Raw genomic sequence first — 72,089 nt, 5'->3', positions numbered from 1 at the left:
AAACTCTATGGGGCTTGCCATAGATTTTCGTCCACTCCCCATCAATATAGTCCAATAGCCTAAAACTATAACTATCACTGATTTACGTAATCAGTCCCCGTTCTTTTAATCAGTTCCTTTAATCACTAAATTAATTCCAAATTAATTTTTTATTAATACTAATTAAATAATATGATTTCTCAATTACTATATTATTCTTATAATATATTAATAAATTATTTATCAACCTCTTTCTCCAAAAGTCATTCTATCAAGTTGTTATAGTGAAGGCAACCCAAAAGGTGCTACTATCGGATCAAGTACATACCAATTATATTTATGGCCTTAGACACCTAATCCAACAGTGTCCCACTTGGATAAGTCTAATAACTATAACTGCCAATGCAACTTCAGAATCTGATTAGCAATCGTAGCTCTCAAAAGTCGTTGTCGAACTCTGACCAAGTCAATGACGCGTCCTTTAGATAAGGGATCATATAATCCTCTGTTCTTCAAGATATCCTGTGGACAAAGACATGGAATAGAGTCATACTCAATTTCCACCAATTTGATTCCCTATTTCTGATTTGTTTGACAACGAACTTAATTGAACACATCAATTTAGTCCCGACCAGGCCCGGCACATAAGTGAACACAAAATCATCGAGGGGCCCAAGATATCGCTTTTAATCGTCTTAGGATAAAAGGAACAGATAAACTTTGACGTATATGCTTGTACTATTTGCTGGGTTTTGAGCATTACAACAATCCTATGGTGCACATGCAAACCCTGATGCTTGGATCTAGTTTTTCCAATTGTACATGCAATAATTGTCCAATACTTGCAAACCTAATCTAGCATACAACAAAAATCGAAATTACATCTAATAAACAAGTTAGAATGTTACCATTGATTGTAGCTTGAAGATCTTGAGCTTTTGAGAACCTTAGCACCTCAAATCGTGTGCTTCTGATAGATCACAAACACCAAATCAATTTGGAGAATATTATAGAGAGGGGGGAAGGTATTTTTGGCTCTTAGAACTCTTCTAGGGTTGGTGTAGCTGAAAATATGAAGCACAAGGGTTCCTTATATAGGTGAGGAATTAGGGTTTCAGTCAAATACTTATATGGTTGCTTAGGCTCTAAGCAGCCCATAAGATCCTTCCAGAATCCCATGCTTGGACGAATTATTATGGGCTTACCATAAGATTTCGTCCACCCTATCTTTAGGGTTCCTCAGCCCACTTTGTAATTATCTTATAATTACAATATCAGTCCCCTTAATTTAATTAATCTCTTTTGACCACAAAATTAATTCTCGACCAATATTAATTAAACAATATGATTTCTCCTTTAATATATTATTCTCGTAATATATTAATAAATCATAATAAATCTCTTTCTCTATTATTCATCCAGTCAAGTTGCTTCGGTGAAGGAAACCCAAAAGGACCATACTACTATCGGGTCAAGTACATACCAAATATAGTTATGGGCTTAGACACCTAATCTAACAGTCTCCCACTTGGATAAGTCTAATAACTATAATTGCAAGTACGACTTAAAAATCCGATTAGAAATCGTAGCTCTCAAAATTTGTTGTCGAACTCTGACACGTCCATTAGATAAGGGGTCGTATAGTCCTCCGTTCTCAAGATATCGTGTGGAGAAATACATGGAACATAGTCATACTTATTGTCCAGCAGTCTGTTTCTCGGTCTCTGATTCGTCTGACATAGAACTTAGTTGAACACATCAACTTAGTCCTGATCCGGCCCGACACATAAGTCAAACCAAATCATCGAGGGGCCCAGATATCGCTTTTACCCTCGTAGGATAAAAGGAACAGATAAACTTCGACTTATATGCTTGTACTATTTACTCATTGAATTATACACAACAATGCGTTTTATAACATCAAGTTATTGATGCGTTTAGGCATTATCAATGCACAACCAACTCGTAAACAACAACTCATATATCTAGGTTTAAAGACTATATGATATTATCGTCTTACAATCACTCATGATTAATTCCACGAAGTGAATCATGTAAGTGTGGGTTTAATCCAATACTCAAATCTTATTTCATAAGCACTCATGAACGTTGCAGCAAACTTTGCTATGTCTAAACGCTTTAGACAGTCTACAAGACAATTCATGACAGTCTTCTTTCATACTTACTTCCAACGTATGATCGACTGTGGATAGTTTAAATAATCTTATTATTTAGGAAGTAAAAACATGCAAAGTGAAACAGTAGTAAATAATTGACACAAGACAATAACTTACTTATAAATAAAACACCTTTATTTAATCATCAAGATGTCAATTACAATTTAACTATTACATGTTTATAAAGGCTATCTAATCACTAAAACTAATATCGTCCTTCAGCCCAATGCTCCTAGTGTGCTGCAAGTGCTTAACCCTACTCAGTCCCTTCGTAAGGGAATCTATTGGGTTCTCTTCTGACGATACCTTCTTCACTACGAGGAGTCCTTCTTTTACCCGATGTTTAATAAAGTGATATTTCCTGTCGATATGTCTGGATCTGCCATGATCCCTCGGTTCCTTGGTCAAGGCAACCGCACCTTCGTTATCGCAGAAAATCTCCATAGGATCCTTTATGGCCGGTACAACTCCAAGGTCTCCAATGAAGTTCTTTATCCATATCGCCTCCTTCGATGCTTCGCTTGCTGCTATGTACTCTGATTCGCACGTTGAATCAACCACGGTCTCCTGCTTGGAACTCTTCCAAGTCACTACTCCACCATTTAGGGTAAACACCCAGCCCGACTGAGATCGGAAATTATCTCGGTCTGTCTGAAAGCTGGTGTCGCTATACCCTCGCACTCTCAAGTCATCACTCCCACCGAGGATAAGCAACCATTCCTTAGTCCTTCGTAGGTACTTAAGAATATTCTTAATTGCGGTCCATTGAGCTCTACCATGGTTCCCTTGATATCTGTTGACCATGCTCAAAGCGAAGGCCACATCAGGGCGAGTACAAGTCATAGCATACATGATTGAGCCAACTGCAGAAGCATATGGTACTCAGCTCATCTCTGCTATATCAGCTTCGGTACTCGGGCTCTAAGTCTTACTCAGCTTGGTATTGCTTTGGATTAGTAACTCCCCTTTCTTGGAATTCTCCATGCTAAAACGTTTCAACACTTTATCCAAGTAAGTACTTTGACTAAGTCTTATTAGTCTCTTACTCCTATCTCTCACTATCCTTATCCCTAGAATATAGGCAGCCTCTCCGAGGTCCTTCATAGCGAAGCACTTCCCAAGCCAGGACTTAACCTCCTGCAAGGTTGGGATGTCGTTCCCTATGAGTAGTATATCATACACATACAGTACGAGAAAGCTAACTATACTCCCACTAGCTTTGACATATACGCAGGACTCATCCTCGCTCCTCGTAAAGCCAAACTCTTTGACTTTCTCGTCGAAACAAAGATTCCATCTGCGAGACACTTGTTTCAATCTATAGATGAATTTCTCAAGCTTATACACTCTATTAGGGTGCTTCACATCGACAAAACCCTCTGGCTGACTCATGTAAACATCCTCAGCCAACTTCCCATTAAGGAAAGCGGTTTTGACATCCATCTGCCATATTTCATAGTCATGAAATGTAGCAATGGCTAGCATCACCCTTATAGATTTAATCTTCGCAACAGGTGAGAATGTCTCATCATAGTCAACTTCAGGAGTTTGAGTAAAGCCCTTCGCAACCAATCGTGCCTTATACGTGTGTACTTTCCCATCCATGTCGGTCTTCTTCTTGAAGATTCATTTGCACCCGACCGTCTTACGACCTGGTACATTGTCAACCAAGTTCCAAACTTGATTGTCATACATGGACTGAATCTCGCTGTCCATCACCTCTTTCCATTTCGCAGACTTCGGGCCTGCCATGGCTTCCTTGTAGTTGTTAGGTTCATCCAAATTTACTAGTGTTATATCACTAATAAACGTATCACCCTCAGTTGTTATATGGAAACCATACAACACCGGTGGAACACTAACTCTACTGGAACGTCTAAGAGGTAGGGACTCATCAACACGTTCAACAAGAGTTTCCTCCTCGGGTTTATCGCTACTGTTAGACGTTCCTTCATCGCTTGACTCTTGAAGCTCTTCAAGATCAACTTGCCTCCCACTGTCCTCTTGGCATATGAGTTCTCTCTCTCGGAAAACTCCTCTCCTCACAACGAAGACAACATTGTCACTCGGTCTATAGAAGAGATATCCAAAGGACTTTTGTGGATAGCCGATGAAAATACACCGCTCACTACGATATTTGAGCTTGTCGTGACTCTCTTGTCTTACGAAAGCGTCGCAACCCCAAACCTTGATATGTGCAAACGAGGGAGCTTTCCTTGTCCACATCTCGTCAGGTGTTTTGGCAACCTTCTTAGTTGGGACTAGATTAAGGATATGGGCCGCAGTCTCTAAGGCATACCCCCAGAATGAGATAAGTAGTGAAGCACGACTCATCATGGAACGAACCATGTCCAACAAGGTTCGATTGCGCCTCTCAGGCACACCATTAAGTTGTGGTGTCCTAGGTGGCGTCAATTGTGAAACAATTCCACATTCCTTAAGATATTCGTGGAACTCGATACTAAGATACTCACCACCCCGATTGGATCGTAGTATCTTTATCTTCCTGCCCAGCTGATTCTCCACTTCTTGTTTAAACTCTTTGAACTTTTCAAATGTTTCTGACTTATGCTTGATTAAGTAGATATACCCATATCTGCTACAATCATCAGTAAAAGTCAAATAGAAGCGATTTGCATCCCCTGTGGTGGATCTGAAGGGCCCACATACATCAGTATATATGTGATCCAACAAACCCTCGCCCCTTTCTCAAGTGCCAGTGAAGGGTGACTTGGTCATCTTTCCAAGTAAACAATACTCGCACGTGTCATTGTCCCTAAGTTTGAATGACTCCAACACTCCATCCTTTTGGATTTGGGCTATGCGCTTCTTATTGACATGTCCAAGACGACAATGCCACAAGCATGCTTTATCCACACCATTGGAAGAATCGATTTGCAACACATTATTTCCTAAGTTATCTACAACCATCACATTTTCATATATACCATTACAAGGCAATGCTTCAAAATAGAAAACACCATTCAAATAAGCATTAATAGAACCAAATTCATTATTAAATGAATATCTAAATCCTTGTTTATACAACCCATGAAAAGAAATAATGTTTCTCGCCATATCAGACGAGTAGCAACGATTATTCAACTCTAATCCTAACCCACTACTAAGCACTAAAGAGTAAACTCCAATCTTGGTGATAGGAAACAATTTCCTATTCCCCGTGATCAGGTTCATCTTCCCATGCTCCACATCCCTACTTCTTCTTAGACCCTGCAAATCAGAACAAATGTGAAAACTACATCCTGTATTAAGGAATCAAGAATTAGCATGTGATGATTTATTAGATTGAATAGTATAAATACCTACGAAGGTGGGCTTTATCTTCCCATCTTTAATGTCCTGCAGATACTTCGGGCAACTTCGTTTCCAATGTCTTTTCTCATGGCAGTAGAAGCACTCTGCTTCCTTGGGGTTGGTAAAGGGGGTAGTAGAACCAACTTTGGCCCCACTAGAAGAGGATCCATCATGGGACTTTCCCTTGTGGCTCTTAGAAGAGCCTTCCTCTTCTTCCATTTCCTTTGCCCAACAGCCAAGACAGGGACAGCAGCAGTAGGAGTCGATGCAACAGACTTGCCTTTTAAACTGCTCTCAGCAGTTCGCAAGAGGCCTTGAAGCTTGCTAAGTGTGACCTCTTCCTTGTTCATATGGTAGGTCATACGAAACTGGTCGTACCAAGGAGGTAAGGAGTGTAGAAGCGCCAGCTCCTCATCGAAGTTAACATTTAACTTCAGCAAGCGGTCCACGAATCTCTGCATCTTTTGCAGGTGGGCCGCGATGGACTCTCCATCCTTCATTTTGGTAGTGATCATCGAGGCGATGATCTCATACCTCTCTTGCCTAGCACTTTGATGGTACCTTTCCATCAAGTCCTGGTGCATCTCGTAGGGGTAGTAGTCCTAGTAGGACTTTTGGAGTTCAGCATTCATTGTCGCAAGCATGATGCAATGGACTTTAGTAGTGTCCCTTTCATGGGCATCATACGCAGTGATCTCTTCAGGAGTAGCAGTGTTAGGGTTAACCTCCTTAAGCTCCTTGTCGAGAACATATTCTTTATCCTCGTATCGAGTCACCATTCATATGTTACGAATCCAATCATTGAAGTTTGTGCCATCAAAAATCACTCTCCCACAAAGGTTCATGAGAGAGAAGGAGGCAGAGGGGGTCGAGCCAGAAGCGTTGTTGTTTGGAGTAGACATCTGAAAAGAAAAGAGACAAAGCTTGGATTAGATACGAATCCCAAATTAAACACCCAAATGAGAAATTATGGCTAGGACCCAACATAATTATTCACAATTCAGAAAAGGGATGTCATAATCCAATTGCAAATAATTTGAAGGTAGGTAAATGACGATTTACCAATTTCCACCATGAAAAACGAAAATGAAAATTAAGTTTTAAATTAGTTGAAATTCCTAGATCTTTTGAGATTCATTGAACTTTTCAATGGCATGTTTAAATCTGATTATGCCCTTCAAGTTCGTGATTGGGATGCCGATGATCACAAAAAAGGTGTGAATAACCATGCAAAATGTGCTTGGTACTCTCGATGTCATTTATCACCTAACCAATGTGTCGGTTAACCGCACACGCTCCATTAGTCTATGATAAACATCGAGCCACCCTTTGTCACACAAACTAGTCCAAATTAGTGTGCCGGTTAGCCACACACGCTCCACTAATGACTTGGGAAGGTGCAAAGTGCAATTTCATGGAATAGCATACAATTTCACATTTTTCCTAAAGTAACTAAGATTGGGAATTTGTAAAAAACATTTTAGTTACATTATCTATTCATTATACTTATTAATGAGGAATTAGTTTGTCCTATCCTACCCGTTCGGCTAACGACCCTCCACTAGTCAAGGAAGCGGTGGGTGAGAGTGGACACCCATCAAACCACCATTTTATAGGCAGTAACCTTATACCCCCCCCCCCCTTATAGACCGGCTTCGTAAATGAGGCCTACTAACGGTAAGACTGACTCGTCTTATATATATATATATATATATATATATATATATATATATATATATATATATATATATATATATATATATATATATATATTATTCTTATAATACTATAATAGTATAAGGGTTGAATTTTAACTTTTAAAACTCTAGGGTTTAGAATTTAAATATTTTCAAAATTAAAACTTTTAATCAAAATTTAAATTCCAAAACTTGAGGGCAAATTTTGAAACTTTTCAAAATATTTTTTAGATCAAATTTGAAAAATAATTAAATAATCATATAAATAATATTTATTACATAATTTGACCAAATCAATTTTACATACAAGATAATTCAAATCAAAAATACAAATAATTAATTTTATTATATAAAGCAAGTAATTATCTTAATTTTGACAATTATCCTTTAATTGGATGAGGATAATCAATACCATATCATAAAATTCAAATTTTATCAGTTAAAAACGTTTATGGTAATTATCCTTAACCAATTTCAGTCAAAATCCCGAAAAATCAGCCTACAGACCAGCGAACTCATCGAGCCAGCTTTGACTCGTTGAGTTGCCAGTGGACTCGGCGAGTTCATCTTTGGACTCGTCGAGTTCAGGATGCTGTTTCAGAATTTCGAACTTTTCAAGCATGAACAATTAGCAAGGCATCAAATACAATAGAAGAACAACCAGGCTTTGATACCACTGTTGGGTTTTGAGCATTACAACAATCCTATGGTGCACATGCAAACCCTAATGCTTGGATCTAGTTTTTCTAATTGTACATGCAATAATTGTCCAAGACTTGCAAACCCTAATCTAGCATACAACAAAAATCGAAATTACATCTAATAAACAAGTTAGAATGTTACCTTTGATTGTAGCTTGAAGATCTTGAGCTTTTGAGAACCTTAGCACCTCAAATGTTGTGCCTCTGATAAATCACAAACACCAAAGCAATTTGGAGAATATTAGAGAGAGAGAGGGAAGGTATTTTCGGCTCTTAGAACTCTTCTAGGGTTGGTGTAGCCGAAAATATGAAGCACAAGGGTTCCTTATATAGGTGAGGAATTAGGGTTTCAGTCAAATACTTATATGGTTGCTTAGGCTCTAAGCATCCCATAAGATCCTTCCAGAATCCCATGCTTGGACGAATTCTTATGGGCTTACCATAAGATTTCGTCCACCCTATCTTAAGGGCTCCTCAGCCCACTTTGTAACTATCTTATAATTACAATATCAATCCGCTTAATTTAATTAATCTCTTTTGACCACAAAATTAATTCTAAATTAATTATCGACCAATATTAATTAAACAATATGATTTCTCCTTTAATATATTATTCTCATAATATATTAATAAATCATAATGAATCTCTTTCTCTATTATTCATCCAGTCAAGTTGTTTCGGTGAAGGCAACCCAAAAGGACCATGTTACTATCGGGTCAAGTACATACCAAATATAGTTATGGGTTTAGACACCTAATCCAACACTATTTACTCATCAAATCGTACACAACAATGCGTTTTATAACACCAAGTTACTGGTGCGTTTACGCATTATCAATGCACAACCAATTTGTAAACAATAACTCGTAAATCTCGGTTTGAAGATTATACGATATTATCGTCTCACAATCACTCGTGATAAATTCCATGAAGTGATTCATATGAGCATGGGTTTAATCCAATACTCAAATCCTATTTCAGGAGTACTCATGAACGTTGCAGCAAACTTTTGCTATGTCTAAGCACTTAGACAATCTACAAGCCAGTTCATGACAGTCTAACCTCATTACTTTCATCCAAAGTATGATCAACTGTGGATAATTTGAACAATCTTATTATTCAGGAACTAAAACATGCAAAAGTGAAACACAAAATAAACAATTGACAAAAGATAGTAAACTTTACTCATAAATAAAACTTTTATTACTTAATCATCAAATGTCAATTACATTTAAATTGTTACAAGTCTCTAATTGTCTATCTAATCACTAAAACTAATATCGTCCCTCAGACCAATGCCCCTAGCATGTTGAACATGCTTAACCCTACTCAGACCCTTTCTGAGGGGATCTGTAGGATTCTCTTCTGACAATGCCCTCTTGACCACGAGGAGCCTTCTTCTACCTGATGTCTGATGAAGTGGTATTTTCTATCAATGTGTCTGGATCTACCATGATCCATTGGTTCCTTGATCAAGGCAACCGCTCCTTCGTTATCATAGAAAACCTCCATAGGCTCTTTTATGGATGGTACAACTCCAAGGTCTCTAATGAAGTTCTTCAACCATATTGCCTCCTTCGACGCTTCGTTCGCTGCTATGTACTCTGGTTCGCATGTTGAATCAGCCACGGTCTCCTGTTTGGAACTTTTCCAAGTCATTGTTCCTCCATTCAGGGTAAATACCCAGCCCGACTGAGAGCGGAAGTTATCTCTGTCGATCTGAAAACTAGCATCACTAGACCCTGTCACTCTCAAGTCATCATTCCCACCAAGGGTAACGACCCAGTCCTTAATCCTTCGCAGGTACTTAAGAATGTTCTTAACTGTTGTCCAGTGAGCTCTACCAGGGTTCCCTTGATATCGGCTTACCATGCTCAAAGCAAAATCCACATGAGGACGAGTACATGTCATAGCATACATGATCGAGCCAACGGCGGAAGCATATGGCACTCGACTCATATCCTCTATCTCGGCATTGGTACTCGGACTCTGAGTTTGGTATTACTCTGGATAGGCAGTTCCCCTTTCTTGGAATTCTCCATGCTAAAACGTTTTAGCACCTTGTCCAAGTAAGTACTTTGACTAAGTTCTATTAGTCTTCTACTCCTATTTCTCAATATCCTTATCCTCAGAATATAAGCATTCTCTCCTAGATCCTTCATAGTAAAACACTTCCCAATCCACGACTTAACCTCCTGCAAAGTTGGAACGTCGTTTCCTATGAGAAGTATGCCATCGACATACAACACTAGAAATCTACCTATACTCCCACTAGCTTTGACATATACCCAGGACTTCTCCTCGCTTCTAGAGAAACCAAACTCTTTGACTTTCTCATCAAAACAAAGATTCCATCTGCGAGAAGCTTGCTTCAATCCATAAATTGATTTCTCAATCTTGCACACTCTATTAGGGTACTTAGCATCTACAAAACCCTCTCGCTGACTCATGTAAACATCTTCAGCCAATTTTCCATTAAGGAAAGCGGTTTTGACATCCATCTACCATATTTCATAATCATGAAATGCAGCTATGGCCAGCATAACGCTGATAGACTTGATCTTAGCCACCGGTGAGAAGGTCTCATCATAGTCAGCCCCTGGGGTTTGAGTAAAGCCCTTCGCAACCAGTCATGCCTTGAACGTGTGTACCTTCCCATCCATGTCGGTCTTCTTCTTGAAGATCCACCTGAACTCGACCATCTTATGACCTAGTACATTTTCAACCAAGTTCCAAACTCGATTGTCATACATGAACTGAATCTTACCGTCCATCGCCTATTTCCACTTTGCAGACTCCGAGCCCGACATGGTTGCCTTGTAATTGTTAGGTTCATCCAAATTTATCATTGTACTATCACTGATAAACGTATCACCCTTAGTTGTTATATGAAAACTATACAACACAGGTGGAACACTAACTCTGTGACATCCCCTAATTTCTCGGCCAGAAAAGACCGATTTAATTTATACTTTTTAAAATAAAATCAGAGAAATCTTTTAAAAGATGTTGCGGAATTGGTCCCCAAAACAAAACATGATAAAAGTTTATCAAAACCTTTCTTTAAGAAATGTATAGTTTCATTTCATATCAAAACCTCGGGATGTCATGTTCCGATACAGATCAAAAGCATAAACAAGACAATATAAGCCTTACAACAGTTATTTACAACTACTGGCCTATAATCCAAAAATCACTCATCATCATCATCCGACTATGCTCGGGGTCCACTACCTGTAATATAAAAAGCTGAGTGGGTCAGGCTTGGAAGCCTGGTGATCATATAGGGTTTTCAACCCACAATAAATAAATGTATTATACTTAAACATCAATCAATCAACCAAATTACCCCAACCCCATTATCTTATTTATTTCTTAAGGATTTACCCTAAGATTCAACTATCACTCACTCCTAAGGACTCATCCTAAGGAATAGGCACAAGGTCACATCATCGCCAGGGTTTATACAACAGGCACTAAATTCATAGCTGCCAGGGTTTTTACAACAGGCACTAAGTCCATAGCTGCCATGGTTTATACAACATGTGCTAAGTCCATAGCTCTTATTTATCGACAGTATTATTGACGGCAATCTCCCTGTCATACATGTCAATGGGTTTTTAGAGTACGACTGATGAACATATAGTTCACACACCTACAGGTTGCAAGCCTGCTAGTGTTCCACATACCGTCTAGAATAGTCCATGGTTGTCATCCATACTCTGCTGAATGACGGGGGCCAACGTTTGGGTAAGGGCTTTTCTCATATTTCACCACTCACCCTCAACTCATGATCTCATTTCACCATTCACCCTCAACTCATGATCTCATTTCACCACTCACCCTCAACTCATGATCTCATTTCACCACTCACCCTCAACTCATGATCTATATCACTGATCATCTCATTTATCCAACTCACCTTTCATCACACACCCACTATTTCATCTACCCATGTTTTACCCAACATTTTTTGTAGATAAAAATACATATACAGTTTAAATTATTTAAAAACCTGTATAAATCATTCCTTCAACATCCATCTCAAATAAACAAACAATATATATTCACACAGCACGTATTTTATATAAAATACTTCATATCTATGTGTAAGGTGAAAGTATCTACACACTCACTTGATTTAATGATAATCGGGCAACACTTCGTTTCCTAAAACGATCGTTTCTAATAAAACCGGGAGTTTTATTGAGAAACCGGGCTCTGCAAGGGTCAGGCTTCGAAACCGAAAAGATAAATTTCCCGAGTCTTCGGGCACTTCGGGACGTGTTCCGGGCGTTTGGTATGGTACCGGGGCTTTGGGGGAAGTGAAAATAGCTAAAATATTGAAAAATGGGTGAAAAGTGTCAATTTTCCAACTTTAGCCGGGAGGGTTTACACCGTCCTATTTATAGTATGCGAGGCTGCTGATCGGACGGCTGAGAGGAAGCCACGCGGCAGCAGATGCGAGGAGGCAGCACGTGGGTTGCGCATGCGAGGGTCTCGCTGGAGGCACCTGATTGGACCGAAGTTCGGGTCCGAGGAGGGGGGGGGGGCGGGGGGGTTCGTGGCACCTACGAAGCTCGGATGGGTCACAGCGACACGGGGCGCGCATGCAAGGTTCCAGCGCATCGGACACATCATCGACTTCGGACACCTGTGCGACACGCGTCGCTTCTCGGACGCGCCACGCAGCTGCTTCGGATACGTGGCCAGCTCAGAGTGAGGGTGACGTGGCTGGCACTATTCATGCGAAAATTCTAGAAAATTGTGCCCAATCTTGTAAAATCCATAACTTTCTCATACGGGCTCCGTTTTTGACGTTCTTTATATGCACGCGTAGGTAAAATTACGCTGTACAACTTTCGTTTAGACTTCGTCGGCTAATTTTGAATTTAATTTTTATATTATTATTTTTAACAGACTGGGACAGGAAATCCGTTAAAAATTCATAACTTCTTCATCCGACGTTCGTTTTCGTCTGTCTTTTTACCGTTGTACTCCTATTGACGAGACCTTCGATTCTCGTTTAGGTTGTTGGCTAAAAATCACTCGATCTAAAATTCGAGTTTTTAGCTGTCTACTGCTAAGCTGAAACTTCGAAAAATCATAACTTCCTCATACGAAGTCAGATTTGGGTGTTCTTTTTATACATACTCTCGGTTTAACGAACACTACGACTTTCGTTTAGATCACCAAGACTAAAAAGTAGTTTATCAAAAACTCACTTTTTACGACATTCGGCACCGTGCAGGTTTTGTCGCGAAACTTCGACAGGTCATAACTTCTTCGTTATAACTCGGATTTCGGCATTCTTTATATATCTGTAATCCTTGTCACGACCACTACAACTTTCTTAAAAAATATCGGCTTTATCTAATATTTATTTTCGACGCTCATTTTTACTTTTAATTAATTAAACCCTAATAATTAAGCATAAAACACATAATTTTCACATAATATTCACATAATTCCTTTTCATTTCTTCTAAATGAGTTACAAAGGTTAACCTAGACTATCATGTCAATATTAATGCCTATCCTTGAAACACGGGCATTACAAACTCTACTGGAACGTCTAAGAGGTAACGACTCGTCAACCGGTTCAACAGGAATCTCTTCCTCAGGTTGAGTGCTAGTGTTAGAGGTTCCTTCATCGCTTGAATCTTGAAGCTCTTCAAGATCAATTTTCCTCCCACTGTCCTCTTGGCATATGAGTTCTCTCTCGCGAAAGACTCCTCTCCGTGCTACAAAGACCACGTTATCATTAGGTCTGTAGAACAGTTATCCAAAGGATTTATGTGGATAGCCGATGAAAATACATCGCTCACTTCGAGGTTCAAGCTTGTCGTGAGTCTCTCTTCTTATGAAAGCTTCACAACCCCGAACCTTGATATGTGCCAACGAGGGAACTTTCCCTGTCCACATCTCGTGAGGTGTTTTGGCAACCTTCTTAGTTGGGACTAGATTAAGCATATGGGTGGTAGTCTCTAAGGCATACCCCCAGAATGAGATAGGTAACGAAGCTAGACTCATCATGGAACAAACCATGTCCAATAAGTTTCGATTACGCCTCTCAGCCACACCATTAAGTTGTGGTGTCCTAGGTGGTGTTAATTGTGAAACAATTCCACATTCCTTAAGATTGTCGTGCAACTCGATACTAAGATACTCACCACTCCTATCAGATCTGAGCATTTTTATCTTCCTGCCCAGTTGATTCTCCACTTCTTGCTTAAATTCTTTGAACTTTTCAAAGGTTTCTGACTTATGCTTGATTAAGTAGATATACCCATATCTGCTATAATCATCGGTAAAAGTCATATAGAAGCGGTTTGCATCCCTTGTGGTGGATCTGAAGGGCCCACACACATCTGTGTGTATGAGATCCAACAATCCCTCACCTCTTTCACAAGAATTTGTGAAAGGTGATTTAGTCATCTTTCCAAGTAAGCAAGACTCGCACGTGTCATCTGACCTAAGGTCAAATGACTCTAATACTCCGTCCTTTTGGAGTTGGGCTATGCGCTTCTTGTTGAGATGTCCAAGACGACAATGCCACAATCATGCCTTGTCTAAACCATTAGACGAATCAATATGTAACACATTATTTCCTAAGTTGTCTACAACCATCACAGTTTCATATACACCATTACAAGGGAATGCTTCAAAATAAAATAAAACATTATAATAAGCATTTATAGAACCAACTTAATTATTAAATGAAAATCTAAAACCCTGTCTGTACAAACCATGAAAAGAAATAATATTCCCGGTCTTAGCTTTGGATCCACTTGAAGAAGATCTATCATGAGACTTTCCCTTGAAGTTCTTAGAGGGAGCTTTCTTCTTCTTTCCCTTCCCATGTCCAATGGTCAGGACTAGGGCAGCAGCAGCAGGAGTGGGCTCGACAGCTTTGACTTTAAGTCCACTTTCAGCAGCTCTCAACAACCCTTGAAGTTTGCTCAAGGTGACTTCCTCCTTGCTCATATGATAAGTCATCTTGAACTGATCATAGCAAGGAGGTAAAGAGTGTAGGACTATATCGATAGCCAACTCTTCGTCAAAGTTGACATTCAACTTGAGCAGACGATCCACATACCTTTGCATTCTTTGCAAGTGGCTTGTGATGGACTCTCCATCTCTCATCTTGGTTGTTATAAACAAGGTAACAATCTCGTACCTTTCTTGACGTGCACTTTAATGGTACCTTTCCGTCAAGTCTTTGTGCATCTTGAAGGACCAGAAACCCTCATAGAACCGTTGCAGCTCAGGAGTCATAGTGGCTACCATGATACACGACACCTTTGTCACGTCCTTTTCATGAGCCCTATACTCAGCCAATTCTTCAGGAGTAGCGGTTTCTTCGTTTATCTCTTTGAGCTTTTTGTCGAGGACGTACTCTTTTTCCTCATAACGCAAGACCATTTGAATGTTCCTTATCTGATCATTGAAGTTGGATCCATCGAAGATGACCCTACCACAAATGTTCATAAGAGAAAAGGATCTTGAGGAGTTGTTGGAGCTAGAAGCGTTGTTTGACCCAGACATCTGAAAAAGAAATAGAACAAGTTTATGATTAGACAAGAATTTCTTAATATAACACCCAAATGAAATATTGAGGCTAGGACCCAACACAATAATTCACAATTCAGAAGAGGGATACCGTAATCCAATTGTAAATTATTTGAAGGTAGGTAAATGATGATTTACCAATTTCACAACGAAAATGAAATTTAACATGAATAAAGTTTTAAATGAAATTCCTAGATTCTTTTGAGATTCATTGAACTTTTCAATGGCATGTTTAATCTCGATTACGCCCTTCAAGTTTGTGACTGGGATACCGAGGATCACAAACAATGTGTGAATAACCATGCAATTTAGTTTGGCACTCTCGATGTCATTTACCACCTAATCAATGTGTCGGTTAACCATACACGCTCCATTGATCTATGCTAATTCTCTAGCTACTCTTTGCCACCCTTGTTAGTCCAAGTTAGTGTGTTGGTTAACCGCACACGCTCCAGTAACGACTTGGCAAGGTGCAAAGTGCACTTTCATGGACTAGCATCATTTTCACATTTTCCTAAAGTAACTAAGATTGGGACTTTTTTAAAACATTTTAGTTACTTTATATTTATCATTACACTTATTAATGAGAGAATTAATGTCTTATCCTACCCGTTCGGCTAACGACCCTCCACCAATCAAGGAAGCGGTGGGTGAGAGTGGACACTCATTCAACCGTCATTTTATAGGCAGTTTCCTTATAACCCCCCCCCCCCTTTCTTATACATCGGCTTCGTGAATGAGGCCTACTAAAGGTAAGACTAACTCATCTTATATATATATATATATATATATATATATATATATATATATATATATATATATATATATATATATATATATATAGGGGTGGAATTGGTACGGTACCAAGTTTTTTTCCACCAAACTGCATACCGTACCAATTATAGTTGGTATAAAGTTTTACCTACCAATACCATACCAACGTTACTTGGTACCAACTTAGTTGGCTACCAACAAATTTGTTTGGTACATATTGGTATTGGTATATGCCAAAAAATTTAAATAATATCTATATCTGAAGAGTTTGAGACTTGGTAATCTATATAAGACTTCACGTTATAATCAATGAATGGTTAGAAAGTTTTCCTAACATGAATATGAGTTGAATTTGTGGTAGTCGCTTGAGTTTAGTAAATCCTTTTAATGTTATGTATCTTCCTTAACTTTGTGTTAGTAATTTCTTTTACTATCCATTTCGTTCAAAAAGAATCAATACCAATAGAATTATATTAGTAACTCCGACTATTACTTGTTTGTTGTTACTCATAATTGAAACTTGAAAAATGTAAGAATTGATATATATATATATATATATATATATATATATATATATATATATATATATATATATATATATATATTAAGCTTTTAATATTCTAAGGATGTATTTTAAACTTTTAAAATACTAGGGTTTTAGAATTTAAATATTTCAAAACTAAACTTTTAATTAAATTTTAAATTCCAAAACTTAAGGGTCACTTTTGAAACTTTTCAAAAACTTCTAGATCAAATTTAAATAATTCAAATTAAGGAAATAATTATTTCATTATCTTAAATTTGACCAAATCTATCCAATTAGATTAGAAAATCAGATTACCATTCAAAAAATTCAATTTATGGTGATAAAAACGATTTATGGTAATTATCCTAATCGAAAATCTAGTTGTTAGACGAGTCAACTCGTCGAGTCAGGGCTAGGCCTCGTTGAGTCGGTCCAACTCGTCGAGTTCAACTTTGAACTCGTCGAGTTCATCAGACACAATGTAAAATCGAATTTCTTCTAGCTTTGAACAAATCACTATTGCATCAAATATAATAGAAAAACATCCAAGGCTCTGATACCACTGATGGGTTTTGAGCATTACAACATTCCTATGTGCACATGCAACCCTAATTGATTTGGATCTAGGTTTTTCTCAAGTTATACATGCAACAAAATTTCCAAAGCAATAACCTTAATTCTAATGATATAAAATCGAAAGTAATAGTGTTTGGATATTACCTTTCTTGTTATCTTGTAATAACAAGTAATCCTTCTTCAATTCCTTGACCTTCGAAAGCCTAGTGCACCAAGCGTTGCACCTCTAATGGAGTCACAAACACCACAAGCAAAGAATGAGGGACAAGGGGGTAAAAATCGGCTAGGGTTTCTCTTAGAAGGAAGGCAGACCGATTTCTTGAGGCTAGGGGTTCCTTCTATAGTTAAGGTTGCTAGGGTTTTCAACTGTAAACCCTAATTCCCTTGCTTAGGCCCTAAGAAATCCATGGACCCCCATATGATAAGCCTTGGACGAAAACTCTATTGGGCTTGCTAAAGATTTTCGTCCACTCCCCATCAATAGAGTCCAATAGCCCAAAACTATAACTATCACTGATTTATATAATCAGTCCCGTTCTTTTAATCAGTTCCTTTAACCACTAAATTAATTCATAATTAATTTCTGATTAATACTAATTAAATAATATGATTTCTCAATTAATATATTATTCTTATAATATATTAATAAATCATTTATCAACCTCTTTCTCCAAAAGTCATTATATCAAGTTGTTATGGTGAAGGCAACCCAAAAGGACCATGATACTATCGGATCAAGTACATACCAATTATAGTTATGGGCTTAGACACCTAATGCAACAGAAGCAAAGTTATACTCAATCCTCTTTGGACTTCAAAACAAAAGACAAATTCCCTAAAATCAGAACATCATTTCCAATAGAAGAAAACGCTTCTCTATTCTACACACGTGAAGTGTTTAGATAGGTTTGGAACGAAATGTACAGGTCAATGACAACATGTTTCTCGTTAAATCACAACATCGTTGACCATGTTCATGAGTTTATGATAAAAGAATTTAGGCCGCATGGATCTTCCACCTCGAATCGACCTGAGTCGGGAATTGACAGTGATGATGATGATGATAAATGGGATAAGCTGCTAAGAGACTCTATATATACGGTATTAATTTAAATTCTGATATCATTTTTTTCTGCACACTAAATTTTGCATATATATGTAATTATTTTTGTATGCAGGTTAAATGTGACAAGAAAGAAGACACTTCATTTGTAGTTGTATGAAGTTTGAACAATTTGGGATTCTTTGTCGCTATATTTTTACTGCAATGAAAGCCTACAACATCCACTTCATACCAGCAAAGTATCTTCTAAGGTGGTGGCAGAAGGATATTATTCCACCTGAATTGTTACAAAGATGCTTCCGGTATTCAAATTCTAATGAGAATATTCAAAAAGTTGCAATCGACATATTTTCAACGGTTGATAACTCTCTTCTTTGAGAACCAACAAAAAAAGACTTGAAGAATATTATGATGCACTTCAAGAATTGGAGACCAAGTTTATGGCTAGCGTTACTATCCATGAACGCCCAAACAAGTCAATGGACTTTGGATATAGACTTGGTGTGTCGATACCCACAGTTGTTCAAATTCAAAACCCCACTGGAATTAGGTGTTGGATAAGGTGTCTAAGTCCATAACTATTTTTGGTATGTACTTGACCCGACCCAGCATGGTCCATTTGGGTTGCATGGCATCATGCATTTGGATAGACTAAATGAGAGAAATAACACTTGTGGTTTATTAATATATTATAAGTTCTAATAAATTAATATTATTATTTAAATTAGTATTGATCAAGAATTAATCAAGGATTAAATAAGTGATCAAAAAGAGACTAATTAAATATATGGGTTGATTATGTAAATCATCCATAACTTGTATAGTGGGCTAAAAGGCTCCATGGATTATCAAGTTGGGTTAAATCCATTGGATGCTCCATGGAGGCTCCATGGGAGTTACAAACCCATGGGTCATGGAAATGAAGAGTCATGTCAGATTAGGGTTTACATGGTGTAACCCTAGATGTGACACACTATATAATGAACATGATACTCACCAAAATCGGCTACACCAAGAACAAGAGAGGGCAAACCGATTTTTACAAGTGTTATACATTCTCAAAGTTTATTCCAAGGCATTTAGTGTTGTGTGAAACATTTGAGGCATCAGACTTGGGGTGCTAGGCTCTCAAGGTTTTCAAGGAATCATAACAACTACAAGGTATGTAATTCTAGCCATCTTTTATGATTAAAGTTCCCCATGCATGCTAGATAGGTTTATGAACCTTGGAAAAAGTATTTTGCATGTATTTTAGACAAACATAGATCCAAGATTTTCTACGGTTGCATGTACACTTAGGGGTGTTAGAAGTTCTCAAACCCCATCAGTGGTATCAGAGCCTAGGCTTGTTTGTTGATACTTGATGCAAAATAGTGAAAAAAAATCGAATATCTTGCTGTCTGCACAGGGGACTCGCCGAGTCCATGGGGGGACTCGACGAGTCCAAGTGAAAATGAAACCAACTCGGCGAGTAAGTTCGTGCACTCGACGAGTTGGCCATGCAGAGTGCAGAATTTCGATTTTTGTTGCTGGAAATGAACTAGAAACATTACCCTAAACTGTTTTGGTGTTATAAAACTTAGTTTAGATGGTGTAATGGTTGTTCTAATCCATTTACAATGGCTAATATCAAAATTGCATGATTATATGTGTTCATATGTTCTTGAAATTTTGATATGATTATTCATGTTCTTATGAGTTCTTGATAGATCATAGGAATTACTTGTTTTTTACTGAATTCATGATCTTTATGTGTTTTAATGGAGTCCATAACTTGTCCTCAAGTTATGTAAAACCAAAAGCCTCTTTGTTTTAAAACCATTAAAAGAACACATAAGTTACAAAAATGAAGAGTCTTCATTTTTAATAACTCATAAGTTATGAATTGAAAGGTTTTGTAAAGTTACAAAACTTGCCTTCAGGTTTTGGAATATGTAAAGTCATCTAATAAACTTTAGTTCCAACCCCTAGAATTTTAAAAGTTAAAATTCAACCCTTATACTTTATAATATTATAAGTTTAATAATATATATATATATATATATATATATATATATATATAAGATCAAGTCATTTTACCGTTAGTAGGCCTCATTCACGAAGACGGTCTATAAGGGGGGTATAAGGTTGTTGCCTATAAAATGGCAGCTTAATGGGTGTCCACTCTCACCCACCGCTTCCTTGACCGGTGGAGGGTCGTTAGCCGAACGGGTAAGACAGTGACTTAAAATTCTCATTAAAAAGTATAATGATTATTATAAAGTAACTAAATGTTTTATAAATTCCCAATCTTAGTTACTTTAGGAAAAATGTGAATAAGGTGCTAACCCATGAAATTACACTTTGCACTTTGATTAAGTCGTTAGTGGAGCGTGTGTGGTTAACCGGCACACTAACTTGGGCTTAACAAGGTAGGCAAAGGGTGACTTAAGGTTTTTCATAGGTCGGCGGAGCGCGTGTGGTTAACCGGCACATCAATTAAGTGAAAAAACATTAAGGGTACCAAGTAATTTGCATGGTTACTTCACACCTTGTTTTGTGATCCTCGGTATCCCAGTCACAAAACATGAAGGGCACACTCGAGATTGAAACATGCCATTGAAAAGTTCAATGAATCTCAAAAGAATCTAGGAGTTTCTAAAACCAAATAAAACCTAATGATTTATATATTTCGTTTTCATGGTAGAAATTGGTGAATCGTCATTCACCTACCTTTCAAATATGTTTTAGCTTAGATTACGGCATCCATCTTCTAAGTTATAATATATTGTGATTAGATCCTAGCCTTAATATTACATTTGGGTGTTTTATTAAGGACTATCTTTATATCTAAACTAAACTTGTCTTTTCTTCTTTTCAGATGTCTACCAACAATGCTGCTCCTGGCTCAAACCCCACTGGCTCCTTCTCTCTCATGAACCTTTGTGGGAGAGTCATCTTTGATGGATCCAACTTTACAGATTGGATCAGGAACATCAGGATGGTCACTCGGTATGAGAACAAAGAATATGTTATCGACAAGGAGCTTAAGGTACCCGAGCCAACTGCTACTCCTGAGGAGTTTGCTGAATATGAGGCACATGAAAGGGATGCTACCAAAGTGGCATGCATCATGATGGCCACTATGACAGCCGAGCTCCAGAAGTCCTATGAGGACTACTATCCTTTTGAGATGCACCAGGATTTGATGGACCGCTACCATCAGAGTGCTCGTCAAGAGCGATATGAAATCATCTCCTCTATGATCACAACCCGAATGAAGGATGGTGAACCCATCACAAGCCACATGCAGAAAATGCAAAGGTATGTGGACCGTTTGATGAAGCTGAATGTGAACTTCCTAGAGGAGTTAGCAATAGATATTATTTTTCACTCCTTACCATCGTGTTATGATCAATTCCGCATGACATATCACATGAACAAGGAACAAGTCACCCTCAGCAAACTTCAAGGACTCCTAAAGACCACAGAATCAGGTCTCAAAGGTAAGTCGGTTGTGACCACTCCTACTACTACTCCAAACTCAGCACCTGTCCTGGCAATCGGGAAAGGTAGAGGGAAGAAGAGGAAGAACCCTTCGAAGGGTACCAAGGGTAAGACCCTTGATGGCTCCTCTTCAAGCGGAACCAAGAAAGGTTTCGTTACGCCTTCTTCTGATCCCAAAGAGGTTGAATGCTTATATTGCCACGAAAAGGCGCACTGGAAGCGGAACTGCCCAAAGTACCAGCAAGATTTGAAGGATAGGAAAGTGAAACCCAACAATGCAGGTATTTACACTATATTATCTAATAACTCACCCTATTCTAACTCTTGGGTCCTTGATACCGGTTGTGGTATTCATATTTGTTCTGATTTAGATAATTTAGGGAATAATGTGTTGTGTATTGATTCTACTAATGATAATAACTTGGATAAAGCATCATTATGGCATTGTCGTCTTGGACATGTAAGCAAGAAACGCATAGGCCAACTCCAAAAGGATGGAGTCTTGGAATCATTTGACCTAAAGTCAGATGATAGTTGTGAATCATGCTTACATGGAAAAATGACAAAGTCACCCTTCACAGGTTCCTATGCTAGGGGTGAAGGTTTGTTGGATCTAGTGCACATGGATGTGTGTGGACCCTTCAAAACTACCACAAGAGATGCTAATCGTTATTATGTGACTTTTACAGATGATTATAGTAGATATGGATATGTCTACTTAATCAAGCATAAGTCAGAGACTTTCGAAGGTTTAAAGAGTTTATACAGGAAGTCGAGAATCAATTGGGCAGGAACATTAATATGCTTCGATCCGATCGCGGTGGTGAGTATCTTAGTACTGAGTTCCTCGACTATCTGAGGGAATGTGGGGTTGTCTCACAATTGACACCTCCCAGGACACCACAGTTGAATGGTGTAGCTGAGAGGAGTAATCGAACCTTGTTGGACATGGTTCGTTCCATGATGAGTCGAGCTTCGCTACCAATCTCATTCTGGGGGTATGCCTTAGAGACTGCCGCCCATATTCTGAATCTAGTCCCTACAAAGAAGGTTGCCAAAACACCTCACGAGATGTGGACTGGAAAAGTTCCTAGTCTAGCTCACATCAAGATTTGGGGTTGTGAGGATTTCGTGAGACGCGAGACTCACGACAAGCTCGAACCTCGAAGTGAGAGGTGTATTTTCATCGGCTACCCACAAAAATCCTTTGGTTACCTCTTCTACAGACCCAGTGAGAATGTGGTCTTTGTAGCAAGGAGGGGTGTCTTTCGAGAAAGAGAGTTCATAAGCCAAGGAAACAGTGGGAGGCAAATTGACCTTGAAGAAATTCAGGAGTCAAGTGGTGAAGGAACCTCAAACCCTAGCAGTCAACTTGAGGAGGAAACTCATGTTGATCCAATTGATGAGTCTATACCTCTGAGGCATTCCACGAGAGTTAGGAATGCACCTGAGCACTACTATGGTTTCCATATTATTGCGGAAGGTGAGACACTTATCAGTGATGAGACACTAGTAAGTCTGGATGAACCTTACAGCTATGTGGAAGCCATGGCAGGCCCCGAGTCTGCTAAATGGAAAGAGGCAATGGACAGTGAGATACAGTCCATGTATGACAATCAAGTTTGGAACTTGGTTGACAATGTACCAGGTCGTAAGACAGTTGGGTGCAAGTGGATCTTCAAGAAGAAGACCGACATGGATGGTAATGTACACACTTATAAGGCGCGACTGGTTGCAAAGGGCTTTTCTCAAACTCCGGGAGTTGATTATGATGAGACCTTTTCACCAGTAGCCAAGATTAAGTCTATTAGGGTATTGTTAGCCATTGCTGCATTTCATGACTATGAAATATGGCAAGTGGATGTCAAAACTGCTTTCCTTAATGGAAAGTTGGCTGAGGATGTTTACATGTGTCAGCCAGAGGGTTTTGTCAGTACAGAATACCCTAATAGAGTGTGTAAGCTTGAGAAATCCATTTATGGATTAAAGCAAGCACCTCGCATATGGAATCTTTGCTTTGATGAGAAAGTCAAAGAGTTTGGCTTTTCGAGGAGTGAAGATGAATCTTGTGTATATGTCAAGGCTAGTGGGAGTATAGTTAGATTTTTGGTATTGTATGTGGATAACATACTACTCATAGGAAATGACATCCCAACCCTGCAGGAAGTGAAGTCTTGGCTTGGGAAGTGTTTCGCTATGAAAGACCTAGGAGAAGCTACCTATATTCTAGGGATAAGGATTCTGAGAGATCGGAGTAAAAGACTAATTGGACTTAGTCAGAGTACCTACTTAGATAAGGTGTTGAAGAGGTTCAGCATGCAAGACTCCAAGAAAGGAGAGTTACCCATCCAGAGTAACTTTAGATTGAGTAAGACTCAAAGCCCGAGTACCGAGGTTGAGATAGCAGAAATGAGTCGAGTACCTTATGCTTCTGCAGTAGGCTCGATCATGTATGCTATGACCTGCACTCGTCCTGATGTAGCCTTTGCTTTGAGCGTGGTTAGCAGGTATCAGGGGAACCCTGGTAAGGCTCACTGGACTGCGGTAAAGAACATTCTCAAGTACCTGCGAAGGACTAAGGACTGGGTCCTTACCCTTGGTGGGAGTGATGACTTGAGAGTTATAGGGTATAGTGATGCTAGCTTCTAGACTGATAGGGATAATTTCCGCTCTCAGTCGGGCTGGGTCTTTACCTTAAACGGAGGAGCAATATCTTGGAAAAGTTCCAAGCAGGAGACAGTGGCTGATTCAACTTGCGAATCAGAATATATAGCGGCAAGCTAGGCAGCAAAGGAGGCGATATGGCTAAAGAACTTCATTGAAGACCTTGGAGTTGTACCAGCTATAAAGGAGCCCATAGAGATTTTATGTGATAGTGAAAGTGTTGTTGCCTTAGCAAAGGAACCAAGGGATCACGGGAGATCCAGACACATTGATAGAAAATACCATTTCATCAGACATCGTATAGAAGAAGGACTCCTCGGGGAAAAGAGGTTATCACCGGATGAGAACCCGGCAGATCCCCTCACGAAGGGACTGGGTAGGGTTAAGCATCTCCAGCATGCAAGAAGCATAGGGCTGAAGGATGATATTAGTTTTAGTAGTTAGATAATTTTTTAAATATGTAAAGTGTAATTGACATTTGATGATGAATAAAAGTTGTGTTTATTTATGAGTAAAGTGTTGCTATCTTTTGTCAATCATTTACTATTATTTCTTTTGCATGTTTTGACTTCCAGAATATTTATGTTGTGTTTTACATATTATTCAAATTATCCACAGTCAGTCATATGTTGGAAGTAGATATGAATTAAGACTGTCATGAGTTGGTTGTAGATGTCTAAGATGTTGGACATGGCCTCAACACTCATGAGTGCTCATAAGTTCTGAGTATTGGATTCAACCCACGCTCGTTGGTATCACTTCATGGAATTCATCTCGAGTGATCGAGAGACGGTAATATCATATAAGTCTTCAAACCTAGAGATATGACTTGTTGTCTATGAGTTGGTTATACATTGATCGTGCGAAAACGCATTGGTAACTCGATGTTATAAAACGTGCATTTATGTGTGATTTAACAAGTAGTAGAACAAGCATATGAGTCGAAGTTTATCTGTTCCTTCTTGGATTAGAAGCTATATCTGGGCCCCTCGATGATTTTGTTTTGACCTATGTACCGGGCCCGATTAGAACTAAGTTGATGTGTTCAATTAAGTTCTATGTCAAACAAATCGGAAATCGAGAAACAAACTGCTAGACAAAAGTAAGACATTGTTCCATGTAATTGTCCGGCTGATATCAAGAACAGAGGATTATATGATCACTTATCTTAAATGGCGTATCATCATCTTCTCAGTTCCGAGAAACCTTGAAAAGAGCTACGATTGCTGATCGGTTCCTGAAGTCACACTTGCATTTATAGTTATTAGACTTATCCAAGTGGGAGACTGTTGGATAAGGTGTCTAAGTCCATAACTATTTCTGGTATGTACTTGATCCGACCCGGCATGGTCCATTTGGGTTGCATGGCATCATGCATTTGGATAGACTAAATGAGAGAAATAACACTTGTGGTTTATTAATATATTATAAGTTCTAATATATTAATAGTATTATTTAAATTAGTATTGATCAAGAATTAATCTAGGATTAATTAAGTGATCAAAAAGAGACTAATTAAATATATGGGTTGATTATGTAAATCATCCATAACTTGTATAGTGGGCTAAAAGGCTCCATGGATTATCAAGTTGGGTTAAATCCATTGGATGCTCCATGGAGGCGCCATGGGAGTTACAAACCCATGGGTCATGGAAATGAAGAGTCATGTCACATTAGGGTTTACATGGTGTAACCCTAGATGTGACACACTATATAACGAACATGATACTCACCAAAATCAGCTACACCAAGAACAAGAGAGGGCAAACCGATTTTTACAAGTGTTATACATTCTCAAAGTTTATTCCAAGGCATTTGGTGTTGTGTGAAACATTTGAGGCATCACACTTGGGGTGCTAGGATCTCAAGGTTTTCAAGGAATCATAACAACTACAAGGTATGTAATTCTATCCATCTGTTATGATTAAAGTTCCCCATGCATGCTAGATAGGTTTATGAACCTTGGAAAAAGTATTTTTCATGTATTTTAGACAAACATAGATCCAAGATTTTCTAGGGTTGCATGTACACTTAGGGGTGTTAGAAGTTCTCAATACCCATCAGTGGTATCAGAGCCTAGGCTTGTTTGTTGATACTTGATGCAAAACAGTGAAAAAAGTGGAATATCTTGTTGTCTGCACAGGGGACTCACCGAGTCCATGGGGGGACTCGACGAGTCCAAGTGAAAATGCAACCAACTCGGCGAGTAAGTTCGTGCACTCGACGAGTTGGCCGTGCAGAGTGCAGAATTTTGATTTTTGCTGGTGGAAATGGACTAGAAACATTACCCTAAACTGTTTTGGTGTTATAAAACTTATTTTAGATGGTGTAATGGTTGTTATAATCCATTTACAATGGCTAATATCAAAATTGCATGATTATATGTGTTCATATGTTCTTGAAATTTTGATATGATTATTCATGTTCTTATGAGTTCTTGATAGATCATAGGAATTACTTGTTTATTGCTGAATTCATGATCTTTATGTGTTTTAATGGAGTCCATAACTTGTCCTCAAGTTATGGATAACCAAAAGCCTCTTTGTTTTAAAACTATTAAAAGAACACATAAGTTACAAAAATGAAGAGTCTTCATTTTTAAAAATTCATAACTTCTTCATCCGATGTCCGTTTTTGTCTGTCTTTTTACCATTGTACTACTATTGACGAGACCTTCAATTCTCGTTTAGGTTGTGTCGGCTAAAAATCACTCGATCTTCATTTCGAGTTTTTAGTTGTACACTTCTATACTGAAACTTAGAAAAATCGTAACTTCCTCATACGAAGTCAGATTTTACCGTTCTTTTTATAAAAGTTCTCGGTTTAACAAAAAATACAACTTTCATTTAGATTGTTAAGGCTGAAAAGCCTTTTATTGAAAATTCAGTTTTTACACTGAACAGTGTTTTGTCGGTTTTGTCGCGGATTTTCGATTGGTCATAACTTCTTCGTTATAACTCGGATTTTAGTGTTCTTTATGTTTTTGGAAATCTTGTTACAATCTCTATCACTTGGTTCATTCCAATCGAGATTGTTTAATAATTTGTTTTTGAGGGTCAATTATGTAAATATACACAGTATGCTAAAATTTCTCTTTATTATATTAAAAGAAATACAAATTGACCTACATTATTACATAGGTTTGAAATAACATTTTGTTACATTATCCCCCCGTTACAGAGAATTTCATCCCGAAATTAGCATTTCAGATAGACTAGGGAAAAAGATGTGGATATTTCTGTTTCATTTGATCCTCCCGTTCCCAAGTGAATTCAGGTCCCCGTTTTGCATTCCAGCGAACCTTCACTATCGGGATACGGCTTTTTTTGGTTTTCTTAACTTCCCTGTCTAGAATCTCTACGGGTTCTTCCACAAAGTTGAGGCTCTCGTTTAACTCGATTTCCTCGAGTGGGATCACAAGAGTCTCATCAGATAGACACTTTTTCAAGTTCGAAACGTAGAAGGTAGGATGAATGTTATTTAGTTCTTGGGGTAGTCGAAGTTTGTAAGCTACAGGACCAATTCTAGCAAGAATTTCGAAGGGTCCTATGTACCTTGGATTCAATTTGTCACGCTTTTCAAAGCGTATCATACCCTTCCAGGGTGAGACCTTTAACAAGACGCGGTCACCAACCTGGAATTCCAAGGGTTTTCTCCATTTGTCAGCGAAGCTTTTCTGTCTATCTCTGGAAGATTTAAGTCGCTCCCGAATTTGTACGATTTTGTCGGTGGTTTCTCGAATGATTTCCGGACCAGTGAGAGCACTGTCAGGAGTTTGACCTCTAGCTAGCTGTGTGTCACCCACTTCAGCCCAGCACAGAGGGGATATGCACTTGCGGCCATAGAGGGCTTCGAATGGAGCAGCCTTTATGCTAGTGTGATAACTATTGTTATAAGAGAATTCACAAGGGGTAAATGAATATCCCATGCCTTTCCAAAGTCTATCATGCAAGCTCGCAACATGTCTTCTAATGTTTGAATCGTCCTCTCACTTTGTCCGTCGGTTTGTGGATGGTAGGCTGTACTCATGTCCAGCCTAGTTCCCAAAGAGTTTTGTAAAGACTGTCAGAAACGAGAGGTGAATCTACTATCTCGGTCCGAAATAATAGATATTGGTACACCATGCAGTCTAACAATATCCCTGAGGTAAGTTCTGGTTAGTTTCTCCATCTTGTCGGTTTCTTTTATTGGCAAGAATTGTGCGGATTTGGTTAATCTGTCGACGATTACCCAAATAGTATCATAACCACCCGAAGTCTTGGTTAATTTGGTTATGAAATCCATTGTAATCCGCTCCCACTTCCATTCAGGGATTTCAGGTTGTTGTAGTAAACCTGAAGGTTTCTGGTACTCTACCTTGACTTTGGCACAAGTAAGGCACTTGCCCACAAAGGTAGCGATTTCGGCCTTCATGTTAGGCCACCAGTATAGTTTCTTAAGGTCCAGATACATCTTGTCTAAACCTGGATGAATGGAGTATCGGGTTTTGTGTGCTTCATTCATAACCACGTCTCTGTAACCACCGAACTTTGGTGTCCAGATCCGGTTCATGAAATAATAGACTCCATCATCCCTGACTTCGAAGTTCTTATCCATTCCTCTCAGAGTTTCACCTGCCATATTTTCGGGTTTCAAGGCTTCAAGTTGAGCTTCTTTGATTTGTGTGGACAGATGTGAATGGATTGTCATGGTCAACGACTTTACTCGATGTCCCGAGTATTCTTTTCTGCTAAGGGCATCAGCTGCTACGTTTGCTTTACCAGGGTGATAAAGAATTTCACATTCGTAGTCGTTCAGTAGCTCCACCCATCGTCGTTGTCTCATGTTCAGCTCTTTCTGATCGAAGATGTGCTGGAGACTTTTATGGTCCGTGAATATTGTGCATTTCGTGCCAGATAAGTAATGTCTCCAGATCTTCAGAGCAAATACCACCGCTCCTAGTTCAAGGTCGTGTGTTGTATAGTTGACTTCATGCGTCTTAAGTTGTCTTGAGGCGTAGGAGATAACCTTTCCTCGTTGCATAAGTACACACCCAAGCCCTTGATTTGAAGCATCACAGTACACTACAAAGTCTTCTGTCCCTTCGGGTAGAGACAAGATCGGTGCACTGCACAAGGCTAGTTACACCCTTTTGCGTCAGGGTGGTAAGCGGTTTAGCGATTCGGGAGAAATTTTGGATGAATCTGCGATAGTAGCCAGTAAGACCTAAGAATTGACGGATTTCTGTAGGTGTTTTGGGTGCTGGCCAGTTTTCAATTGCTTTGATTTTGGAAGGGTCCACGTGTATTCCTTCTGAACTGACCACGTGACCTAGGAATTCAACCTTCCTAATCCAAAACTCGCACTTTGAAAACTTCGCATAGAGTTTTTCTGTCCTAAGGGTTTGTAATACTTGACGAAGATGTTGGCCATGTTCCTCTTTACTTCTTGAGTAGATAAGGATGTCGTCGATGAAGACTATGACGAATTTGTCCAAGAATTGATGACACACTCTGTTCATTAGATCCATGAACACAGCAGGTGCATTCGTCAATCCGAATGGCAACACTATAAACTCGTAATGACCATAACGAGTTCTAAATGCGGTCTTGGGAATGTCTTCCTCCAAAATCCGTAACTGGTGATACCCGGATCTTAAGTCTATTTTCGAGAAGTAGTTCGCACCTTGAAGTTGGTCGAACAGATCGTCAATGCGAGGTAAAGGATATCGATTTTTTATGGTAAGTTTATTCAGCTCGCGGTAGTCTATGCACATGCAAAATGATCCATCCTTCTTCTTTACGAACAAAACCGGTGTTCCCCATGGTGAGAAGCTTGGTCTTATGAAACCTTTACTAAGGAGTTCGTTAAGTTGGCTGGATAATTCTTGCATTTTAGAAGGTGCAAGACGATAGGGGTATTTGGCTACAGGGGTAGCTCCAGGGATTAAGTCGATTCGGAATTCGACTTGTCGTTCGGGAGGTACTCCTGGAAGATCATCAGGAAAGATATCGGGAAAGTTGCAAACCTCTGGAATGCTCGCGATATCTTTCACTTCTTGCTTTTTGTCTACGACGTGGGCTAAGAAAGCAAAATACTCTTTGCGAAGGTACTACTGTGCCTTGATGCAAGAAATGATCTGAAGGTTCGTTCCGGGTTTGTCGCCATAGATAATAAGAGTTTCATTAGTTGGCAAGTTCAAACGAATAGCTCTTTCATAACATAGGATGTCGGCATGGTTGGGGCACAACCAATCCATACCTATTATGATGTCAAAACTTTTGATAGAGACCGGCATAAGGTCTATTGGGAAAGACAAGTCATTCAAGGTAAGGATACATCCTATGTATATATCGTTGGTGGATTCAGATTTCCCGTTAGCCATTTCTACTGTAAACGTTTCATTTAGTGGTTGGGAGTTTTGATTTAGTAGATGTTTAAAATTATGGCTCACGAAGCTCCTCTCAGCACCACAATCAAATAGAATGCATGCATAAGTATTGTTGAGAAGGAACATACTCATGACCACAGCAGGGTCTGTCACCGCTTCTTCATGACCCAGTGCTAAAATTCTCCCAACTCCACCAGAATTTCCAGCTTTTGGACAATCTTTCATGAAGTGCCCCACATCACCGCATTGGTAGCATGCTCGGCCTACTCCATCGGCAGGTGCTTGGTTAAGTGGTTGGGGTGGTATTCTACAGAATCGGGCAGTATGCCCTTTCCTGTTGCAGTTACGGCACTGTATTTCTCGGCAATTTCCGTTGTGGTGAAAATTGCACTTGTTGCATTTAGGGAGGATACCAGCATAGGGCTTAGTTGGTGCAAGGTTATTAGGGACAGCAGCAGGTATAGCAGCGGGTATGGTAGCAGGTACAGTAGTAGCATGGACTGCCACTACTTGTTGCTTCTTTGCAGGTTCCAGAGGAGATTTGCCCTTCGTCTTGTTCCAACCCTTCTTCTTGCTGTTGTTGTTGTTCTCCTTGGGTTGTTCTGGAGCAAAAACCACAGAATTTTGACGGGCTCCGTGGTCGATAAGAGATTGTGCCAGTTCTTTGGCACTGTCAAAAGTAATAGGATTTGAAGCTAAAACACTTGACTGAATTTGGGCCGACATACCCCAAATATATCTCTCAATATTTTTGCTCTCCATAGGGACCATATCTGGACAAAGAATTGCCAGATCACAGAACCTACTGGTATAGGCTGATATGTCAGAACCAACCATTGTAAGAGCCCATAGTTCTTGCTCCAGTTTCTGTATTCCCCTCGCGGACAGTATACCCGCATTAACATGGCTTTTAGGCTCTCCCAGCTGATGGAGTTAGCCACTACTAGAGTAAGTGACTTAATGTGGCCATTCCACCACGTTAGAGCCCTCTCAGAAAAAGTACAGGCAGCAAATTTAACTTTGCTACCCTCTGGACAGGAGCAAATTTCAAAGATTGCTTCCGTCTTCGCAATCCATTGTCTTAGTGCCATAACTCCCCCGGTCCCATTAAAGGTCCTGGGTTTGGCATTAGAAAAATCCTTATAAGTGCATTCTCGCGAATGCCCATGACTTTCGCCATGGTTGGAAGGATGTGCACCGACTCCCGACCCACTAACACCAGGAGTATGAATATGAGATATGGCAGCCGCTACAGCCGCTGTGACCGCCGCTTGAAACATAGCGGGGTCGAATTGAGGAGGTTGTGGTGGGGGTGGCGTTGGTGTTTCATTGATATTGATACGTCTTGGATTTCTACGAGGAGGCATCTCTTGCTATAAAAGTCAATAGATAAAAAGATAGTGAGATATCAAGAATGAATATGAATTTGATATCTCTGAACTAAACAGTTAATTCAACATGAATTTCACAAAGAATTGGAAATAGAAATCCACTGCAAGTACAACTTGCAATAGGATAATATGAAATTGAATGGTTATTTTTCAAAGAGTATGAATGTACATGTCGACTGTATTGGTATATTAAGTATATAAGGTCCAGAAAACTTGACCTTGAAGCAGGATTATAATATACCCCAATACTGAGAAAGTGTCGACATCAAACCGACCTACCGAAAATAACATTTCCGCGATCGTATTGAAAGCATGAAAAATAACACTGGAACATTTTTATGATCCAAAACTTTGGAATAGGATGTCTATGAGAATTGTACTAACTCTTGTTGAAGTAAAGTGCTTATTGTTTTATTGATACTTGGTTTTGTACATATCGTGAAAAGTAGTATATACATTCGATATAGAAGGTAGAAAGTAGAAGTAGTGTGAACACTACTTGCGGCGACTTCTACGACGGTTGATAGGTTCCGCTTCGTCTTGTGCTTTCCGGCGCCTTTCTTGGGCAGCTTGATGCTCCCTCATTTCTCTTATCTCTGATTCAGCAGCATTAAGTTGCCTTTGAAGGGCTTCAGTATGGTGCTGGGTGTCATCTTGCATTTCATCAAGACGAAGGATATCTGTAGTGTTAGCCTGCGCAACCGCATTCACCTCTAGGATCTGATTAATCGACATCCTTGATTGATCGAATTGTCGGGCTATTCGGTTTACTATAACTGGAAGAGCTCTGTCGACTGTTCCTCCTCTTGAGATGTTATAGAAACCTCGTGCCATTCCGTAGGGAGGGCGTTGACCGTCTTGTCGACTCCAATAGTTTATGTATTGGCCCCAATCGGGTATGGGTTCTGCTTCCTCTTGCCTCAGGGGACTCTCCCCAGGGTTGCAGACTTGTGGCTCTGTATCCGTACCACTTGATTCGTTGTCCTCAAAGGGTTCTTCATCCGAGTCTGTGATCCAGCCTGCATTTTGTGGATTGTAGGGGCCTCCCGGTAAATTGGGTTCAGCCATAGGTTCTGTATTAGAAGTAAGGTTAGTAAAATACTCTCCGTAGTATCTTAATCTGTGTGTTCTGTTCTATAGTTCTTCTGTAGGTGTATGGTAAGTTTTAGACATGTCGCAACACCACTATCACTCCCAAACACATGTTGGTCATATCTCAAATCAATATAGTTGATCAGGCTATATTAATTCCAGATATGATTACATAACTATCCAGGTTTGACTATAGTGTTCAACATCCAAATACTTTTAAGTTCTTATGATTGTGATATTGTACTTGTAAGTATGAGTGTGTTCTTATGACTGTGATATTGTACTTGTAGGTATGAGTGTTAGTATACTTCTTATAAAAATACTTAAATCTTTAAAAGTATACTTGTAGTCAGAGTTCCTTGCCTCGATGTATTTATAGTTTGTATATCTTTTATGGATTGATATACTGAGTTCACTATAAACAATGCTCTGATACCAATCTGTCACACCCCCAAACCAGACGGCGGAAACGTCCGGGGGTGGAGGACTTCAATTGTAGTATCACAACACATGCATCATAGTAATCAAAGTACAAACAATCATTGTATTTAAAAGGTATAAGTATTTACATGTGTTCAATCATTGTATATTGAACCAAAATATAGTTATACAAAAGAAGATATGACTCAACATAGCTCCATCTTCTCAAAAAGCTCGGGGAGTACCTGTGTATTATTTCCCTGAGAATACAAGTAATTTGAAAAGAGAGTATCAACATAAAGTTGAGTGAGTGCATAAGTGTTTATGTTTAAAGGATGTCTCTGTATCTTGTATATGTAAATTGTTCCAGAAAATCCTATATTTTCTGTTGTATATGAAAAGTAGTTTTATTCCTATAAAACCGTTCTCTTTGTATCAATGTTTTGTATTTGTATTCCTTTATGAAAAACTTGTACTGAGAGTGTGCCTGGCTCCACCAGCTGTTATTGAAAACTGTTTTGAACCATTGTAGTTTGTATTCTGTAAACTGGTACTTTGAATGTGTACTTTCGTTTAGTTGTTTATACACTAACGTATTGTTAATATCTTTTTAATGAGTTATTATAACCATACTATGACTGATGGCCTGAAAACAAACGCTTTGTGGGCGTTTAAACTGTTGATAACAATTGCCACTCATCGGCGTGTATGCCTGACTGTAGCTAGCAGCCTGAGTGCAGGGTTGTCAATCTCGATATAGATCTACACACAACTTGTTTCGATCCCCGACTGGAGATTCTGGTTATAATGTCAGGGCTTTACCTTTGTTGTCTAAAATGAATTAAACAACCTGAATTGAATGTCTCATAAAAAGCATATAAACGTTACATGTATATTAGTTATGAAAACTCAATTATTCTGAAATAAATGATTGACAGTATGTTCTTGAATTAGTATTCCGAACACGTATGTTCTTGAATCAAAACCCAATCATTCTGAAATAAATGATTGACAGTATGTTCTTGAATTAGTATTCCGAACATGTATTTAATAAGTGTAAACCCCTGATTTGTTCTTAATCAAAACCTTTGTTTCTTGTAAGACAGTGTATTCTAGTATACTTGAATCGTGAATTATTGTTCTATGTATAAATTATACCTATTATAATTTATATGTACTTTCTGAATCTGTATTTAACTATGTTTGCATGTAATCCCTTGCTCAGCATGTTACAAAGGTAGTTAAACTGATGAAATAACTATTATATTTATATACATATACAATTTTATATATAAGTAAAATCTAAATGACACTCGGACAAATAACCGGTGCTATAAGCCCACATCCAAACAAGGAAAAGGACCCAGAATGAGTTATCAGTCCTAAGTCTTTTAAATCTCATTTATATACATATATATATACAAATATGAATTTTGGGGAAAAATATAAGTTTATAAAATAGTTTAATGTTTTGAGTATTTTTAATGATTTAATGTTGTTTTATCATGATTTTATAACACAAAGTTCTTGTGTTATGCTTGTATTCCCCCCCTCCCCCCTTAAAACAGTAGAAATTATGAAAATACGGGGGTATGAACTCACTTGATAGGTGGTGAATCGGACAGGGTTTCGTTTCCCAAAAAGGAGTTTATTTGCCGAGAAACCGGCTTAATTCGGGCAGAGTTTCGACTGGAGAGAGGTTAACTTCTTCGGAATCTCGGGGCTTTGAGGCTTGCTTAGGGTTTGAGGCTTGATACCGGGGCTTTAGGGGTTGTGTATAAGTTTGTGGAAGTGAAAAATATGAAAAAGTGTGAATTTTAGGGTGAAAAGTGTAAAATCCTCGGAAGCCCTCGCATGCCTTATATAGGCCGAAGCCTCGGATCCGAGGCTATGCGAGGCTGACGCGTGTCAGACAGGCGAGGTGTACACAAGGCGAGACTTTGGACATGGCTCGCAGCTGGCATCTTCGGACTGGAGCGGACTTCGGTCCAATAAAAGAGGGCACGGTGCGAAGGGGTGTCCGGGGCGTCTGCGGTGTGTCTCATGCGAGGTTGTCCGAAGATGAGTGGACCGCGGACTTGGTCGAATCAGCAGGTGCCACGCGAGGGTTCGGTCCAATCAGCAGTCGACACGTGGAAGTCTACATGCGATGATGACGTGTCCGAAGGTCATGCATGCGAAATTTCCCGGTTTTCTATTTTTCTTGATTTTTGTGCCAAAAACTTGTGAAAATCATAACTTTCGCATACAAGCTCCGTTTTTTGCGTTCTTTATATGCACGCATAGGTAAAATCATACTCTACGACTTTTGTTTAGACTTCGTCGGCTAATTTTGAATTTATTTTTAATATTATTATTTTAAACAGACCGGGACGGAAATCCGTTAAAAATTCATAACTTCTTCATCCGACGTCCGTTTTTGTCTGTCTTTTTACCGTTGTACTACTATTGACGAGACCTTCAATTCTCGTTTAGGTTGTGTCGGCTAAAAATCACTCGATCTTCATTTCGAGTTTTTAGTTGTACACTGTTATACTGAAACTTAGAAAAATCGTAACTTCCTCATACGAAGTCAGATTTTGCCGTTCTTTTTATGAAAGTGCTCGGTTTAACATAAACTACAACTTTCATTTAGATTATTAAGGCTGAAAAGCCTTTTATTGAAATTCAGTTTTTACACTGAACAGTGTTTTGCCGGTTTTGTCGCGAATCTTCGATTGGTCATAACTTCTTCGTTATAACTCGGATTTTAGTGTTCTTTATGTTTTTGGAAACCTTGTTACAATCTCTATCACTTGGTTCATTCCAATCGAGATTGTTTAATAATTTATTTTTGAGGGTCAATTATGTAAATATGCACAGTATGCTAAAATTTCTCTTTATTATATTAAAAGAAATACAAATTGACCTACATTATTACATAGGTTTGAAATAACGTTTTGTTACAGTTGTAGAGGTCTAAGATGTTGGACATGGCCTCAACACTCATGAGTGCTCATAAGTTCTAAGTATTGGATTCAACCCACGCTCGTTGGTATCACTTCATGGAATTCATCTCGAGTGATCGTGAGACGGTAATATCATATAAGTCTTCAAACCTAGAGATATGACTTGTTGTCTATGAGTTGGTTATACATTGATCGTGCGAAAACGCATTGGTAACTCGATGTTATAAAACGTGTGTTTGTGTGTGATTTAACAAGTAGTAAAACAAGCATATGAGTCGAAGTTTATCTGTTCGTTCTTGGATTAGAAGCGATATATGGGCCCCTCGATGATTTTGTTTTGACCTATGTACCGGGCCCGGTCAGAACTAAGTTGATGTGTTCAATTAAGTTCTATGTCAAACAAATCGGAAATCGGGAAACAAACTGCTGGACAAAAGTAAGACATTGTTCCATGTAATTGTACGGCTGATATCAAGAACAGAGGATTATATGATCACTTATCTTAAATGGCGTATCATCATCTTCTCATTTCCGAGAAACCTTGAAAAGAGCTACGATTGCTGATCGGTTCCTGAAGTCATACTTGTAGTTATAGTTATTAGACTTATCCAAGTGGGAGACTGTTGGATAAGGTGTCTAAGTCCATAACTATTTCTGGTATGTACTTGACCCGACCCGGCATGGTCCATTTGGGTTGCATGGTATCCAGTGGCGGATCCAGGATGGAAATTAACCGGGGTCCATCATATAAAAAATACAAATAAAATTACAACACTTTGAAATTTTAGGATACTTATAGTTTTTCAGTAAAAAAAATTCAATGAGGGACTTTTCTTGTAAGAGTGGGTGCCATTGAGGGTGTTTCTTAGTAAAAGGAAAATTATTTAAGGGTATATATGGTAATATTATGGCTCTAATCCTCTTCCAAGTGGGGTGCTTGGACCCCACCTCTAACAAGCTGGCTCCGCCACTGATGGCATCATGCATTTGGATAGACTAAATGAGAGAAATAACACTTGTGGTTTATTAATATATTATAAGTTCTAATATATTAATAGTATTATTTAAATTAGTATTGATCAAGATATAATCTAGGATTAATTAAGTGATCAAAAAGAGACTAATTAAATATATGGGTTGATTATGTAAATCATCCATAACTTGTATAGTGGGCTAAAAGGCTCCATGGATTATCAAGTTGGGTTAAATCCATTGGATGCTCCATGGAGGCTCCATGGGAGTTACAAACTCATGGGTCATGGAAATGAAGAGTCATGTCACATTAGGGTTTACATGGTGTAACCCTAGATGTGACACACTATATAATGAACATGATACTCACGAAAATCGGCTACACCAAGAACAAGAGAGGGCAAACCGATTTTTACAAGTGTTATACATTCTCAAAGTTTATTCCAAGGCATTTGGTGTTGTGTGAAACATTTGAGGCATCACACTTGGGGTGCTAGGCTCTCAAGGTTTTCAAGGAATCATAATAACTACAAGGTATGTAATTCTAGCCATCTTTTATGATTAAAGTTCCCCATGCATGCTAGATAGGTTTATGAACCTTGGAAAAAGTATTTTGCATGTATTTTAGACAAACATAGATCCAAGGTTTTCTAGGGTTGCATGTACACTTAGGGGTGTTAGAATGCTCAAAACCATCATTAGGAACAAAGGGTCTGGAACTAAAAAAAAGGATTAAAGGTGCTCAAGAAATTGCAGTTCAAAAATCACGTTGTAACTACTATCGTAAGGGTAACGATCATGATTGGCAAAATTGTCCTTCAAGAAAGGAAGATGAGAAGAACAACATTTTTAAAGAAGATCCTGGAAAGAAGCACTAATTTTTTTTATCAGTCTATTAGTATTTCATATTAATTTGTTTGGTTTATTTGTTTTAGGGTAAAACAATTGCTACATTCTCAGTCAATTGTCACTTTTCATTATTATGTTAGTATAACTGATGTAGCCCTTTTACAATTTACTTTCAAAATTTGTTTATATAATAATAATTATGACAAATATAACTACCAATTAATATAAATAAATAATACACATGTAAATATGTTATACATTGTTTAGTAAGTGTCATTCAAATATTTTTTTAAAGCTTATGCACATATTACTTGGTTTTTTTAACCATCCCAACCCTTACAACATTCTTATACGTATACAACAATCAATACAATACACATGTCAATATTTGATTACTAAAGTCATCTTTAAAACTACATTTACTACATAAATTTAAGAATCAGTATATGCACTTCAAAAAGATGTGACTTATTCATTACATACTTGCAAGGCCGATCCTGAGTTATCTTAGGCCCGGTGCAAACACAAAAAAAAGGCCCCCTAAAAATAAGTTTATATAAAAAAAATTATATATATATATATATATATATATATATATATATATATATATATATATATATATATATATATATATAAACAAAATAGGTTATGATGAATTGTACGAGTGAAAACGAAAAACAAAATTGTTTAATAACTCAAAATGTGAAATTGTAAAAGTTAGGAAGGCCAAACTTGTAACTTATGGAAATTGATTTACTAAATGGAATTAAGTACTAAATTTGAGGGGTTGATATGTAACTTCTATTTATTTTAATAAAAAAAAGGGAAAATTTTGAATAGGGAGAGGATCGAATAGGGCTATCAAATCGGGCAGTCGTGTCGTGTTTTTGTCTGACACGACACGACACGACAAGGTTTTGTGTAACACGAACACGACACGACACGATATCGTGTTTTTTTTTCACTAACACGAAAACGAACCAATTAAAACACGACAACACGACACGACACGATAAAGATAACATTACATAACTATTAGTTTATTTAATTCATACTTAATCATATGTAACACGACAAAAACGACAAACACGAAAAACACGACAAACACATGCTCAATCGTGTCAATTTCATGTCGATTTATGAACACGAACACGACACGACACGACATCGTGTTTTTTAAACTTGACACGAAAACGACACGAACACGAATTCGAATTTTGATTTCGTCCCGATTTCGTTTCGTGTCGTGTATTTTTGTCGTGTCGTGTCATAAATTGACACCCCTAGGATCGAACCCACAATAAACGAGAAATAGCACGCACTGGGAGTGAGATTTTGCCGGCTGAGCTAAGTAACATTTACGTTTTGTTATTGATGAAACAAACATATATATATATATATATATATATATATATATATATATATATATATATATATAAAAGTGTATAATATTAATTTTGTTAAATTCGGACCCTATTTTTTCCGAGACCCTGGGCGGATGCACACTCTGCACACCCTTAGGGTCGGCCCTGCATACTTGTTGCATACATAAAATATTGCATACTTCTAAATACAATTATGATAGTTATTCAATTCAAAATTTATACAAACAAACTTTATTACATGATTCTAACGAGAAATATGTTTAATTACTAAATTCATCTTCACTACAATCAATATATAACTTTCATCTCCATTATACGTATTTCTAAATTAAGTATACAGACTTACTCTATGTTCATACAGAAAAGAATCAGCATACGCACTTAAAAAAAATGTCTTATTCATTATATAATTGTTGATAATACCACTTAATACATAGTTAAACTTAGAATTATGGTAGATATTCAGTTTAGAACTTACACATAAAGTTGTATTATATTATTATAAACATGATTTTTTAGTCATTCTTTTTACAATTCCAAATCCAAATTAAGTCTTACAAACTATGGTAATCTAGTAGGAATTTGATGTTTCAAAAAAATTTTAATTACTCACAACATGTATTTCGTTTTAACATCCATATATTCAACCAAAATGTTAGTCCAATAGTTATTTAAGAAACATTTACGTGATGCTTTATAGTATTTACAGTATGCACCACAAAACCATAGATTTAGAATGATATGAGTCATATGTCATATATTAATTGACCTTTGCTCAGTGTCATATACCATATATTATTTCACCCTAATTTACGAAAAAGTCTCAAACTAAAATTTGTTTACGAAAAAGCATGAATTACCGGTAAAAATGGCGATTTGACCTCTTTTTTCCGGTTTACCGGTTTTATTACTTATCTGTTTCACTAAAGTCTCATTATTTTACCCTAATTTGCGAATAAGTCCCAAAATAATTAAAATTTACTGATGATTTGGTCATTTGCTCTATGTAACATACATTTTACCAGTTTCATTGTTGACCCGGACGCCTAGTCATTAAATGAGATGATGAGATGGATATGTTGAGTTATATAATGCTATGTTTAACATAAAACTTGATATCCTGATGTATTGTATATCTTTTTGGAACATAAAATGCATCCAACGAAGACTACAATAATTACATAAACTAACAACAACTGCGTTATTTTTTTACGTTTATAAGAAATATCAAATTGTCTATCTAATCTTATGTAACCCAATATATCCATCTCATCAGACATCAACTCATTTTCTGCCCTTTTTTTCTTGGAAACACACATTTTATTGGTTTCATTCCTGACGTAGATACATAGTCACAAATGAGCCGATGAGATGGATATCAAATTTTACAGTAAATGTGACATTATATAACCCATCGTATTCATTTGATCAACTAATTAAATGACTAGGTGTCTAAGTCAGCAATGAAACCGATAAAATGTATGTTACACGAAGAAAAACGTCAAATCATCAGTAAATTTTATTTTGGGACTTATTCGCAAATTAGGGTAAAATAATGGGACTTTAGTGAAACAGGTAAGTAATAAAACCGGTAAACCGGAAAAAAAAGGGTCAAATCGCCATTTTTACCGGTAATTCATGTTTTTTCGTAAACAAATTTTAGTTTGGGATTTTTTCGTAAATTAGGGTAAAATTTTAGGACTTTTCTGGAGATTTCCCTATGGAATATAAGCAATAACTTTAGGTTCACACCACTTATAACAACCATATTTTCACACATTAAATAAACTCATCACATAGTTTTACTTAGAATACGCCCAACACATACCAATCCAAACAAAATTACCATATTCCAAAAAAACCAACATAACAAAACACTTCAAAGCTCATAAACGATCATCAGTTTTTATAATACTAAAAAACCTAATTAAACACCATCTTCTTCACAAATGATTCTACTGCGTCACACCTATGATTTCTTTCTTCTTACCTTCAATCAGCTTCATCCTTTCAAACCTGTCCATTTTTTTGACAACTGCATAATGCTTCACAAATGTTTGCTTCATAACATTAAAATCCGACATCATCAACTTATACAGATACTTATACCTTAACCATCCCAAAATCTTTTCTTGTATTTTAGAAGCAACACATAGACCGCAATCCCATTTATGTGCCGCTTCTCCCATGTATGTTTCCATGTGTCGCATATGGAAAATTCCACAGTCAACACCAACTATTTTCCTTTGACACTTCATTTTCATAACCACAACTTCTTTTTTAAGTAACACATTTGCTTTTTTGTGTTCAACACTATTCAGATAACAACAAAAGAAACTTTTTTGCATGTCAAATTAAATAATAATTCATATTATAATAAATATATAACAACAATTACGATAATCTATATATGAATTGATGAAGAAAACAACATATCTAACCACGATACGTGGTCTATTCCCATATGCAGACTCAATTGTCCCCGACCTCTTAATGTAATCAAATATATAAAATGCAACCGTTTTCAAGCAAAAACAGACTAGGTAGTAACTATCATCAACAACAATTGGAATGAAAACCTACAGTTAAACAAAATCAACATCAGTACAACATAGATGTGTGATACAAATCATGTATAATTATCGTAACATGTAACAGTTCCATACCGACCATATTAAAATTCATAGCAGAATATGACATAGAACATACATGGTCATATTAAAAACTTACAATCGTATCGCATGTGAAGTACATCCTAGAGTAAGATGCCTCTGACTTCTGTTCCTTAATTTTATTAAGGAAAGCAGTCAACGCGTCTATTACATTGTTATGCACTTTTGTTCTCATAGCTAATGTATGTGCAAATTCCAAATGCATTCCATGACCTTCAATAGTTTTCCATATTATTTCCCTGCATTTGTAGCATAAAACAATAAAACTGTCATGACAAAAACAAATTTCTCATTTCCATTGACTCATATAAAATGTACATTCTTACCCTTTATCTTTTCCCCATGTTATTATGCTTTGAGCCACAACATTTTCATCATCTTTAACCGCCTCATCCACGTCCATAATCCGATCTACATATGGTGAACACCTCAATTGTCCAAGTTTCCCCTTCCTTTTACCTTTTCCATTTTTGAAGTCAACAACATGCACCTTTTCACCTTCCATAATATCTTTTCCATTTCTTTTCTTTAGTTTTTCTTCCGCTACATATTTCTTTGTATATCTAATTACTGCCTTAGTTCCTTCCATATCATCCATATTTTTATCTTCCTTATTCAATTGTGTTATTCTCGAATTGAATGATGGTATGTCATCTTTGCAAAAATCCTTTTTCTTTGTGATGCTCCTTTCCACAATTTCATCAGACATATTCAAAAAACCAGGAGTCAAAACAACTGGACTATCCAACGATGTATTTCCTTTATATTCAAGAAAGAGTACAGAAGGTGAGTCACACACATCCACAACCTTTGTCTTCTCGTTATTCCTTCCGGTAGACTGAACATTGCATATCGGACTACTTCCTTTCACAAAATTACTTTGATCAGAATTGACAACAACTTTAACTGACGTTTTCATTGTCGCTTCATTTGTGGGCGATCTATTATCTCCAGGTTCCATAGTCGTCGCATAAAAAAGTTGATGCACCTTCTGTGACCTCTCTTTTACCTCCTCATCATTTGCATCATTTTCTAACCCCTTCTTAATTGCTTCTTCAATTTTTTTCTTATCATCACAGATCCTACAATATAGCATTTCATTTGTTTCCACATCTACCTGTCATTGCTATTAAGAAGGGGTTACACATTTATCTTATGAATTTTATTGTGATTTTACGCAATTTACATGACATACATAATAAAATAACTTACCAGCTTATCCTCATCATCATCTACATCAATAAGATCCACTTCCTCATCTCCACGAAACTCCAATGTTCCAAATCTTCCCATTTGCAATCCATGCTCCTCCAACATTTCCAAATCCACCGAGTCAATATGTTTTATCAATGGCCATGATCTACGAAGATTATAGCCATTCGAAACTTCTTTGTCCGCATACGTAAGCTATCACAACATAATTAATGAGTTCTCATTACTTATTTTCATTATAGAATTAAAAATAGTACAAACCTAAATGCAAATAATTACAATTACTTACCAGTAAGAGAGTGAGTGGACATGTGTAATAACAGTTTGCATCATTTGGCCTCCATTTGTATTTTGCCTTCTCCAAACATTCCATTATATACTTGCACCAATCAATCTTTTGAATATATTCACACCTTGCTAACTTCTCCAGACAATTAATCCAGCTTGCCCCACTCACCTCTATCTCCGCGAACGTGTTTATGAATTACGTCAGGAAATTAAGCTTGAACATGTCATCCGCCACCTCTGATTGTCTAATCCTCTTCACATAGTTTCCATTATTGAACTTTCCTCCTGGATATTGACTTTTCCATGCTTCAGTCAGTGGATATGTTTTATCACATTCCACCAACTAGTTGTAGTCTAAACCTTCACTTGGCAAGCCAAACATCTCTTCAACCTTTTTCTTTGTAATATTTATTCCCCCTTTCTTAGTCTTAATTGTCGATGTTCTTGCTGTGAATTTGTCCACCAAGTAGTATGTCAATCTAGAAGGTATTGAATCAAACTTTATATCAAGGAACGCACCGAAACCCATTCTTCTCACTATTTCTTTCTGAGTGTATGACATTCCCTTCACCGCCATATATATTGATTTTGGGGACATATGTCATCATAATCAACATCACTACAAAAACTCGATTGTATTCTAGCCCAACGGTATCAGGTGGTGTTCTCCCTCCTTGAGGTTGATGGTTCAAGTCCCGTGGTGGACATAGGTGGAATTAGGTGTTAGTTTAGGAGTAGATTATAATAGTTGTATTTGTCGGTTCAAAAAAAAAATCAAGTGTTTGCAGCAAACTGCTTTCACCTTTGGGCACAAGGAAAATAAGGGAAGTAAACTAAGCTTGCTCTTCAAGTGTTATTAAGAATCAAACGGAAAAGCTAGTACATAAACATCAAATGTTAACTCCTATTTATACTAAAGGAAATTGAAACTTACTCTAATACCATTACACCGGGAAAGATAAAGACAACAAGGAAAATTTCCAAAAACCAAATTCTTGATTATTCCAACAATCATTTTATATACATCAATAGAAAGCAGGAACTTTTGTCAATAAAACATTACCTAAGTAAAGGATTTTGGTTGTGTAAGCCTCATTTTGAACTTTGAAATTCTAAAACCGGCCAAAAGTAACAAACTCATATATAAGGACCCATTCAATACCAACAAAACCCAAACCCCACAATAATACTGTATAAAAAACACCAATAGATAAAAAATAATAAAACAATAAAAAATAAGATTTACCAATACCATGAAACTCATCAATAGGATCCATTCTAAAAGCTGACAAAAGTAGCATGTTTTAAGGCATTTTGCATCTGAGTTCCTACTTTTCCTCAATACAAAGATTCACACCAAATGAATTGTGAAAAGCCCCCGAAATCATAATATAATTACAAAATTATACAAGGTGCCACTTACAACATATTTCAAATCTCCACTAGGTTCATGTTTAATATTAAGAGGCTAAAACAAAATATCAAAACCTAACTCATAAACGTTTTGAATATCCAGAACCTGCACACTTCTTGCAGAGTATCAATCCTACAAAATCACAAATCAATATTCAAATATCGTGCATTTTTTTATAGTAATTGAAGTGACCAAAACTCATACTGTAAGTGATAACATTTTTTACAAAATAAGAACATAAAGCGCCATTAATACCTGCACCCTTGCATACTTTACACTCAACTGAGCCTGTTTCCATTTTCATCTTCCCATCATTACAGAAAACACATTTTGTGCCACCTATTCATCCAACCAGATTGTTAAACACCATCTTTTTCTTATCCATAATGTCAATGTAGTTAAATAAATTTATAGACTTTTTATCCCCTTTTGAAGCTAAAAATCATTCTGTTTATCCTAATGTCAAAAGTGGTGGATCTTTTCTAATCTTACAGAAGAAACGACTTAAATAAAACATAGAAGAATGCAATTTTCCCAAGTTTACAAAATAGAATTAGAAAACTTACCATTTCCAGCACATTTCGCACAAGGAACTGGATCTCCCTACATGAAAATCCAATAATCATAATTCATCATAACCCAAAAAAAACAAAGATCATACATCCTAATTTTTAAAAGAGGGCTGCATTTTCTCGATAAGTTTATAACAAGCGACAATTTAGGACACAAGTTATAGAAGCAATTCAATTTCCAAATCCCATAAATTTAGCCCTAATTATGAACAGGAAGAGTAATGACGTAATTGGGTGACACTCCAATTGTTCGAACATATTTGGGCAAAGATGAATATCTAAAAAAAGAGGGGCGAACCTTGAGACCAAGAAACAGTGAGAGGGAAATCGCAACCAAAACGCTGATTGTGGCAAGAAACGTTTGAGTATCCAAAGGGGGTTTGAATCCACTCGTGTATAATAAAATGGGATCAAAAATGTGTTCTTGTGGAGGAATTAAATGGAGCTTGGACGAGTAAGAAGAAACGGCGGACAAAAGGGTTTTGTTAGGGTTTAAAATTGGGATGTATTGTGAGGGGTTAATGGAGGTTATTGAGCAGAAGATTGAGGAAGACAATGGAGGATGGATTGAAGAGGAGTGAGAAATTGTCGCCATGGATGGAGAGAAAGAAAGGGATAAAATTTGTGAAGCTCCTGCTTTGTGGCCATTTCGTTTCCTCTGTTTTTCTGTTTCTTTGTTATTTTGCCTCCTTTTTCTATAAAGAGTATATTCCAGTCGTTGGATTTTTGTTTTCAATCTATTGGCATATTAAAATATAATTGTTCAAAATAAAAAATCTTCTAAAAATAATTGACATTATTATTTTGTTATTATATTTTATTAAAACTATGAACTATTCTATATTAATTACTTATTACTTAATTTCTAATAATATTTTATATTATAAAATTTTGTTAAGCTAAATTTTTCAAAAAAAAAAAATTTAACTTTGAAGTTTGAAATATAAATTTCATTTTAGTAGTGTTTTAGATAATTAGAAAGATAGATAATATATCTTATGTAAATTATGTTTTCTTATTATGTTAAATATATAACAACTTATATATAACTAAAATTGATGTTTTGGCATGAAATTTGCAGTTTTAATATCTAATATTTCATAAATAATCTATTATCTAACATATTTTGCAAGTTTAGATTGCTTAGAGTTAGGAGGCATGTAGTACTGTAGTTCATTATTTTATTTTATTTTTCAGAATGACAAAGTAGTAAAATAAAATCAGGCCAACCTTACTTCACTTTTCTTTTTCCTAATTTATGTTTGTTTATCAATCAACATTTGAAGATTTTGAACAATAAATAGAAATGTATAAAAGTAAATAAATAAATAACAATAAAATAATAACAATATTAAAATGTCGTCTCTACTCGTGCATACCCAAGAAGATATACACATCCCAACAAATGCGATTTACACTTTCTTTTTTGTAGCCGATCAAGATACAACTTTTTCAACAACACCTCAACAAACATAATAACTACAAATCAACAACCCATAAATACATATACAAACACTCAACAAATCCAACCAAAACGTTCAACTCAAGGATCACTGTTAGGAAGCCTGGTTAAAACAGAGTGTTCTGGCTTATGACTACATTCAAAGTCTAGATGAACAAACGCACGTTCAACTTCCGGAAGCTTTTCAAGCTTTACTTGTAGTGTCTCTCCAATTGCATGAGCTTCTTTCAATGACAAATCTTCTGGAAGCTCAATGTCCACCTATTTCAACAAATATTTTTAAATTAAAACAAAAAAAAAAAATTACACCTAAGAAACAATATTTTCACTAAACCCGTTTAAATTACAAGGAATTACAACCCTTTTAAATCCACATTATATATTCTAAATACAAAATTGGGTGGAGTTATCCACTGACTTTAGTTCACCCCTATACTTTGTACCAATCTACATATTCTACCCCTCTATTCTAGAAAATGACGTTTTCCACTGCTTTATTTTTTTTAAATGTCGCTTTTACCCCCCTAAATTTTGGACTTCCTAAAATTTCACTTTCATCCCCTCTATTTTGGAAAATGACATTTTCCACCGCTTTATTTTTTTTAATGTTACTTTTACCCCCTAAATTTTGGACTTTTTAAAATTTCACTTTCACCCCTTCTATTTTGGAAAATGACATTTTCCACCGCTTTATTTTTTTTAATGTTACTTTTACCCCTCAACTTTAGACTTTTTAAAATTTCACTTTCACCCCCTCTATTTTCCACTCTCTACTTTTTATTGGACTTAAAACTCTCATACTGTGACCATTTATGTAAGTATACCACCATAGGGGCGATTATGTCCACTTACCTCTACAAAATATAGAACTCCGAATGTGTATGCACGAACTGTGTCGACTCGTTTTACTCGAGGATGACGTGTCACAAGATAAGTTAGTTTTTGCAGGACTTCAGGAGGTGCCGATTGTCCCACCAATGAAACTGCATAATCATGTCATATTAATATTAGCCAATCTTGATTCAGACTGGTGTTTAGGGTTTAGGGTTTAAGGGTTTAAGGGTTTTAGGAAAATACCTGCATTTTCAAGAACAGTTCCAGACCAGTTTATGATGGTATAAAGAGCGAGAATAATAGCACCCAAAGGATCAATCCACCAATAGAATCTATCACCAAGAACAGCAGCTACTAATCCAACTACATTTGTTACTACATCAAAGTAATGATCCTGATATCAAATTAGCAAGGAATATTTTTGTTAGATATGGTTTCCATTTTGATTGGAAGGAATGAAATGGTTGAAGTAATAGGAAAGAATTTTTTGTATGGATTTTTTATGTTATATGTAAATACAAGATTTAGTTTTAACACTACTTTATATATTATTTTTACGGTTAATCTCAAAAAAGACCTTAATTTTGGTGTTTTTTTTTTTCGGATTAAACCTCAAATTTATTTTTTGCCTAAAAATGACCTTGTATTTTTTCATTTTTTCCGAAAAAGCCCTCCACTTTGTATTTTTTTCTGAAAAAAACCCTCAACCTTCTAACAGTTCCAAATAAACCCTCAACTTTTTTAGTTTTTCTCGAAAAAAAAAACCCTCACATTTTACAATTTGTTTTGGCAAAAAATGACTAAAAGGGCCAGATCGGGAAAAATGAAAAAATGCAAGGTTTTTTTTAGGCAAAAAATAAATTTGAGGTTTAATCCGGAAAAAACACAAAATATAAGGTGTTTTTTAAGATTAAACCTTATTTTTATTAGAATAAAAAAATTTATTATGTGCAAAACTAAAATAATAAAAGTTCGTTAAAATTATACTAAATATTATTTATTTATTTTTATATAATAATACAATAACTTAAATAAAACCGTGAATTTTAAAATAAATATTAGTTTCACAAAAAAAAAATGGGTTATATTACGATTTTTCATTCCACTAAATGATGAAATAAAAAATAAAAACAAAAAAAAACCATGACAATATCAACAAAATGGAGGGCATCAGATTCCTTCAAGAAACTGTCCATTCCATTCCATTAAACAAAAACAAGCATCTTTTTTCACTTCAATGGAATGAACCATTCCATTCCTTACTCCAATTCCATCATACCTAACACTACCTTGCTATCAACAATTTCAATGACAATTGACACTAAAAAATAGGAAATAAGAACCTTTGCATATGCACGAACAATTTCGTTTCCTGAACTTCTGCAATACAACCATAAGACAAGTTTGACTATTGTTGCAGTCAACATGATGACATATAGCCATAACAACTGAACAGATGTCATTTTTTCAGGAGGTTGGTTTTCAATCAATTGTTCTACAGCCTGAATCAATACCTGAAACCCTAAAAATATACAAAAGTGAACTTTCTTCATCATAAACACACACCAGTTTGTAAAAACACAATCCTTTTACTTAAAACAAACAAATAACAGATTATTAGTCTTCTTTTTTTTTACTTGTTGAATGGTTTCTACTTAAAAGCTAATACAACGTACCAAGTGTAGCCATTATTGCAGCAAAGATGATGATTCCAACAGGCTGCACTCTGAGTTTCCCAATAGGGTATTTATAAATGTTGAGGTTTTGCATAGACAAGTGAGTGAACCAAAGTATGCCACCAGCCATTAGATCAAGTAAAGAATCGAGGGTGGATGCAGCAATGGCAATGGATCCGGTTTCTACTGTAGCATATATCTGTAATATGCAATAGGAATTCAAAATTTCTTTATAAAAATGTGATAACTACATTGAGATTTGAAGCAAAAAGAGATAGGATTAATTACCTTGAATGCTAGTAATAGAACATTGGCATAATTAGAGATCTTCATAGCTCTTTCTTGCTGAAGTTGTTCATCTAAGTCTTCCTCATCGATGCCTTCTGATGAAACTATAGCATCAACTTCTTCAAAAGACTTTAATGTTGCAAATTGCTTTTCATAATACTCTTTTTCACCTGTACACAAAAAGTAGTTTACAGATGTTAGTTTAGATAAGTCTTCTTAGATTTGACTTTTGTTTTGTTACTCAGTGCTTTGAAGTGGTTTCAGTTTTCTCTACTAAGATAGGTTATTCTTCTTCATTCTTACTAAATTGATACAGTTATTAACCTAACTGGTGTATTTTTAAGAAACAATCTTCTGAGAAATGGACAGCTACATAAAAAGGGGCCTTGAGAATTGAGATTCTTATGAAAGGAGACAAATGCAAAATTTATCATCTAAAGAGAGTGATAACATACAGATTGTTCAAGTCGTACATAAAAGGTAATTTTGATCTTGGGAGATTGTATAAGAAAAGAGAGAAATGTACAGACAGTGATTATGGTAGAGAATTGGATGATGATGAAAAGGTCCACTGTGCTACTTAAAATCAAGTCGCATACATAATAACCAAGGCATTGGAACTTGATTTGATCGAATAAGCATTTAATTTTGGTTTGTTACTCAGTAGTTTGAATAATCCATGTTTTCTCTAATAAGATACGTTACGGACATAAATCAATAAAATCGAAGAGAAGCAATGAAGAGAGAAACTGAGGGTAGATATATGATCAAAAACCTTGAGTTAGGGAAGATGATGACTTGGAAGGTAGAGCGAAGGGAGAAGACGATTCAATATCAACCGCAGAACGGACTTTATCGGGTAACCGAGCCAACAAATCGCTCCTGAGTGAGTTCACCGAGTACCGCCGACTCAGCCGTCGTCCCCGCCTACCACCTCCCGGTGTCGTCGGCGACAACAACGCCTCTTTTACCTCCTCCATCCTCTCTGTCTCTATCTCCGGTGGCGAAACAGTGAAGGACGTCCACAGAAAGAATTATACCGACTTTGGAAATGCAGAAAACCAGTTATAAATAACAAAATTAAAAATTATCTTTATCATATAATGTTATTTCTTTCAATTTTTCAAAACCCAGTATTATTTCATTTATTCACATAAATATTACGATATACAGGTATATAATAAATAACAGTTTTATAAGCATAAACATTAGAGTCCAAATTCATGCATATATGATATATTTATTAAAAAAATAAAAGTCAAAGTTAGAATAAAAATAAAAAGGCTTTGTATATTATCGTCATTTTTTACTTTAACTATATGGAATAAATAATTATTTACAACATCTAAAATATAGATTATGTATTTATCTAAATATATTAGTATTAGATGAGTCACTAAGATATTAGTCAGACTCCCAACACAGTTTTATATAGAGATCTAATATGATGCTGAGAATCAATTCTTGGTTGGTTCATACAATTTTAAAATTAACTGTCTTTATTATATTTTTTAAGAAATAATCCAAATAAACTTTATGTAAAATATTCTTTAAATTGATCACGAATTCATAACCATCACAGAATGAAATTATCGGGCTACATGAATATCCGGTGAATTAAAAGATATGTTGAAACAAAAAATATAAATTTACTTAAAAAGGAAAGTATATTTTTTTATTCACAAGAAAGGACAATGATTCATGCCAATCGATTAGCCCTGCCGGCCCAACAGGAGAGGTTTGAAGTTTGAAGTTTGAACAACAGATGGGGTCCTTATAAAAGTCATATAAATAACTCTTGTTTAATTCTTTATTTTCTTTTAACTATGCTCAATGATTTATTTATTTTTATAGATAACTTTTTTAACCAAACGGCTTGGGCATAGTGCTATAAGATGTATTGGAAATGTCAAATTTGTCATTCAACTTTTTTAAGTTGAGGTTTCATTGTAAATAAATGTGTAAAGTAAATTTAGAAGTATCATTAAGATTAAGATGTATGTATGTTAGTCGTTCTAAAAAAATATAACTTTTTATAGTATATGGAAATGAATGAATTATGAACTTGCGAGGCAAACAGGATAAGAAAATGATTTATTATTGCTTTCACCTCTCAACTAAGACATTATCAAGAGAAAAACATGCAGGGTATTGAATTCGATTAAAAGGGTTGGATGTTGGTCTAAGAGTTCCAAGGACATTATGCCGAGAAAGTTTTAAAGTATTACCTATACATGTTAAAGCATCATTACATGGTTGCCTTGAAAGGAAATACTCTTGAAAGAACTTGTTTGGGTGCATTTTCCACATTCACACATCATATGAGAAAATAATTAAGTTACAAAATAAAAATAACAAAAGAGATATTCTGGTAAGTTCAAATGACTTTTGATCCAATGAAAAACTTGTTTGTGATTAGGGAGGATGAAATCATTGAAGTTTGAATAAAATTTCAACTGGAATTGGGATCCAAATCATAGAGAAGGAAAAATAATGATGTTAAACTAGTGAAATCAAGATGCGACACAAGATAATAATGAAACTGAGGCAGAAAATAAACATGTCAATATCAAAGGAATGTTAAACGCATCAATATGCATGGAAAAATAGGAAATAATAGGTAATGAGTTCTCAGGCTCTAGTATACAAACGTGTAGAGCCCGACCTCAAACTCTCATGTATTATGCAGAAACATAAATGCGGAAACATACTTTGTGGATGAAAGAGTATGTGAGTGAAGAGTGATTGTCACAGAGCGATGAGTTATAAGTGTAACACCCGTAATTTAGGGTTAGAAGTTTTTTCTTTATGTGAAATTCCTTACAAAGTAACATGATTTTTCAAAATCAAAATAAATACAAATGATTAAACTAAATAGTTGATTTAAAGTTTTAATTTGGTTAAATAAAAATAATTTAATTAAAATATAATTCACTAGTGAGTTGAAAAGTTAGGTGAAAACCTTAAAGTTTGACAAGTAAGGAATAGCATTTGAGTAAATTAAATTAATTAGAATATAGAATCATTTGTAAGATTTTTATTATTATTATTTAAAGTTGATTTGGAAGAATACCGACTAGAAATGTTAGCTGGGAAGTCATGTTGGGTTAAATAGGAAATTTGAAGGTTGAGGGACCAACCTTGCCAAACATCTGAGTAGAGACTAAGATGTCTTACGATAGATCTAGAGTTGTATATTAAATTTGGTTTTCGTCCATTATGGGTTAGTTGGTCTTGTTGCTTGCGTATTTTTAGAGCCGTTGATGTGATCTATTACTCCGATGCAGTGAGTCTCAAAAAATACTTACCATATATTATAATTCATTCAGTCAAGATCAATGATCAAGGGAATATAAGCCTTGTTGTTTATCTCCTATGGTTTTTTAGAGGATAAGTTGAGGAGCACCATCTTCGACGACCATGGTCATCTACGATAATCATAAATAAGATACTAAGGGGCATAGGCATAGATGGCAACGTAAAGAGGAAACATACACACACACACACACACACAGAGAGAGAGAGAGTAGGGTTAGGGATTTTGCTCACCGATACCATATTAGATAATATTTTTTCCCATATAGCATATATCTTGCATTAATGATAATTATATAAGATTTTACAAAATAACAAACAATGTTTCTAAGGTCAGTGTCATTGCTATAGTGTTATGTTTTTTTTTCCTTTTTTGTTTTTGGTGAATTAAACTTTTCGTTTATATATTTATCAAATAGATAAGATGACATAAATGTTCGTGTGTGAGAAAAAAAAACTTACAAAAATGACCCATGTGTTTCAAAGAGATAAAATGAAAAAAAAAATGTTCATATGTTAAATAAAATCAAAGAATTGTTACCTATGTAACAAAATTGAACAAACAATCACCATCTTAGACTAAATTAATACATAAATAAATAAATATAAAAAAAAAGCCCTATATAGTATAGGAAATAAATGAAGTTACCGAAAGTAGAATTGTCCATGTGTAACACAATTACAAAAATGTGTGGCAGCTTAAAACCCTCATTATATACAAATTAGTGAATTAGTGAATTATAATATGGCTTGATGAGCTAAGGCAATAAAATGGACTAATGATATGCATATTCTTTATACACTAACAAAACTAAATGGAGTCATAAATTAGTGAAACTGGCCCGATAAAATTATAAACAAAAAAAAAATCATAAACATGAGATGATAAATTTGAGCCCATGCCCATACTAGTCAAACCTAGAGAAGCAAATAACCACGAAAAAATATCATTGTGTCTAAACCAATAGCAATTACTATTCCTACTTATGTCTAAAACTTGTAAAAAAAATGCAAGTGTAGACTAATTGACCACACGTTATAAGTACGTGAATGATTAGTTGGAGGCCTTTGCTTTGTGCTAGAAGGCGTTTGTGGTTTTGACTTTTTTTTAAAGCTACCATATTTCCGAAACTATCTTTGGGTTTTAGAAAGGGCCTTAACTAGTATAGCCAAAAACCGATCTATCTGAATGTAAACAGATTAACCAGTTTATTCGGATATCATTTTTCGACATGTCATACTTTAAACGGTAAGAAAAATAATCTTAACGTAGGATGAATGAAACCACATAAACTACCTTTATAGTTTACTTCTTAATATATTTATAGTTTAATCCTTAATATAGTTGAACATCAACAATTCGACATCACTAACAAGAGAAACCATGAACTAGCTTTTTAGTTTACTCATTAATATATTTATAGTTTAATCCTTAATATAATTGAACATAGACATCGTTAACACCTTGTAAAGTTCTATTTTTTATTGTAACATTGACTTTTCATCGATTTTATTTAACAAAAACATATTATCATAATTTTTTTCTAATGATTTTGACTTTTTTTTTCCTTAAAATTAACTGATTTATAACTAATTTATCATTGAGCGTGCCTCATGTTTAAAAAAAATTATCTCAAAAAACCAATTAACCTAAAAAACACTATAATACAAAAAAGTAAAATAGTCTTTTAAGTTATAACTCTATATTTTATTTCGCCTCTACCTATTAGCAAAGTTTGTTCGTTTTAAAACAAAAATCCTTTTTAGCTTTTAAGACTACGAAGCCTTCATTTTTTTTTTCAACATAACAATGACACTATCATATCTCATCTTATAGAGATACAATGCAACAAAAAAAATATATATAAAAAATTAAGTGTCTTTTTCGAATATATGAATAATAATATTATTACATGTACGATCCTAATATCTGATATTAAGGATTATAAATTATAATGATATACTATAAAATATTTAACAAAAAACTACTTTTTTTACTCGATACAATTAAATACAATAATATCAAAAGAACAAGATAATCACAGAAAAACAAAGCCAAAAAACACTTCAATAGTTTGAATATAATATCAACCTTTTGCTACCTTAATGAAGTCAGTATTACATTTTCATTTCATCTATATTTTCCATTTTCATATAGTTGAAGCCAAAAGATCAAGAACACAAGCTTCAAACTGATAACATGGATGAAGACATTATTTAAAAACACTACATTTACACAACACCCAAAATCCTAAAGCTTAACCACATTCTTTCTAAACCCTAAAAAGACAAATAAAGCATGAAATCAAGAACTTACAAGATAAACATGCACCTGTTTTCAACTTCTACCATATCTTCATTCATTATCCTTTTCTTTCAATTCAATAATCCGATTATCATCTTCCATCTTACCTTCAATCTCAACATCTAACTTCTCTTCGTTGTTCACAATATTATCTTCCTTATGAACATCTGATAGGCCTACATCTTTTAACACTTCCATTTCCTTCAATCCCTTTTCACCATTGTTAGATTCTTTTGGTTCAGAACACTGATTCCCATTTCCATCATCATTCTCTTCCATTAGCTCATTAGTATCTTCAACTGACCTTCCATAGCCACGACTCCCACTATCATTCTCAGAATCATTCTCCACAACAACCTCTTCAATAAATCCTTGTCCTCCCTGCATTCCCCTTTCCAAACTATGCAACCTCTTCCTCAAGTTATCAAACTCCCTTTCCATCAAGAACAATCTCTCTTTCAATATCAGATTTTCTTCTTCCAGTTGAGCTATATGTGTATCCTGATCGTCAACTCTGTTCTCCAAAAGATAACTATTATGATCAGCGCCACCGTGGTTTGGGTAAATCATCTCAAATCTGCTCAAATCATGGTCTAATCTCCTCTCCACCTCCAAATGTTCCTCAACATCGCTTTCACTTGATCCACCTTCTTCATCTTCTTCGTCATTTCCAGGAGAACGAAGCCTGATTAACCCTTTCATCGACCCATACCCATCAACACCCCATTCTTCTTTCGCCATGTCAACTAAAACCTCACGAGATGGAGAAAAAATCGGCGTAGGGAGTACAGAAGGAGTAACAGGGCATGGAGAAACCAGAGATGTAATCCCTCCTGCTTTTTTTGCACGAATGAGGAAGGAAGTAGTGTTTCTAGGAGCAAAAGGAGCTGATTTACCACCATGATTGTGTTTCTTCTTTGAAAAGTATCTTCTGGCTTTCAATCGATTTTGTTGCTGTAGTTCCTTGAGTGTAGGCGGATTATAATTACCTACTCCAACATTGCCTAATTCGTTCCAATTATTGTTATTCCGTTTGTCATTTCCCTTCTTCCCCTTCCAGTTTTTGTTGTTTCGTGGCCCCATAGGTTTTGAAGAAGACGGAACAAAACCTGAAGGTTTCGTGTTCGGATTCTGGAACTTGAGCTGCCCCGGTTGCGCCGGCGGCCACATCCCGTAACGACCACCTCGGTTGTTCAACATCCCCTGCGACTGTGACTGATTCATCATCATATGAGAAGGATTAATTAACTGATTCACCAACATCTGGGAGTTCTGATTATTCATCAACCGATGGGATTGCATTATCGGAAGCTGCTGCGACTGATTCATCATCTGAGCTTGATCGTTCATCTCCACTCCGAACTCCGATGACGATTCACTACAACGAAAATTTTAAAACCCTAAAATACCAATTCGCGATCGGAAAACGTAAAAAAGAATCAGACAGAAACTTCTACCAAGATTAAAAAGCTACTGATTACCACGAGATGAAAGACTAAATCGTACATCGGAAATCAGCAAACCCTAAACCTAGCAGAAAAAACAGATCGATTTCGTGATGATTGTATGATCCAAACACTTATCAAATTCAAATTAATAGTCCGATCTAGGCGATCTTTGATTTGATTTTATGTAAGAATTTTGAACTTGTAGAAGTTTTGGTTTCAAATTCTCGTTCTGTTTCTAGAGATTCGAAAAGGGGAACCGGTCATGTGGAGGAGGAAGGTGCCCTTTGGTTGGTTTTATAGGCCAGATGAAGTATGAGATGGACGGTTAGATGATGTATTAATCCAACGGTTGAGATTGGATAACACGCTATTAATGCGTGAGATATAGATCTGAGTCGGTTAAAAGGGGTTACTTGCGCCTGTGATATAAATCGCTTTATTATGTTGCAAATTGTAATTTGATGTAAAATATTTAAATAATATTATAAAAATAAAAATTTAAGTACAAAATTTAAAATCATAAACGGGAGACTCATTTGAATTATTTTGCTAAAAACAAAACAATTACGAATACGGGAAAATAACCCGCGCGAATTTGTAATATCATATTTTCAAATATTTAAGCTATTAATTTCTCGCGTGAGTCATTTAATACTCACGTTTGTCCGATCAATTTCAGAATTAACTAGCGAATAAATGTAGCTAAGATTTAAGTACTCGAAATTAGTTGTGTATATAAACTCGAAGTCGAGGATAAGAATAAAAACAAACCGGTACAATACATCGTATACATAGAAGAAGTTGATATTTTCTTAGGCCGGACGGAATGGTTGTGGGGAAGACCCGCGGGAAGCTTCCCGCCCGGCGGAACACCGCACCGTCGGCACGGGGAAGGGTGGCGCGGGAACGGGTGAGGGGAGGCTCTCCCGCGTTCTCTCTCCATCTGTGATTGGCTGGAGCAATTTTTTTTTTTTTTTTTGTGAATGAGCCGTTGATTAACGGTAAAAAAAATATTTTTTTTAGCAACGGCTAAATGCATTTAACACCAATTCTTTTTGTTTTTTTTTACCTTTTTAAACACCTATAAATACACAACTATTTACCATCAAACAACATTCAAACAAACTCTCTATTCTCTCTATTTTCTTCTCAAAAAAAAAAATGAATCCCGACAATCAAACCCCAACTTCCGATCGAAGGAAAAAAAGTCATGGTTCGAGTTTAAACATCCCTTCTCGAAACATTTTTGCTATCGATTCATCACCACAATGAGTTTATTGCCCCCAACTCGATGCTCCCATTCAATCCCCATTACAATTCCAATACCAAAATGTTGGACAATATTACCCGATCCAAGTTCCAAATGTTTCGCCGCAAATGTTTTCAAACTTTGTTGTGTTCCCGGATCAACAATCGCCAAATCAACCTCAACCCCAAACCCAAACTCAAACTCAAACCCAAACCCAACAACAACGCCAACTTGTCGATGAGTTGGATGACTCGGAAGAAGAAGAGATGGTTCCCGAAACTCAACCCACACCACCCCCACAAAGACGTAAAGGGAAAAAACAAGCGCGCGAGGGTGTCGCACAACCGGGAAGACAAAAGCCGACAGCATGGGTTCCACACGAAGAGCTAGTTTTGGTCAAAGCTTGGGCTGACATTTCTGAAGATTCGATTCAAGGAAACGCACAACCGGGAGACCATTTTGGTTTCGCATTTTAGAACGGTTTCGAGAGGAGCTAGGAAAAGGTGACGACTACCGTACAAAACATCAACTGAATTCGAAGTTTCGAGAAATAACAAAGGGGGTTTCAAAAATAAACGGGTTGTACAACAACCTAAAAACCCAACGAAAAAGCGGCCAAGGCGACGAACAAATACTTCAAGAAGCTTTGCAGTTTTACCTTGAGGAAGTCGGGAAACCATTCAAGTGGCACGATTGTTGGAAATTATTGGTCCGATGTCCTAGGTGGAAAAAATACGAGCAAGATTTTATTTTTGGAGTCCAACAATCAAAGCGAACGAAAACGGGCTCTAGTGGTTACACAACCTCCTCCGATGCTCGGGTCGATCTAGATTTAAATGAGGATGACGAACTTGAGCTAGAAGAAATTGTCCGCCCAATGGGTAGGGACAAAGCGAAGAGAAAGGGAAAAGGGACTTCTTCAGGTGCATCTGATTTCAGCATGGACGTTGACGAAATGCGGAAAATAACAGCGTCGTTTGATCGATATAATCTTAATTTCTCCGAACGTTTGACTTTCGACAAAGAAAAAGAAGAAGCAAAGAAAAAGGATCGGGCGTAGAGACAAGAAATGGAGGATATGAAGTTTTTGATGGAAAACACTGATCATCTCTCGGGACCGGCTCTCGAGCTCGTGATGAAGAAGAGGGAAAAATTCTGAAAAAATATTTTCCGTAGGTCGTTGTTGGTTTGTTTGATTTTTAGTTTGTTTTTTTTATTTTTTTAATTTTCTAGTTTTTTAAATTTTTGGTTTATTGTAATTTTTATTTTAATTAATGAAATGCATTTTCTTTTTAATTAAATTTTTTGGTTATTTTTAATCTAAAAATTATAAATCATAAAAATCAATTAATTTTATTTAAAAAAAATAGTGAGGGAAGTCTTTCCCACCCATTCCTTAGGTTTTAGGCGAGGGAAAGAAAAGTGGGGGAAATGGTGGTATGGCCCACAAAAAGTGAGGGAAACATCCCTCCCATACCCTCCAGTCTTAGAAGAAGTTGATATTTTCTTAAACGATATATATAGAAAATACTAATGCATACGGAGATCGTGATTTACCATGTATTATGAACTATTTCAAGGAAAGTTGTTAAATGATCTTCGGTATTATGTAGTTTATGTTAGGGATGAGTTTTTTAACCGAAAAACCGAACCAAAACCTGTTGGAACCGATTGGTGATATTCGGTTCAGTTCTCGGTTCCTTCAGTTCATCATATTCGGTTTTTGGTTTCGGTTCTGGTTCTGGTCAGTTCCAATTCTTCTGAACACCTTCTTAGATAGCACATTTCATGGTAGAACCAAACTGAATCTGGTTAGTGGTATTTAGTTTGGTTCTCAGTTCCCCGTTTAATCCTTAATTGGTTTTAAGTTCTTTCGGCCTCAGTTTTGTTTCGGACGAATTAACATCCCTAGTTTACATCTCTATTGTTCTGTTGAATAAATATTAACCTTGTTCGTTTTGTTTATTATTTAGTTGAGGATGAGGCAAACAAATAGCATAAAAAGATCTTTATATATGGACATTTTGTGGTCATTTTTGTTGAGTTATGATGATCATAAGAGCACAAAGCAACAAAGCATGAAAATTATAACTTGATCATTATGACACACCAGGACCATCCCAAAGATTTCGATGGCCCTATACAACTTAGTAAAAAATAGGCCCTAAATTTTTAAAAATCGAAAAGTTGTGTGCCAAATTCATTTAACATGATTAACCTATATTTATCCATATGTAAGAATTCCACATTTTTTATGGTGTTTTTCAAAGTCATATGATACATCAAGAATAAGCAATAACATACTTTTTCTATCTTCTTCATTCAATAAAGGAGTTGTTGACACCACTAATATTTTGACTATTTAGTTTCTTTTGAAAAAGCTTAAGCATATGAAATCACCCAGTAAGTCGATATACAGGGTCGACCTCTAGAATTTATATTTTTTTCACTTTTCATTCAAAATAGTACACAAAAAACTTTGTTCTATTTAAAACCTGTAAAAATAACAAATTACAAGAACTGAAATAATAAATTAAAAAACTTGTTTCTAAGACCTCCTCATACTACCAAATCTTATAATTCTAAGACCTTCTAAAAACCTGTAAATATAAGAAATTAAATACTACATTAGAAAGATAAGGAATTATCTTATCATATATGAATCATAAAGAAAGAAAATGTAAAATTCATTTTACCTTATGATTTTCCGAAAACTCAATCTGGATTGAAGCTTTTGAAATCTGTTTTGCTTCTGATTTTCAAAAACATAGAGAGTTAGAGTAGGATATTGTGGCTTTTGATTCAGTGAAATGCTTCTAATTTTGGAGAAGAAAGAAGTAAGATGAAAGAAACTCAAAGCTTCTGATTTTCAAAATCGAAACCTCAAGAAAGCCGGAGTAAATTTATTGTTCAATGCCTTTGATTTCAATGATAATACTTTAGATTTTGGAGAAGAAAGAAGTAAGAAGAAATACATAAGAACCCAAATCTTATTTGAAAAAAATAGAATCGTTAGTTATTTGCTTCTGTCAAGGATTGTTGACGTTTCAGTAGTAACCGTCATTAATTTTGCTCCATGTGTTCAAAAATTGAAGCCCCTCCCCCCCCCCCCCCAACCCCCATGAATTTGATTTCCCACTTATATGTGTGTCACCCTCTTCTTCCAACGATACGTAAGTAGTAACATTAACTTGACCTAATCTTGGCCTAATATGAACATAGGAAAAAAATTAAGGCCTTATGTTTTGGTGTTCCTTATTCATAGGCGCACTTTGAACACCCTTTGGTCGGCCCTATAACCCACCACACATCTTGTTCTAGCAACTTTTAACAACAAAAATCAAAGAAGCATAAATCGAAATTTACCTTCTTGCAAAAGTTATAGAGCTTATTTCTTCTTTATCTAGGACGAGAGAGAGCCAAACTAGAACTCCTCCAATGTAACTGCACCCAAAGACAATGTAATTGCACCCAAAGCATCCTACAAACATAATCGAATGGGATTGCATTGGTGCCTTAGACCCACAAATACAATAAAGAGACTCACCTCGACCGGTGAACGAATAGATCTCACACACGAGCTGCTGGTACTAAGGTCTCTCCCACTAAACATCTCCACAAATCAAACCCTAATTAACAATTAAGGTAATACTCTACTTAATGGGTCTAAAATCTAATGCTAATCCCCATTTGGGAAAAATACATGTAACATCCCGACTCCGAGGTATAATTTTTGAAAGCTTGATGTTCATTTTATTGAGGGAACTTTACGAGTTGGAGGCCCCAACTCGTCGTGTCGATCTAGTCAGCCCACATGAATTATGATACCTACTCGACGAGTCGAAGGACCCCGACTCGACGAGTAGAGGTTGTGCATGGAAACCCTAATTTTTAGGGTTTGCACCCTATTTAAAGGACCTTAAGTCCTTTCCTCCAGCCCCTTACCACCTTTTGACGGCCAGAAGAAACCCTAATCAGTCTAAACCATGTTCTTGTGTGTGTTGAGAGCTTGAAAGGTGTTATTTGTTGATTTTGGAAGGGAAAGTTGAAGAGTGAGGAGCTTGGATCAAAAAGTAAGAAGTGGATATGTCAGCTACTTTATTTTGGCAACCAATCTGAGGTATAAAGCTAATACCTTGACCCTTTCATGCTTAGATCTTCTTCTATGGACATTTATGGTCATTTTTGGGGTTTAATGGAGCCACTCTTGGGTTTGTGCTTGTCACAGGGACATGGTCTCAGATCTGGACTCCTCTAGGCCCCAAATTCATAAAGTTATCAACTTTATCTTGTATTGGCCTTTCCACATGCCCTAAACCTCATTCTAGACTTGGTTTTGGTGTTTTAAGCCTTTAAGACCTTACATGCACGTAAATTTTACAACTTTACGCGGTAACTATGCCTTAGGAAGCTAGATCTACAATTTGGAGCGTTGGTGTAACAACCACAAAATTTACCAAAAATTTTAAACTTTTCAAAACCAATCCAGGTAAATAAAATTATTCAAACACCAACATAGTTCACAAATCATTTTCAAAACAGTTTCATATCAGAGTTCCCAGAAATCCCAACCCATAAAATGTGAGGATGTGTACGTCACGTGTAACGCCCGTAGATCCGGGCTAGTCAATTTAGAGACAGTGAGCATCAAAAATGAGTTTTTGATGGAAGATTATTTAGAAGGAATAATCTTAACCAAGTGGTAGTATATGTTACAAGGGTTCCGTACATATAAAGAACGTCGAAATCCAAGTTATATTGAAGAAGTTATGGTCCGTCGAAGTTTAACGGCAAAACCGGCACGACACCGGGAAGCGTAAATAGTGAATTTACGATAGAAGAATTTTTGGCCTTAGTGATCTAAACAAAAGTTGTAGAATACGTTAAACCAAGAACATACAAAAAAAGAACACCCAAATCTGACTTCGTATGAGGAAGTTATGAATTTTCTAAGATTTGGCATAACAATGCATGACCCGAATCTCGAATTTTAGTTCGAGCGGTTTTTGGCTTACGCGACCTAAATGATAGTTGAAGATCTCATTAATAGGAACTCAACGGTAAAAATACAGACGAAAACGGAGTCCGTATGAAGGAGTTACGAATTATTCGCGGTCATTTAACAATCTAATCTCCTCCTACTGTTAAATTTAAGATCGGTTGGGAGTTAGCCGACGGAGTCAAAATGAAAATTGTAGATCTTATCTTTACCTACACGTGGATATAAAGAACGTTGAAAACGGAGCTCGTATTCAAAAGTTATGAATTTTTGAAAATCGGTTGATTTCCACCCTGTGTGATGCCACGTGTCAGCACCAGGCTGTGCATGGGTGTCTCCAGCTGGCTCACGACGTGAGCATCATAAAACTCACGATGTGAGTGACCCTCCAGCCCCCTATAAATAAGAGGTGAAGCCCTCTTCATTCCTCACACCTCCCATCACTTCTCTCTCTCTATAACTTCTCTCTAGCCCCGAAACCCCCCGAAAAGCCTAGGGAACCTAGCACGAGGCGGAAGCCCCGGAGTGCCCGACGGCTCCGAGAAGAAGAGCCTTTTGGTTCGGAAACGCTGCTCCAAGCGAAGCCCGGTTTTCAAGAAAAGTCGTTGTAAGTGAGCTACGCTTACGCTATTTTTAATATAGCTTCTAATTAATTATAGTAACATTATTAAGACCTTAAAATAATTATTTGGGCTATTATTACGAGTTATATAAGAGTGTTTCTTAACGCTTATATAATAGTAATAATAGCTAGACTATTAATTAGTCGCGGTTAACGTTAGACTAAACCCTAGTGGTATTGATACTAGGTTTTGTCAAGAGAAAATTGTTTTGAGATAACGAAGTGTTGTCCGAGTACCGAGTCACCGCCTTATCAAGTGAGTGCATAGTCCCTTTCATCTTACACATAGATATGAAGTATTTAATATAAATTACGTGCTATGTGTGCATATTTTCAGAATATTTTCTGTCTATGCTGGGTGAAAGATTTTTTTATACATGTTTTAAATGTTTTAAACTGTATATGTATTTTATATCTACAAAATGTGTTAGGTAAAACATGGGTAAATGAAATAGTTGTTGTGTGATAACACGATGAAAGACCTCAAGGTTGACAGTGATCCAGTCATCTAGTGGAGTATAGATGACGACCACGGACTATACTAGACAGTCCAGTGGAACGCTAGCAGGCTCGTAACCTGTAGGTGTTCTTGAATTAGGTGCTCACTAGGTATTTTGAACTGAGTGTGCTCACTGGATATTTTTGAACTAAGTGTTCACCAAGTATTTTGAACTGAGTGTGTTCACTAGGTATTTTTGAACTAAGTGTTCACCAGGTAGTTTGAACTGAGTGTGTTCACTAGGCATATTTGTACTGAGTGTGTTCACTAGGTATTTTAGAACTAAGTGTTCATCAGATGTTTTGGACTACGTGTTCACCAGTTGTAATCCATAAACCCTGGTAACGATGGACTTTGTGCATATTCCATAGGATAATCCTTAGGAATGAATGAACGAGAAATTGTTGATTCTTAGGGTAGACCCTTAAGAGTAAAGAAGATAATGGGGATGGGTAATTGGGTTGATTGTTTGATGTTTAAACATAATAATTATATTATTGTGGGTTGAAAACCATATGTACTCACCAGGTTTCCCAACCTGACCCACTCAAGCTTATTTGTATCACAGGTGTCGATACGAAGCTACTTTACACTGAGAGATTTAAAAGAGATGTAGATCACTAGTGTAAATGAATGTAAGTTCTGTTTATGCTTATGTTTCTGTATTGACGATGACATCCCAAGGTTTTAAAAGGAATAAAAATACATTTCTTCGGAAATGCTTTTGATAATGTATTTATCATGTTTTTCTGGGAACAAATTCCGCAACATTTTTATTAAAAAGAGATACTCTGATTTTTATAAAGCATAAACAAAATCGGTCTTTTCTGGCCATGAAAAATGGGGATGTCACATCACGCCTTGCTTTTCCATGTTACCTGAAGTACCTGAAACAATAATCAATAAATGTAAGCTCGAAGGCTTAGTGAGTTACCCCCAAAATACCAACATATACAACCCAAACAATATAATAACAAACGGTATGCATAATGAGCCTTCAGCATGATTGGACCGCCTCGCAGGGCCTACAGACAACTCACACTCACATACATAAAATGTGAGGATGTGTACGTCACGCCTTCGCCTTTCTATAGTCTTGTTCTCCTTCTCCAACTACTTGATGCAATGTCTTCACCTTCAAGAGTTCAAAATACACACCAACTCACACTCACAAACAAAACTAGGGTTTGGAACGCTTTTTGGGATATGGAGGCTAAGGATAATCAGAGGAAATAAGCTATAAGGGTGTTTATATAGTCCCCAGCCCTAAATATTAGGGTTTTCACCTGACGTGAGTACACCCAACGTACATGAGTGTACGCCCAGTGTACTAGGGCGCGCCTAGTACGCTCAGCTTACCCTTATGTATGCTCAGCGGACTCCTTCCTGACCCCAAGTTGCAACTTTAGCCCTTATACTTCTCATGGCCCAACTCAACTAACTCCAGGGCCTACAAATGGAAAAATAATAAAAAGAGAAGGGAGATTCGAAATAGACCTGCAAAGATCGGGATGTTACAGTTGGAATAGCTTAAAAACGCCTGAATGAGAAATGGACTGAAGGGACTCGACGAGTTGCATGGTCAACTCGATGAGTCGGATGAAGATTGTCTGCATTGGTTCTGTATGGACTCGGCGAGTCAGGAAGATGACTCGATGAGTTGTCTGGAAACTCGGCGAGTCAGCTAGGGTTTTCACAATTTCTCGAGTTCTGGAAGGACTCGATGAGTCAGTGAGCTACACTCGACGAGTTGGGTCAACATGGACTGTTCACCTTGACCGATGACTTTGACTTTGATAAAGGGTTGACCAGTTTGACTTCTGGGGGTATTTTAGTAATTTGGGAATTTATGGAAGTGGATCATTGGTGGATGTATGTGTTTGAGTGGGAGCTGTATTTGGAGAAGTTGACACTATCTTCCCGAGTTGCTTGTGAGGTGAGTTGTCCTTACTATAATAATAGGGTCGAAGGCACCAATACCGGTCCTTTTCAGATTTATATTGTAGTTTACTGCATGATATGCTTATTGATTTGCATCCTGGTAGTTAGGATGGTGATATGCTTAGTGACCTGGTAGGTCGGTATCCTGGTATATAGGATAATGCTATGTTAGTGACCAGTTAGGTCGGTATCCTGGTATATAGGATGTTGCTATGATTAGTGATATGTTAGATCGGTTTGACTGGTATACATGCTAGCGTATGATATTTATGTGCACATGATTGTTTGATTTGGGGGATGGGTTGAGGCGAACCTGCTTTGTGCTGAAGGCCAACATACCCAGGGCGGACCGGATAGACTGCAGACCCGGGAGTGCATACTAGTCAGGCTGAAGGCCCGACGAGCGGTCCGGATAGGCTGAAGGCCCTGAGAGGCGGTCCAGACGTGCCGATGGCTCGGAGAGCGGTCCAGATAGACAGATGGCCCTACGAGGCGGTCCAGTCAGGCTGATGGCTCATTATGCATGGTTTTTGTTTTTATGATATGATTATGATTGTATGTCGTTGGTATTTTGGGGGAACTCACTAGGCTTCGGGCTTACAGTTGTTGATTATGTTTCAGGTACTTCCGATGATCGCGGGAAGGCGAAGGCGTGATCGTGCACCTCCTTATTTTTTATGATTTGATTATGGGATACTCTGACACTAAACCATTTTGAAAACAAATTTGTAACGCCCATAAAATTCGAGCCAATTTAAAACTTTTAAATCATTTAAAACCATTCAGTTATTACAATATGTTTTCAAAATAGTTTAACCATCAGAGTTCCCATAAATCATAATCATCAATCGAGGAAGTGTACGGTCACGCCTTCACCTCCCCGCGGTCATCCGCTAAACCTGAAACAATAAATTGAAACTGTAAGCTCGAAGGCTTAGTGAGTTACCCCCAAAATACCAACCTCATATAACCATATTCATATCATATCAACAAATACAGAACAACCATGCATCTCGAGTCTACAATGTGACTGGTCCGCCCGTACTGGGCCTTCAGTCCACCTGGTCCACTCTCTGAGTCTACATTATGACTGGTCCGCCCACACCGGGCCTTCAGTCTATCTGGCCCACTCTCCGAGCCTCGACACATCTGGACCGCCCTCTCGGGGCCTTCAGCCTATCCGGTCTGCTCGCCGGGCCTTCGGCCTGACTATGTGCCCTCCCGGGTCTGCAGTCTATCCGGTCCGCCCTGGGTATGTTGGCCTACAACACAAAGCAGGACCCACCTCAACCCAACCCCCAATCAAACAACCATGTGCATATATAACAGATAATCACATAACAGTCTATAGACAAACAAACCGATCTAACAGATCATATAGCATAGCAATATCCTATAACCAGGATACCGACCTAACCAGGTCACTAACAAAGCATCATCCTATATACCAGGATACCGATCTAACAGATCATAATAGCATAACATCATCATATAACCAGGACACCGACCTAACCAGGTCACTAAGCATAAGTATATCCCCATCCTAACTACTAGGATGTAAATCAATAACATAAAATGCCATAATCCGAATACAAATCCATAAGGGCCAACCTTGGTGCCTTAGACCCTGTTGATATAGTGAGGATAAATCACCTCGCAAAGCCGATCCGAACTGAAGAAACGAACTCCCGAACCGCTATCTCACCGGAAATCTCGAACTATCACATAATAAATACCAAGTCATACAACATAACAATCTTGACTAAGGGGTCCACACAATCCGTCATGTCCATTCTCTTTTATTGGGCCAAGGCCCAATTCCAATTCCATAACCTTGAAAGTCTTTATGCAAGGCCCATTCTTGGCCCAATTTACCAAATTGGGCCCAACTCCCTAATTGGGCCAATTTCCAAGATCCATTATCAACACTTGGCCCAAATCATAATATTCATAAAGTCCAACAAAGGCCCAAATCCAACTAGTCACAAACAGCCCAAAACCCCAAGCCCAAATGACACAAGCCCAACAGAGGAAGTACGCGGGGCGTACTCCTCTCGTACATTGGGCGTACTCCTCTCGTACGCTGGGCGTACTCTCACGATGTTGACCACCATCGGGGTGGTTGACCCAGTACGCTGGGCGTACTGGATTTACGCGAGGCGTACTCGCGACCGAACCAAAACTCTCCTAAGTGCTTAATGACTTAAGCACTTAATCCCATATTTCAGATCCATCAACCAAAAGTGTCTGGGAACCATAAAGTCTCGAACTTTATCACTTGGGACGTCCAGAAAGCTCTTAATCCAAGGTATTTATCCATTAAGACCTTTCTACTACATGCATGGGACATCTTAAGCCATTGGGACCCCATTTTTACCACTTAAGACCTCAACAAGGGTCTGGAAGGACATCCCATTTCGTCCAAAACATAACATGCACCATTTTGGGACTTTTAGGACAAGAATGCTTCCATAAAGCTAGAAAGACTAGATCTATCTCATACAAGCATAAAGTTCCAAGCTTTTTACCTTCTTGAGCTTCCAAAACAGATGATGAACCAAGATCCACAAGCCAATCTCCCCTCCTTGGCTCCTTGATGCACAAGCTCCTTCTTGAAGGCACCAAAAATACATTTATAAGCTCAAGAATGGTCACTAGGAGGCTAGGGTTCTCTCAATACGGCTGAGGGAGGTGTGGAGTCTAAAAGAGATGAGATGGTATGGACCATAAGGTGCTTAAATACTCCACAAACCCTAAAAGTTAGGGTTCCATCCTGGCACACGTATGCCCCGCGTACACATGTGTATGCCCAGCGTACTAGGGCGCGCCCTAGTATGCTTAGCGTACCACATGTACGCCCGACGTACTACTTAAGTCTCCAAACTTACCATTTTGCCACTAGGGCCTCCTTTTGCCACTTCCTTCTAAATCAAGGGCCAAAATGACCTAATTAAAATCCGAGGGATGAATTTGAAGCTACTGGAAAAATGGGATGTTACAAAATTTGTCATAATTATTGGTTTTGAATGATTTAAAAAGTTTTGAATTGGCATGATAAATATGGGTGTTACAATACCATTTTTCCCTTCCAAGTACTCAACCCATCAAAGTTAACCAATGGTCAAACTGGTCAAAAAGTCAATGATAACGCCAGTTGACTTGCGCCCTACATACCCAAACTACGCTCTGCGTAGTGCTACACCCTGCGTACTGTGTTGTTAAGCCAATTCCATTTTAGCTCTTAATCTATAAAGATTAACCATGTATTGCTCAAAATATGGTCCTAATAAACGTCTACAGTGATAAAGTTCCTAACTTTATGCCTTTGCATGGCTTAAAGGAGAACAATACCAAATCTCAAGTCCAAAACACACTCCAATGCCCAAATACTCATGCATGGAAGGATGAGAGTGACCAAGCTCCCATTTTATCACTCTACAAGCTCAAATATGCTAGAAACTACCACTCATGATGTCTGGCGTAGCTCATACTCAATAGACCCAAGAGCAAGGGACCAAAAAGCTCATAAAACCCATAACAAACTAGATATATCTGATGAATCATCAAGGTTCAAGCTTTACACCTACTGGAGGATGTTGAAGAAGAGTAGAGTCTGGATCTCCAAGCTTTTGACTCCGCAGTCACACCTTCAATGACCTCCTTCTTCACAAATCACACAAGGAAACACTCCAATGCTTCAAAATCTTCACAAGATGGCTAGGATTTCGAGTTGTAGGCTCAAGAGGGTTAGGGCTGATGATAAGAAGGACCCCAAGGGGTTAGAGTCCTTAAATATAGCTCAAAACCCAGAAATTAAGGTTTTTACTCCACATAGTTACACCCAGCGTAACATAGGCTATGCCCTGTGTAGCCCACTAAAAACGTGTCCCAAACGTCAACCACTATGCCCTGCGGAATTAGAGTTCGTCTTGTATAGTTCAAGGCTCCCATTTTCCAGCTTAACTTCAAATAGCCATAACTTCTTCGTTTCAACTCCATATTCGGCGTTCTTTATATGCACAGAAAGGTATTGAAGAGCCCCAAAATTCTATGTAGTTACTTTTAGCTTATCACATACCGAACTAAAACCATAATACATGCAAGAATCCCGATCTATAACCCTTCCCTTTCTACCCTTCAATTCTAGTACACAACTCAAGGGAGTAGATCTCACCACCAACATTATCAACCTTCAATAAGGTCTAAACTTTCCCTTCCTCAAAGCCCAAAGCCTTTTCATGATCGAATTTCGGTCCAAAACCCCGACTAACTATATCAATCTTCAGTAAGGTTTAAACTTCGTGAATAAGAGCTACTAATGATTCAACTGACTTTTCTTATACATATAGTAGTTCAACTTTTAATTACATATAAGGTGTATTTTAAGACCTTTTAAAAATACAAGGTTTAAATATTAATTATCTAAATTAATCATATAATTAATTAATCAATTTAAACCAAGTTGATTTAATATTAATCTTTTAATTAAACAATTAATTAAATTAATTAAATCATTTAGGAATTAAATAACTATCTTAATTAAAATATTAATTAAATAATTCAAATTTAATCCTATCCTTCTAATTAATAAGGCATGGAGGCTAGGGTTTCAAGAAACCCTTGCAAAAGTCAAAAATTACAAGAAGCTAGGGTTTATTTTCTATAAACCCTAATCTTTATCAATTAACCTCATGTGCAATCAATAGAAAACTCCGCTCTGATACCACTGAAGGGTTTTATAGGTTATCAAAACATGTAAAGTCGAAAATCTTAACACTTAAGTTCACATGTAACCAATAAGGATCTATGTTTTCTCTAATTGATAGCAACATTCAATAAACATTGATAGTTTCATTTTATTTACTTCTTTTTATAGTTTATTTTAGCATATTTCATTCGCATTTTAGTTAATTTTCATGCATATTTTCCTTTTTGTTATTTTATGACCGCTTTCGGGTACTTTCTAGTTTCCTAAGTATAATTGCAGATTTTAAGGAGACTAGCGGAGCGAGATCTTTGGAAAGCAATTGGACTTGGAGGACAACGAGGATTTTGGGCTTGATGGCTATGGAGATGATGCATGAAGTGGGTTTGTCAATTACTTGAAGGCTTGGAAGAATTAAAATTTAAATTTATAAGATGCGGGAGAATTTTCGAGTGTACAGAGATTGATGATCGGGCGATTACGAGAGCTTTGGAGGATTTGGAAAAGTCAAATTGGGCTCAAAATGAAGAGAACGTGAAGAAAAATGGGCTAGAAGCTGATCGGACTCAAACTGGGCTAGTGGACTAAGCAGTGCAAACCCAACAAATGAAAAAATGCCCATTCTCCATCA

The 72,089-nt window shown here is 36.9% G+C and overlaps 3 protein-coding genes across 4 annotated transcripts; all 3 read right to left on the bottom strand.

The window, feature by feature from the left end:
• Positions 1-45,494: 45,494 nt before the first annotated feature.
• Positions 45,495-46,797, bottom strand: LOC145120298 (thylakoid lumenal P17.1 protein). The gene is made up of 4 exons (XM_079056123.1): positions 46,414-46,797; positions 46,110-46,146; positions 45,799-45,882; positions 45,495-45,675 (listed from the first exon to the last, which is right to left on the bottom strand). Exons 1-4 carry the CDS (start codon positions 46,708-46,710, stop codon positions 45,623-45,625), a joined length of 471 nt encoding a protein of 156 aa, XP_078912249.1. The 5' UTR covers positions 46,711-46,797; the 3' UTR covers positions 45,495-45,622.
• A 625-nt stretch (positions 46,798-47,422) lies between these two features.
• LOC145119946 (metal tolerance protein 4-like) lies at positions 47,423-51,444 on the bottom strand. The gene is made up of 7 exons (XM_079055717.1): positions 51,151-51,444; positions 50,376-50,545; positions 50,088-50,286; positions 49,755-49,933; positions 48,655-48,805; positions 48,430-48,560; positions 47,423-47,838 (listed from the first exon to the last, which is right to left on the bottom strand). The coding sequence occupies exons 1-7, from the start codon at positions 51,353-51,355 to the stop codon at positions 47,659-47,661; spliced, it is 1,215 nt and encodes a 404-aa protein (XP_078911843.1). The 5' UTR covers positions 51,356-51,444; the 3' UTR covers positions 47,423-47,658.
• A 4,320-nt stretch (positions 51,445-55,764) lies between these two features.
• Positions 55,765-57,695, bottom strand: LOC145120199 (uncharacterized). Of its 2 annotated transcripts, none has more exons than XM_079056010.1 (2): positions 57,453-57,695; positions 55,765-57,373 (listed from the first exon to the last, which is right to left on the bottom strand). In XM_079056010.1, exon 2 carries the CDS (start codon positions 57,343-57,345, stop codon positions 56,047-56,049), a length of 1,299 nt encoding a protein of 432 aa, XP_078912136.1. In that variant the 5' UTR covers positions 57,346-57,373; positions 57,453-57,695; the 3' UTR covers positions 55,765-56,046. The 2 variants fall into 2 exon arrangements, with proteins under 2 accessions (XP_078912136.1, XP_078912137.1); XM_079056011.1 differs by having other exon boundaries at positions 57,477-57,695.
• Between the last annotated feature and the right edge of the window lie 14,394 nt (positions 57,696-72,089).

This window comes from Lactuca virosa, chromosome 6 (genome assembly GCF_052849685.1).
Source record: "Lactuca virosa cultivar CGN04683 chromosome 6, Lactuca_virosa_CGN04683_v6, whole genome shotgun sequence".
In the NCBI taxonomy this organism is placed as follows: domain Eukaryota; kingdom Viridiplantae; phylum Streptophyta; class Magnoliopsida; order Asterales; family Asteraceae; genus Lactuca; species Lactuca virosa.
The sequence above is the reverse complement of the archived record's forward strand: the minus strand, read 5'-3'. Positions and strand labels throughout refer to the sequence as shown.

Coding starts and splice junctions, on each gene's coding strand:
- LOC145120199 (XM_079056010.1), bottom strand. CDS start 57,345: ATGAACGATCAAGCTCAGATGATGAATCAGTCGCAGCAGCTTCCGATA.
- LOC145120298 (XM_079056123.1), bottom strand. CDS start 46,710: ATGGCGACAATTTCTCACTCCTCTTCAATCCATCCTCCATTGTCTTCC. Junction 45,883..46,109: donor TGCGAAATGTGCTGGAAATG/GTAAGTTTTCTA, acceptor TTGGATGAATAG/GTGGCACAAAATGTGTTTTC. Junction 45,676..45,798: donor TAAAGTATGCAAGGGTGCAG/GTATTAATGGCG, acceptor GTGATTTTGTAG/GATTGATACTCTGCAAGAAG.
- LOC145119946 (XM_079055717.1), bottom strand. CDS start 51,355: ATGGAGGAGGTAAAAGAGGCGTTGTTGTCGCCGACGACACCGGGAGGT. Junction 50,546..51,150: donor ATCATCTTCCCTAACTCAAG/GTTTTTGATCAT, acceptor TTTTGTGTACAG/GTGAAAAAGAGTATTATGAA. Junction 50,287..50,375: donor TTCTATTACTAGCATTCAAG/GTAATTAATCCT, acceptor TGCATATTACAG/ATATATGCTACAGTAGAAAC.